This window comes from Sciurus carolinensis, chromosome 5, assembly GCF_902686445.1.
Source record: "Sciurus carolinensis chromosome 5, mSciCar1.2, whole genome shotgun sequence".
Taxonomy (NCBI): Eukaryota; Metazoa; Chordata; class Mammalia; order Rodentia; family Sciuridae; genus Sciurus; species Sciurus carolinensis.
The window spans coordinates 64853898-64925986 of record NC_062217.1 but is presented as its reverse complement, the minus strand read 5'-3'; positions in this window follow the sequence as shown (position 1 = coordinate 64925986).

Below are 72089 nucleotides of genomic sequence, written 5' to 3'. Positions count from 1 at the left end.
TTTTGCTAAATTGCTTAGGGCCTTGCTAATTTGCTTTGATTGGCTTTGACTTACAATCCTTCTACCTCAGCCTCTCAAGCTTCTGGGATTTCAGGGGTGCGCCACCATGCCGGTTTCAAACTCAGTTTTCCTAAAGCAATGAGTATGGAGAAAACCATGTGGCTCTCAAGTAAAGGAAAGTACCCAAGGCACACTTTGGATATGGCCAAAGAAAATAAATGAAGACAAAAAAGGAGCAGGAGAACTTTTCAGAAACAGCATAAAGGGACACAGTTGAGAGGATATATCTTCTAGAGAGCAAAATCAATGCCAAATCAAGATACCTTTAACATCCCAAGGGTAAATGGTTGCCACAACTGTTACAGTAATCGCTGGTTTTCTCCCCTTCTTCCTTTTCCCAAACATGTTCTTTCTTCTGCCTGTCCCTATTTCCATCTTATGCATTATTTGGCATGGGAGAAGTAGAAAACATTTTCCTTTTAGTTTTTAGGAAACTGAATTGTATAAATTACCACACATCACACACTTAAATCCTGGACTTTGATATGGATTCAGTGCTTGAGTAGAATTTTGGTTTCATTTCCACTGGGGATAAGAAGACTGTACTAAATGCAGCAGACAAGAAATAATGAAATCATAGGACATTTGGTGAGCACACAAGATACTTTTATCAGAAACAGTAATGCTGGTGCTGGGTTTGTGGCTCAGTGGTAGAGTGCTTGACTAGCATGTATGAGGCACTGGGTTCGATCCTCAGCACCACATAAAAAAATGAATAAAAAATAAAGTTTAAAAAAAAAAGAGAAAGAAACAGTAATGCTACTAATCAATTTATTGGTTTCCCAAATTTCTGTCCCTCCTAGGTGGAAGTCAGCGATAAGTACTGGAAAGAAAACGTCATTGGACATTTCATGAATCATATAGATTAAGGCAGCAAATTTTCATTTTCTCTTTCTCTTTTTTTTTTACCACGGCATAATCTAATTGTCCTGATAAATAGAAGCAGAGATATAAAAGAAGTTATGGACTAGGTAATGCATATATATGGGAAAAGAATGTTCCACACAGAGGCAACCAAGGGTGCACAGGTACTTACTTATGACTGTGATCATTTTTTTTTAGGAAATTTCCATCCCAGCATGGTTTTGTATGTGTAATTATCACTATTATAACCTTAATTTTTAACCTAGTCTAAAATATTTATATATTATGTCACAGTTGGATAGTTTTTGAAATAAATATCTACATATACAAATATATATATATGTAGAATCATTAGAAAAATTTGTAATAATTTTTAACTATTTTGTATTCAAATACATTGAACATTAACTACTAAGCATCATAATCTGAAGATTTTCCTTAACTGCCAGACTGGCTTTAACATTATATTATATGTATTATATATTTATATTACATATTATATATTTCTTAAAAACATAATTTTTTTCTTCACGTTCAGTCATAGTGTATCTGAATATCTTGCAAAATGAAGGAGACCTTAATTCACTGTTTTGACTCTAATAATCCTACTAATTAAAGATATTTTATTCTTTTATCTATATGTGAGAATTTAAAATACAATTGAATTAAGATACAGGAGTGCTTTGTTAAAAAAAAAAACGACTTTATATATTTTATTACTTCGACTTTTTTGTTGTTATTTGTTAGTGCTGGGTATTGAAATTAGAGCACTTCACCACTAAGCTATATTCCCAGGTTTTTAAAAAAACGTCTTATTTTGAGACAAGGTCTTGCTATGTGGTTCAGGCTATCGTTGAACATGCAATCCTTCTGATGCTACTTCTATTTCTATAAAGTGAAAAAACAATTACTAACAAAAAATATATTACTACTGTAAATAGAGATGTTTGTCTTCTTACCAATCAGAAGGAGATATTTTCCTAATTTGGTTATATTAATCTTGTGCTATTTAATTTATTCATTGAGTAGTTGATTTGTATGGAATTCTTAAGTCGCTAATGATCTAATATTACTAGAGATAAATTTTAGCATGATTTCCCAATGAATCTTTTTGTTTAATTGTTTCTATTGGTGCATTGTAATTGTACATAAGAGTAGATTCTTCTGGGCTGGGGTTGTGACTCAGTGGTAGTGTGCTTTCCTAGCATGCGTGAGGCCCTAGGTTTGATCCTCAGCACCACATAAAAATAAGATGAAGGTATTGTGTCCACCTACAATTAAAACCAAAAAAAATAAAATAAAAAAGAGTAGATTCTTCAAGGCATAAGTATATTTGCACATGGCATAATTTGATTGCTCTTATTTCCCAGTACCTCCTTTTCCCCTTCCCCTGATTCTCTTCCTCTACCCTACTGGTCTCCGTTCTATTGCTTTTTAATGTTAGGGTGTTGTAATTACATATAAAATGTGATTCATTATGGTATATTTACATTGATATAGCATAATTTCGTCAACTTTCTCAGTGTCTCTCCTGCCCTCCCTTCCTCTCTCCCTCTGAATTCCCTTCTTCTACTCTATTGATCTCCCTTCTATTTTCATGGAAAAGTTTTTTGTCCCCCCGCATCCAGTTTGTACTTATAAGAGAAAACATTCTATTCTTTTCTTCCTCAGTCTGGCATATTTCCCTTAGCGTGATGTCTCCACTTACATCCATTTAAGAGAAAATGACATAATTTCAATCTTCTTTATGACTGAATAACCTCCATTATGTATATCTACTGTACTTTCATTATCTAGTCATCTGTTGATGGAAACTTAGGCTGGTTCCATAACTTGGTTGTTTGAAATGTGCTCCTATAAACAATGGTATGCATGCATCACTCCTGATTTTAGTCCTCTTGGATAAATAACAAAGAGTGGTATAGCTGGATCATATGGTGGTTCCATTCCTAGCCTTTTGAGAAATTTCCATGCTGACTTCCTTGGTGGGTTAACTAATTTGCAGTCCTACCAACAATGAGTAAATTGGTTTTCCCCCCACATCCTCAGCATTTGTTGTTATTTGTATTTTAATGATTGATATTCTAACTGAAGTGAGAAGAAATCTCAATGAATCTTATCTTGATAAAAAACAAAGCAGTTAAAATATTAAAATTCAAGTTTAATTCACCTTTTCATTCTATAAATGTCAAGAGCAAAATTAAAAGATTTTTTTCTTAAGTAAAACTATGGAAACGCATCAAACTCCAAAATTATTTATAGTGAAGACATCAATATGGATGGGTTTATATTATGATTTTAACAATTATCAAAATATTGAGGAAATGGATTTTTATGTCGATAGCTACAAAATTATCATATAGTTATTCTCAGTTTATATGAGTCTCCCAGAGTTTTACTTCCTCTTCACATGTATAGTAATGTGTATGTGTGCCTGTGTTTGTATATGTGCAATCTAAGTCTATTTCAATGCTTGCAATAATCTTAAAGGCATTATTACCAATCTTCATATTACAATGGAGGAAACTGAAATACAAAGAGATTAACTTTTTTTTTTTTTTTTTTGCGGTGCTGGGGATTGAACCCAGGGCCCTGTGCTTGTAAGGCAAGCACTTTACCAACTGAGCTATCTCTCCAGTCTCTTATGTAACTTTTTAACTTTCAGTTTATATATCTGTGTTCAGTCCTTCCCAAAATCTAAAGAAAGGATTTTGCTTTTACCAGGAAAAGGATGATGTTTGAGTAACTAGATTGGTTCATCCTGATTTGAATATTATATGATTATGTACGTGTATGAAAACATCACATAATATACCATACATATGTACAGTTTTATGTATTACTCAAAAATAAATTTTAAAAGCCAGTATTCATTGTGCCTATGATTTTGCATATCAGGAATTAGGAATGGTTTTTGTTGGGCAGCTTTTCTCTGTGTAATAAAGAGGTGAATGGTACTGGAAAATCAACCTCCAGGTGAAGATGTCTTCCTCATTTACATACCTGCTGCCTCATTGCTACTGCCTCTCTAGCTACATGGAGTTTCTCCCTCCAGAGCTTTTCTGCAGCTTGCATTCTCAGAGCATGACCCTCTCATTAATGAAAGTAAAAGATGAGAGAATAGTAAAGCCTTCAATTACCATCAGTCTAAGAAGTCATGGATAACACTCTAAGGGAAGTTTCAAATAATATAAGAACATTTAGATCTTTAAAACTTACATACATTTTTTGAAAACTCTATTTTTCCATTGTGACCATCAAAAGAAATATAAAACATAAGTTTAAATTATAAATTTACTTTTAAGACTATAAAAGCAGGAGTACTAAGAACGTATGACTTTACAAACACATTTTTTTCCCCAGAGAGATATGTATAAAGAGATAGGTTTAAGGAAAAGGGTTAAATGAAAATGTATGTTTATATATTCTTTGGAAGCAGAAAAGACTAAAATGAGCTTGCCTACCAGGCTTTCTAGGAACTTAACACTCATGGGGTTTTCACAGATTTCCTATCTATGCACAGGAAAATTTAAATCACTCTTAATCTTAGGAAAGATTTACAAGGTATTTCCTTATAATATCTTTTATATTTACTATTGTGTAAGGAAAATATCAGAAAATACGCCTGCAATGATTGCTCTTAGCTTTCTTGGATATTAACTTAGTATGTCCCTCATTCTTCTCTGGACAAAAATTACCATTTTACAAGCCTGGGGGATAAATTTTGATACGGAGACATTGGTTTTGCTGATAGAATACTTTATTAGCAGCACAAGGTTTCCTAAGGAAGGAATAACACACTCTGCATCATCAGGGAAGAATAAGTGTGGCCCTAAGCTTGGGATTGAGGAAGAAAGACTGCAATGGAACTGGTCTACTGGTAAATATTAGGTAAAATGCTAAAGACCTATGCTATATCATCCTTTCAAATTCATCACCTGATCTTCTCTCATGCTGCTCAGAGGCCAAGAGATTAAAAACTTAAAATTGTTTATTTATAGAATTTTCCATTTAACATGTTCATATTGTGGTTAATTATGTATAACTGCAACTGCAGAAAATCAAACCAGAGATGAGTCAGGACTCTTATATCTATACTCACTTTTGTTCCTTTAAGGGCCCCCTTCATCAAAACCTTCATGTTGTACCATTTCTTCCCTTGATTGTTGACATTCGTGGGTTTGTGGTTCGCTGCAAAGTCTTCTAACTATAATAACTGTGTGATGAAATTTTGGAATTACTTTCTTACCTCCAGTTTTTACCTTTTATTACCTCTAGAAATGTCTGCAGGCTAGTGGTTAAAAAAGAAAAAAAAAATTACTCAAAATGTTACAATTCTGTAGGCAGTAGGTACAGAAACTAAGCTAAATTATCTGATTCCATGTTAAAAAATGCCCAGATAAAGAAAGCAAGAATGCAGCTTCTTGCTCTTGAAAATTCTTTCTGAGAAAGATAAGACTATCACTAACTAAAAGAATTTATTTGTGAAGACTAACAGCTTGCCAGTTGAACAACTACAATAGATATTATGCTCATCAAGACTCCTTGAAGATCCTTTGTTCCTTATGCCTTTCAACCCAAGGCAACCCAAGTTCTTCACAATCCCAATGCATTCTCCAAGTGTGACCCACACTACCCAAGATGCTTTGTCATTGCTTACTCAGCATGTCTTCTCCTTCAGTTTGACCTCACTGAGTCCACCAGGTGATTTTCTCCTCTTCACAGCTTATTCACACTCCTATACCTCATTACTCTGATTACCATAAGATATTTTAATAGGTAAAATAGAAAGAGTATTGTCAGGCCTTCATATTAGAGACAGGTATTTTCTGAATAAAGTTTGACAGATTATATGTACATGTGTTGGTTAGCTTTGCATTGTAGTGACCAAAATATCTGAAAGAACAATTCATAGGAGGGAAAGTTTATATTTTTATTAGCATTTGCACTCCACGAGTTTCCTTTTTTGTTGTTTTATTGAATATTAAAAAAGTAAACAGGCTTTGCTTTGTAGGTTTTATTACAAATGTCATCTTATGATCCGAAAAACAACTACCTTTGATAAGTGGTTTGAGGCTTTCCAAATTCACATGCTGCTGCTCTTGGATCTAGTTATTTATTATAAATAACTGCAATAAATTTAACTAGCATACTAACTAGAATACATATATTTTTAAAATACATTAGGAAAGATTTTATGATGAAGGGAAGGAGTTAATCATTGATCGTCACTTTCTTGAAAAGGAAAATTTCTAGCACCTTTACAAATTAGTTCTCAAGGTAAAAATGCCACCATGTTTTCGACAGATTGCCAATTCAGATTTATCAATAGTGACAGAATACAAATTATAGTTAATTACAAATCTGGATTTCTTAGCCTAGCATAAAATAGGACCTTCTTAAATCTGAAATGAGTTAAAAAATATGAACTGGTTCCTTGATAATTTGTTTTTCATTTTCTTTTACTCTTCTGTTGTAGAACTCGGAGTCAGAAATCTTGATGATATCTTACAAGCAAAATACTGCCATTTTTATTTTATTTTTTTTAATGTTGATAAAGTAGCTTTAAATTGGGTTAAGGGTAAGCAGCTAAAATGATTTTGTCTCAGTGTATTCATTAGGGAATAACTTCTCATGTGAAATATTTCAGATGGAATCAGATTATATTTACCAATATTAGGTTTGAGAAGAGAAATAACCAGGATGTATGGAAGAAAACTAAAATTTCTTTCCCATGATTGATTCAGCTTCTCTAGATCTGCCATGGCACTGATATATGCGGAGGAAGAAGACAACATCTATCCTGTCGGGACTGAGATATGGAACGCATGTTCTTGTCTACTTCTCTGCACTGAATTTTACATCTACCTACATAAGCACATTGTGTTTACAAAATGTGTAGTAACTCAAAGGATCTTTGAATTAAGGAATAGGAAATAGGTTTTCAAGTACACTTAAAGGTACACTTAGAGATATTAGAAAAATGATAAAATTCTTTACTAACTCTTTGTGTTAGGATATATTTATGGTAACTGAAAATCCAAACTAACAATGATGCATATAAGATAAAATTGGCTTTCATTTTCATTTAAACAAAACATATCAAGAAGTAAATTATCCAGGTTTAATGTTTTAAAACATGGTATCAAAGAAAGAGTTTATTTCTATCTTGTTCTTTACCATTCTCAGTTTATAGTTTCTTTTGAAATTAGTGATTCAGCTCTGGCCATCATGACCTTACCCCAAATCTCAGGAGATGAGGAGTAAGGAAGAGAAAAAAAGAAAATACTTCAGAAAGAACACACTCTATCTATTGTTATTACTGTTATTGATGTGCTTATGTTGAATACTTTGTCTATTTTTGTTTACCAGGTATTTTTTAATAATAAATAGCTATTAATCATCCAAGAGTCAGAGAGAACCCACAGTAAATTTGGGCTTGTTAGCAATTTCATTGCTATTGCTTTAAGAAAAATAACCTTTGAACAATAAGGTTTTTTTTTTTTTTTTTCCCGGTGCTGGGGATTGAACGCAGGGCCTTGTACTTGCAAGGCAAGCCCACTACCAACTGAGCTATATCCCCAGCCCAATAATAAGGTTTTAATGTGTATGTTAGTGGCTGATGACATACAATGAAGGAAATAAATCTATTTAAAATATTTTTGAGTTTGGAAATTAGGCAGACTGAAAGCTGCCACTATAAAGCTGCCAATTAAAAAGTTCTGTGGGGGCTTTCGAGGGTTTTTAAATTTCTCTCCAGGGTTTGGTCACATTGCTTCCTCTAGTAGGATGAGTCTAATCAATATAGGGAGAGCAGAGAGGAACTCTGAGGGCATGAACTGGGAGTATTCACTGTGGTGTCTCTGCCTCGAGGCTAAGTCTGCTATCCCATCTTCTCAGCATACTTGGCTCCTTCATACTCATGGCCACCAAGCACATGAGACTTCCTTATCATTCCTGAAGCCAGAGAAAATCAGAGTCCAAGCTATCTACCTACCTACCTTCCTATCTACCTATCTCAAAGTCATACAGTTCAAAAAAAATCAAAGTGCCACATCTAGCGCTCCCAAGTTGGCCATGAATGAAATCCAGTACGCTGGGGTTCTGGCTGTAGCTCCAGGGAAATCTGCCATCATAAATCACCATGTCATAGCACTCAATGTTATCTCTGATAGGATAGCCTTGGGACAGCAGCAGCTTCTCTTGGCCCTGGAGGTACTTAGTCACCTTAAAACTCAGTGTTCCTGAAAATATGTCTAACTTGTATTGGAGGGTTTCCAAGTCTAAGAAAAAAATGAAATAAGAGTCTTGAACATGGAAACCCAAGCTTTTTCTGAGAGAGGGAAAGGAAACTTAACAGAGAAAAGAAGAAAGAAAGAAAGAAAGAAAGAAAGAAAGAAAGAAAGAAAGAAAGAAAGAAAGAGAAAGAAAAGAAAGCTCCTCTTACTAAATATGAACAAATTTTCTTTCCTACCTTCTCTTGGTTATTGCTTGATCTTTGCCAGCTTCATGTATAAAGTCAAAGTTCTCTGGGCAACAAAAGAGAAAGATTTTGTCTGTGGCATGGATCACCCAGAGAAAAATTACCTAAGGTAAACAAGCCTACTAATTTGTTTCAAAATGGAAATTATTTCACTTCTTTCTAATTAATAAAGAAAAATGCACTATGGGTAAAAACTTATACAATAAAAAGTATGAAGAAGAAATTTTTCTAGAGAAAGGTGCTATTAAATTTTTGAAACACATTCTTCCAAATTTTTGCTCTATACATAAACATGTGTATATACAGCTCATTTCTTTGCTTGAGAAAAAGAAATCTTTTTCCTAAAAGAAATGTATATTTAAACTTTGAAATTATTTCAAAATGAAGTGATTTTATAAAATACATTATATATAGTATGTCATTTGATATATTATATATATATATATGTTATATAATTCATAGAGTTTTATAATTTGAATGTTTTAACATAAATTAAACAATAGTGGACATATCCCCATGTCAAAAGAACTTGCTTCTTGGGGCTGGGGAGATAGCTCAGTTGGTAGAGTGCTTGCCTTGCAAGCATAAGGCCCTGGGTTCGATCCCCAGCACCCCAAAAAAAAAAAAAAAAAAAAAAACTTGCTTCTCTATTTTCAGTATATTGTTTAGAATTCATTGTTCTTTTTGTAACTAGTCCTCTAATGATGAAAGTTTAGGAAGAAAAATTTATATCTTAATTCACCAGTGTAGATAAGCAAAGGTAGCTCCAGGTCCCTCTGCATGTAACTAGTGATTAAAGTGCCCTGCTTCACTTCTGGGCGGGCTTCCCTAGAGTAAAGAACACACATTCTTTTAAGTAGAGGACATATGCACAATGCAACACAGGGTCCAGTTTCTCCTACTCCTTAAGGGGTGGTGGACATTTGATATTTCCATTAATGTTTCTATCTAAAGTTTTGAACCATAACAGTCACTCCCATTGTTTGAGTCTCTCAGGGACAGTCTTCATGTGAAATGGCTTTGGAAGAAAGTCATGTGTTAACCCATTCATCCTCACTTTTACACTAATTGCTTCCTAAAGCCACTGTTTTCACTGAGCCATGAGAGATTGTTGCAAATTACTTGTGCAAAGCACAATGCTATCACAAGGCAACCTGAAGGTGGTATCTGCTCCTTACTGCTTTCCTCATCATTTACTCTTAGAAATTTTAGTAAGATTTTTGACTCTTTTCTCATCTTATTTTGTAAACATATTTTCACTTTTTGCTCTTTACCTTTATAAATGTATGTTTGATTATTAAATCTGTCTTAAATTATTTTGGGATAATTTTTGATTTACAAAAAAGTTGCTGAAATAGAATGGAGCATACCTTCATACCTTTAATCTACTAGTAGTTTCCTTTACAGTTACTGTCTCATATGCTTTGGTGCATTTATCAAAGCTCAGAAACTAACACTGGGGCATTAATGTTAACTAAACTTCAGACTATTTGGATTTCACAAGTTTTCCATTAATGTCTTTTTTCTGTTTAATTCCCTCAAACATATTTTTCCTATTTTTTCAGTATATTATTCAGATTTTCTGAGTCTTGTAGGCACAGTCTGTTCTGGTACATGTCACCTCCCCACGACACACACAAGTTTTGATTCATTGGGTCCATCCATACTTTCATTGATCAATTTCAAGTTTTGTTGCTCCTCATACAAGTCATCTGAAATATTCTTACTATTTTGTACCATATCTCAATTTCCCCAGCTCTATTAAATGACAAAAAATAAACAAGCAAAAAACCTCAGATACCTTTTAAGAATACCTATTTTATCTCAAAATACATCAGATACATTTCCTTTTCCTATAATTGATGGAATGCTATATATGTACCACATACCTTCTCTTTCTAGCACATCTTATTATTTCTATTGATTTATTACCTTTTCCCTACAAACAAAAGGGCTCTTCAGATCTATTCTGTAAGCTCTCGGTTGGGCCCCGGTTGTCCAAGAGATGTGACTCATGAGGCTGAACGATGTGAAGAGGTAAATAACATTTCTAAATTTTGACTTGTTATATTCTAAATTTTACAGTGGTTATATTGCAATATAGCATCTAATTAGCATACTAAATTATAATATGAAGAGGAGACCAAGATGGCGGACTAGAGGGTGACTGCATCTCATGTCACTCCAGAACTCAGGATTCAAGAAGAGGAGGTATTGAGAGACTTGGGACCAACTCAGAGCCACTGGGTGAGTCCCTCCCACTGGCGAGGCTCGGCCTTGGTGGTAGGCCCAGACCACAGACAGCTTCTCGGAGCAGGGCCAGCCAGCAAGAGGCTTCCACAAGTCTCTTCAGCCAGAAAGAGACTCCCCTGGCCTGGGCAGCAGGCTGGACACAAGCCATGCCCCAGCCTGCGGACTAGTTCCACTTTGGCAGACCATTGGTCAACAAGTGGAGGCGTCTCTGCCTGCTAGCAGGGAATATAAACCACCTGAAGGCCACCACCCCTAGAGGGGAAGCTTTCTTGTGGAGCAGTGCATTATTAAGTTCCTCCAAGACTTCAGGCTACTGAAGACTAGGAGGTGATATACTGGAAATCTATAGGGACACTATAAGCCAATAGAGGAAATCTGCAATATCTCAGAGATCCACTGATACCTGACAAATATGAGAAAACAAGGGAAGAAAATGTCCCAAACAAACCTAGATGCTATATCAATAAAACCCAATGACAGCATGGCAAAAGAAATGTCAGAAAGGGAGTTCAGAATGTACATAATTAAAACAATCAGGAAGCAAACGAGGAGATGAAAGAGCAAATGCAGTCATTGAATGATCGCACCAATCAACAGTTAAAAGAGCAAATGTGAGAAGCAAAAGATCATTTCAATAAAGAGTTAGAGATACTGAAAAAACAAACAAACAAACAGAAATCCTTGAAATGAAGGAAACAATAAACCAAATTAAAAACTCCATAGAAAGCATAATCAATAGGATAGAACACCTGGAAGACAGAACCTCAGACATTCAACACAAAATATTTAATCTTGAAAATGAAGTTGACCAAACAGAGAAGATGGTAAGAAATCATGAACAGAATCTACAAGAATTATGGGATATCATGAAAAGGCCAAATTTAAGAATTATTGGGATTGAGGAAGGCACAGAGAACCAAACCAAAGGAATGAACAATCTATTCAATAAAATAATATCAGAAAATTTCCCACATCTGAAGAATGAAATGGAAAATCAAGTACAAGAGGCTTATAGAACTCCAAATATACAAAATTACAACAGACCCACACCAAGGCACATTATAATGAAAATACCTAACATACAAAATGACAAAATTTTAAAGACTGTGAGAGAAAAGAATCAAATTACATTTGGGGGGGAAACCAATACGGATATCAGCAGATTTTTCAATCCAGACTCTAAAAGCTAGAAGGGCCTAGAACAACATTTTTCAAACTCTGAAAGAAAATGGATGCCAACCAAGAATCTTTTACCCAGCAAAACTTACCTTCAGATTTGACAAAGAAATAAAATCCTTCCATGATAAACAAAAGCTAAAAAAATTTACTAATAGAAAGCCAGCATTACAGAACATTCTCAGCAAAATATTCCATGAGGAAAAGATGAAAAACAATGATGCAAATCAGCAAAGGGAGGAACTATCCTAAAGGAATAGCCAAAGAAAGGAGAAACCAAGTCATGTCAAAAAACAAAAATGAGCCAAATGACTGGGAATACAAATCATATCTCAATAATAACCCTGAATGTTAATGGCCTGAACTTGTCAATCAAAAGACATAGACTGGTAGATTGGATTAAAAAGAAAGATCCAACAATTTGCTGCCTGCAAGAGACTCATGTCATAGAAAGAGATACCCATAGACTAAAGGTGAAAGGATGGGAAAAAACATGCACATGGATTCAGCAAAAAAGCCAGAGTATCCATTCTCATAGCAGATAATGTACACTTCAAGCCAAAGTTAGTCAGAAGGGATAAAGAAGGACATTTCATACTGCTTAAGGGAAGCATAAATCAGCAAGACATAACGATAATAAATATCTATGCCCCAAACAATGGCTCATCCATATACATCAAACAAATCCTTCTCAAATCCAGAAATCAAACAGACCACAGCAGAATAATACTAGATAATTTTTAACACACCTCTCTCACCACTGGACAGATCTTCCAAACAAAAATTGAACAAGGAAGCCACAGATCTCAATAACACAATCAATAATTTAGACTTAACGAACATTTACAGAATATACCACCCAACAAAGAGTGAATACACTTTCTTCTCAGCAACACATGAATACTTCTCTAAAATAGACCATATTTTATGCCATAAAGCTAATGTTAGCAAATGCAAGAAGATAAACTACCTTGTATTTATCAGATCATAATGATTTGAAATTAGTAATAAATGACAGAATAAAAAACAGAAACTACTCCAACACCTAGAGATTAAATAATACGCTATTGTATGATGAATGGATAACAGAAGACATCAGGAGGGAAATAAAAAAATTCTTAAAAGTAAACGAGAACAAAGACACATCATATCAAAATCTCTGGGACACTATGAAAGCAGTACTTAGAGGAAATTTTATTTCATTGAGCACATTCAAAAAAAGAAGAAAAAAATCAACAAATAAACGACCTGACGCTACAGCTCAAAGCCCTATAAAAAGAAGAACAGAGCAACACCAAAAGTAGTAGAAGACAGGAAATAGTTAAAATTAGAGCTGAAATCAATGAAATTGAAACAATAGAAACAATAGAAAAATTGACAAAATAAATAATTGGTTCTTTGAAAAAATAAACAAAATTGATAAACCTTTAGTCACACTAAGAAAGAGAAGGAGAGAGAAAACTCAAATCACTAAAATTTGGAATGAAAAAGGAAATATCACAACAGACACAAATGAAATACAAAACTTAATTAGAAGCTATTTTGAAAATCTATACTCCAACAAAATAGAAAATCTTGAAGACAGCAACAGGTTTCAAGAGACATATGAATTACCTAAACTGAACCAGGACATACACAATTTAAATAGATCAATATCAAGTAATGAAATAGAAGAAGTCATCAAAAGCCTACCAACAAAAAAAAGTCCGGAACCAGATGGGTTCTCAGCTGAGTTCTATAAAACCTTTAAAAATGAGCTCATTCCAATATTCCTCAAAGTATTTCATGAAAAAGAAGAGGAGGGAACCCTCCCAAAGTTATTCTAGGAAGCCAATATCACCCTGATACCTAAACCAGACAGAGACACATTGAGGAAAGAAAATTTCAGACCAATATCCTTAATGAACATCGACACAAAAATTCTCAACAAAATTTCAGCAAATGGCATACAAAAATATATGAAAAAGATAGTGCACCACGATCAAGTGGGTTTTATCCCATGGATGCAAGGTTGGTTCAACATCTGGAAATTAATAAATGTAATTCACCATATGAACAGACTTAAAGTCAAGAATCACATGATTATTTCAAGAGATGCAGAAAAAGCATTTGATAAAATACAGCATCACTTCATGCTCAAAACACTAGAAAAAATAGGGATAGTGGGAACATTCCTTAACATTGTAAAGGCCATCTATGCTAAGCCCATGCCAATATCATTCTAAATGGTGAAAAACTGAAAGCATTCCCCCTAAAAACTGGAACAAGGCAGGGATGCCCTCTTTCACCACTTCTATTCAACATCGTCCTTGAGACTCTAGCCAGAGCAATCAGAAAAACCAAAGAAATTAAAGGGAGATGAATAAGAAAAGAAGAACTCAAACTATCCCTATTTGCTGATGACATGATTACATATTTAGAGGAATCGGAAATTCCACCAGAAAGCTTTTGGAACTCATAAGTGAATTCAGTAAAGTAGCAAGTTATAAGATCAGTGCTCATAAATCTAATGCATTTTTATACATAAGTGATGAATCTTCAGAAAGAGAAGTTAGGAAAACTACCCCATTCACAATAGCCTCGAAAAAAATAAAATATTTGGGAATCAATCTAACAAAAGAGGTGAAAGACCGCTACAATGAGAACTACAGAACACTAAACAATGAAAGAAAACCTTAGAAGATGGAACGATCTCCCAAGTTCTTGAATAGGTAGAATTAATATTGTCAAAATGGCCATACTACTAAAAGTGCTATACAGATTCAATGCAATTCCAATTAAAATCCCAATGACGTACCTTACAGAAATAGAGCAAGCAATCATGAAATTCATCTGGAAGAATAAGAAACCCAGAATAGCTAAAGCAATCCTTAGCAGGAAGAGTGAAGCAGGAGGTATTGTAATACCAGATCTTCAATTATACTATAAAGCAATAGTAACAAAAATGGCATAGTATTGGTACCAAAATAGACAGGTAGATCAATGATACAGAATAGAGGACATGGACACAAACCCAAATAAATACAATTTTCTCATACTAGACAAAGGTGTCAAAAATATGCAATGGAGAAAAGATAGCCTCTTTAACAAATGGTGCTGGGAAAACTGGAAATCCATATGCAGCAGATTGAAACTAAACTAAACCCCTATCTCTCACCCTACACAAAACTCAACTCAAAATGGATCAAGGACTTTGGAATCAGACCAGAGACTCTTCAGCTTATGGAAGAAAAAGTAGGTTCAAATCTTCAACATTTCGGCTTAGGATCAGACTTTCTTAACAGGACTCCCATAGCACAAGAAAAAAGCAAGAATCAATAACTGGGATAGATTCAAACCAAAAAACTTTCTCTCAGCAAAGGAAACTATCAGCAATGTGAAGAGAGATCCTACAGAGTGGGAGAAAATCTTTGCCACTCTTACTTCAGATAGAGCACTAATTTCCAGAATGTATAAAAAACTCAAAACACTCTACACCAAGAATACAAATAATCCAATCAACTAATGGGCTAAGGAAATGAACAGACACTTCACAGAAGAAGATCTACAAGCAATCAACAGATATATGAAAAAATATTCAACATCTGTAGTAATAAGAGAAATGCAAATCACAACTACCCTAAAATTCCATCTCACCCCAATCAGAATGGCAATCATCAAGAATACAAGCAACAATAGGTGTTGGTGAGGATGTGGGGAAAAAGATACACTCATACATTGCTGGTGGGGTTGCAAATTAGTGCAGCCACTCTGAAAAGCAGTATGGAGGTTCCTCAGAAAGCTTGGAATGGACCCACCATTTGACCCAGCTATCCCAGTCCTTGGCCTATACCCAAAGGACTTAAAATCAGCATACTACAGAGGTACAACCACATCAATGTTCACAGCTGCTCAATTCACAATAGCCAGATTGTGGAACCAACCTAGATGTCCTTCAATTAATGAATGGATAAACAAACTGTGGTATTTATATACAATGGAATATTACTCAGTCATAAAGAATAATAATATTATAGTATTTGCAGGCAAATGGAAGAAACTGGAGAATATCATGTTAAGTGAGATAAGCCAATCTCAAAAAACCAAAGGACGAATGATCTTGCTGATAAGCGAATGATGACACATAATGGGGGGTATGAGGGGGGCAAGAATGGAGGAAGGAGGGACTGTATAGAGGGAAAAGAGGGGTGGGGGGTTGGGGGGGAAGGAAAAATTAACAGAATGAATCAAACACCATTACCCTATGTTTATGTGTGATTACACAAATGGTATGCCTTTACTTCATGTATAACCACAGAAACAACATGTATCCCATTTGTTTATAATAAAAAACATTATAATATGATATTACAATACTTACAAAGACTTTACTCTTAAAGATTGTCACAGCTATGTGTTAATAATGACATGCGAATATTTAGTCAGAAATCAAGTAATGATGAGTTGGTAAACAGTGAGTCTATCTGTAATTATGTTCTTGAATGTGATTGAACATATAAAACAAAGATGAGTTCAGAAGCATAACAACATATACCATAATTGAGTGAAAAATCATAACTTGCTACTGAGTAGAGGAGCCCCCACAAATGAGTATGAGAGCTATGATTTGCCATATTTTCCTAAATTAAACAAAACCAACTCTAAACTTGTATTTTTTTTTTTTTCAGGCAGAGGAACAGATAATGCAATTGCAGACATTTTGGAGGCAGTAGGTATTCTAGTCCATTGATGATACACCAATTCCAGAAAGATTAAAAGTCTCTAGTGCTTGGGAAGAGCATTCTGTTTTCAATTTTTATCTTTGAATATTTAACTGATATTTAGTCAGGCCCAAACAGTTCGGTTTTAAGGTACTTTGTGGGAATAGTACTATTTACTCCTGGCCACGCTAGGGTATGAAGAGATTGGCTCACACTTTGTAATGACAGTATCTAGAGTCTCTTCACTTTGGGACATCAGAAAAGAACTCTTACCACTCCCAGATACCTTCTCCTCTGCATGAACAAAATTAAGAAAGCTTCATCTTTAGAATCTTAATTATATCACTGTTGCAAACATCTTACCCTACAACATTATATCCTACTCTCAGGAAAGCTCGTTTTCCCTGCAATGTTTTCTCATTAGCTTTCCCCTGATGCATCAATCCTTTTCTATCAAAACCAAAGAAAGATCAAATGGTTGTCTTATTAATAATGTTGGGCAATGTCTGTTTTTAGTCTTACAAAACAAAATCTGCTAATATGATCTGCAGCCAAGAGAACTTAGAATTAATGTTCACAAAGATAAACTCCATTTTGGGGAAAAAGGCAGAAGAAACACCTCAGATTTGGAAGAGATTATCCAGCACTAAGAAACACACATATTTATTTACACACACACACACATACACACACCAAGAATGATTCAGGAATTGTCCTGTCGAATAGGCCAAGACTCATATGCATCTGAAGACAGAAGTGTTGAGAGCAGTTTATTAAGAAAAGAGTACTCTGAAGAGACAGGAGATAATGCTAAGAAAGTAAAATCTGTATTTCTAGTTCAGAACCAAAATCCCAGAAATTCAGAGATCCATGGTTCTTGACTATTCTACAGCAGCACAAGTATATGAAAATAAATTTTGGTTGTGAGGCAGAGGGAAACACTGTAATAAAAAATTTTCAAGGAGTAGAGAGAGATCATTAAAACATACCTGCGTTTTGAAATTTCAGTTTTTCAACCCAAATTGGGTGATAAGGAAGACTCCCTCTCCATGAAGTAGATCCTAATGAAGACTTTCTATAATGGACTTGATAGAACATTTTCTCAATAGAACATCACCTAAGAAATTGCTTCAGTATATAAACTGTTAAAAAGGAACAAAAATAGAGCAATATGTTCATAACATGTATTCAAATTATTTACTATTGATTAAGAGGAATGAGAAATCCCTCATTCTGTCATTTATTATTTTTGAACACAGATGCACAGAAATGATCAATCTAAACAGCTGACTGATCATACAGATATAAGATATAAATTATTTAATCAATATTTGTTAGTAGGATATTGAGAAACTAGCCTTGGCAAGCAATATTCTACTAGCCAGGGATATAGAAATATACAATACATGCACAACTTCTATATTTGTAAATATACAGTCTGGTAAGGGGAGGTATTTGGGAAATGAGTTCATGAGACTTAATCATGTCAGTGAGAAGCAAGTATGTTGGAAAGGGAAAAAGGAATCACTCCCAAATAAGTATTTAATTATTGTTCTAATGAAAGAGATTGTCAGATTAAAACAAGTTTTGATTTTGTTGTTTGTACTGGGGATTGAACCTGGTACACTTTACCATACATCCTTAGCACTTTTAAGTTTTTGGTTGTTGTTGTTGTTGTTTTTTTTTTTTTTTTTTTTTGAGTTCAGATCTACGTAAGTTGTTGAGACTGACCTTGAACTTGAAATCCTCCTGCATTCCTGCCCACCCCCTTGTTTGGGATTATAGGTGTACACCATCAAGCCCAGCTAACAGGTATTATTAATGAGTATTCAACTTATAATTCACACAGATAACTAATTTAATGAAATGAAACACATTTAATCTGCAGTATGGTTAATTTTTAAATCATCTACAATAAACTTTTTTAAAGTCTTCAGACAGTAGATTTCCTAGGTAACTTAATACTATGGGGTAGCAGACTAGACATGTCCAATTCTCTTTGATATTGAGATTCTAAAACCAGGGCAGACTTGATTATCTACAATGTAATGATATCTAAAAATAAAATCAGTCATATCAAGACAAAGCTCTCTTTCACACTTGATTGAAGTTTATTAATAAACATTGAGCTGTAAAAATAATTTTGAACCTAGAATTTAAATTACAGGTGCCCAAAGCCTTTGTATTTAAAGCAGATTATGCATACATATATACATATAAAGTGTAAATTTTCTTCAAATATTTTATTACTTGAGCTGTCAATTCTCAATAAATTATGCTAAATTTGACCTGTAAGAAAAGAAACAACTCCATATATGATAAGAATGAGTTAGTATCTGCAAATAATATTTACTGACTTGTGGACAGTTGTAATTCTTTGTTTAACAATGATCTGTTCTAAGTTACATTCCCTTAATCATCCACCCTTTACTATTTATCCAGCAGTTTAGTAGTTTCAGCAATTTTTCTGTTCCTTTGGAAAATTCACAGTCAGCATCTTCTTTTCTAGTGTCACTGTCACTGAGGTAAAAGAACAATTTAATGAGAGGATGCCCGTCCTCCAACTCTTTTATGCCTTGCTCTTTGACACTATTTATTCAATAAATATTTAAGGACTACCTGATTAGATTTAACTTCTGCCATCTCTATTATCCAGCGCTCTTTTTTCTGTTGTCAGTGGTAAGTTCAAACTCTTTCCCTGTTGCAACATTATCTCACCTGTTGCAATAGTCCCAAATGAAGTCTATCATACTGTTTTTAACAAAAGTCAAAATGATTGTTTCATTACACTTCCATGTTTGTATGAGTAGCTACCATGTCACTCTGACAAGCTGATATTATTACTTATTTCTTTATGATATATTTTATTTCTGCCAATCATCAGGTTAAAAGTCATTTTTCCCTGGATCTTTTGTATGAACTATGTATTTATTGAGAAATTTTTAATGCCCAGGCTTGGAATTCTAATAATTTTAGTATCTTTGTGGACATCAAAATTTCTCTTCCTCTTCCTGTTTTTTTTTTTCTTTTTTGTAGTACTAGGTATTGTACCCAGAGGTGCTCAACCACTGAGTAATATCCCCAGTCCTTTTGATCTTTTATCTTGAGACAAGATCTTGTTAAATTGCCAAGACTGTTCTGGAATTTGTAACACCTCTACTTCAGCTTCCCAAGTAGCTGGGATTATATGTATGTGCCACCACATCCAGCTTGGACATCATCCCAACATGTTCCAGTTCAAACTTAGGTGTGTCATTTGTTGTTCGTATTGTCTACATCTGTTTATCCCTTTTCTTCAGTCTGCTTCCTCTTTAATTTTCAAGATTTTGTCAATCCATGTTAGAATATTTTATTAGCCTATTTATTGGTTGATTCCTTTTTTTGTTTTACTTTTTCTCTCTTTTATATTCCTATAAAAATACTACCAGTCTATTTTTCACAAAACTAAGTTTAAATACCATCACTTCTTGCTGCAATTCTTCCAAAGTTCCCAGTGCTTAAAGATATGTTTCCCAAAGGTGGTATGTAAACAGTTGGTGGTAGCTAAAGTAACATATTTGATAAACATATATCATTAGAAATATTATTATAGGTCACATTAGTTAATACTCATACTTCTTTTTAATACTAGTTAATTAATAATACTAGTTAATAATACTAATTAATTACTAATATTAGTTAATACTCATACTACACTATAAATGCAATAATAGTTATAGTTTTGATATTAGGTGTCCCCCAAAAGCTCATGTGTGAGATGATACAAGAAAGTTTAGAGATGAAGATGAGTTATGAGAGTTTTAACCTAATCAGTGTATTAATACCTTGATAGGGATTAACTGGCTGGTAATTGTAAGCAGGTTTATGTCTTGTACTTGTTGAGTTGAGCAGCCTGTCTCTGCTATCTGGTGCAATGTCCTGAACTACATTCCTCCACCACACTCTTACACCATGATGTTCTGCCTCACCTCAGGCCCAGAGCTGGAGAGTCAACCATGAACTGAGACCTCTGAAACAATGAGCCTCCAAATAATCTTGTCCTCCACGGAGCCTTTTGGTCACAGCAGTGAAAAAGCTGACTAAGATATAAGAAAATGACAATGCTATTTTCTGTGCATTGTCACCACAACTTTTTTTTTTCTTAGTAATTCACCAGTTTGTTTGACAATAGTTGACAGCTGTTTAATAGGTAAGCCAGGCATTGTAGTACAGTTGGTGAGATCATGGATCCTTGCTTCATGCACTCAAAATATCTTTTATTTATATGCTCTTTGCCAAATTATGTAATATCCTATTCTTCAAATTTCCAATTTATAAAACAGAAATTATTATAGAATCTCCCTGGTTCAGTTGTAAAGAATAAATGAGAGAGTGTGTGCAGGTTAGAATACTGACTAGCAACCAATGGGTGATTAAAACTACTCTCAGTTATTAGTATTATTACCCTGAATAAGAATCTATAATTTAAAATCAGAATTTGCATTGTGACCTGATTTTGTTTGGTTTGTTTTTTCTTTCCTTCTATTTGTTGAACACATCTTGAACCAGTGCTGAAAATACAAGATTTTAAAATTGAAAATTTTAAAAACAGAAAAGAATTCACATTGACATGTAAAGAAAGGACTTATCATAGTATCCCACATGAAAATTTAAGTGAGGTACTTAATAATGCCAATATAATTTCCGATTATAAAAAGATCAAGTCAATACATTTTTGACCTTTAGTTTTGTGAAGAGATAAGTCTAACTAACAACTTCTCTCTCATTGTGAAACACATTGATTTCCACAGAGTAACAGCCTCAGTAACTTAATTCATGGGAAGATCTTCATTTTTCAAAATGAAATATTTGACCCATAATATACAGTGTTCACATAATCAGGGAAATTTTAGCAAGTTTCATGTCATTTGAACCAACTTAATTTCTTCTTACAAAAAATTTATACCAAACAGGCACATAAAAGTGATCATTTTAGAACTCAAATTATGTAGTTAAAACTTTGGTTATAGTGAGTTAAGTGCATTATGTTATTTAAAAATAAATGGTTATGAATGTTTCAAAAAATCATAGAATCCATTTTAAATATTAAAAAAATTATCTTTATTTTTTATCATTTGATGACAGATATGTGGAAAAAGATGACTTTTTGAATATTTTGTGGATATTTCCAATTTATGTATATTTAGGAAAAAAATTAGCTCTTTGGATGTTTGTTGATTGTATAAAAACAAATGTTTTTTCAAAATAAGTCATTTATAAATATTTTTGAAAAGATTTTCTGGAATTCAACTGTCATAAAAGTTGACTAAGCATTTTTGATGGTTTGTTTTGAAACAATTTTATTTACAAAAGAGATGCAAAGGTAGAGTGGAAAGTTCTAACATATCTCTCACTCAGCTTTACCCAATATTAATGTATTACATAACCATCATACAAATACCAAAACTATGGAATTAATATTAGCACATGTGTAGAGTGCACCAACTTAAATAAGCTATGGGTTTTCCCAGTTTTTCTACTAATTTCACTCAGTTCTACCCAACAATTCATATTCAGTTTTCATTCTCCTTAGTCTTCTCCACTCAGGGATAATTTCATGGTTGTCTTGCACTCCATCTTGGTTTCCCCAGATATCCTTGCAGATTTATTTTTTTAATTTGCATGTAATGAGTTTTATCTCATTCTTTAAATTGTTCTGTTTTAAAGATTGTCACAAGAGCATATGATCCTCTATCCATCAGCACAATACCGTATAGAATACTTCTGGATCCCTCAAAGCTCTTCTGTAATTATCCTCTCTCCAATTTGTAATTGATCTGTTTTCTGTTCCCATATGTTTGCCTTTTCCATATTTGAATGGAATCATAAGTAGGTAGCATTGGGATTTGGCTCTTTCTGTTAGTAAAATGCACTTAAGATTCCTCTATATTGTCTGAATCAGCAGTTTGTCCCTTTTCATTGCTGAACGATATTTCATTATATAGGGTGTCATTGCCTTCATCTTTGAGAGACACCTGACTTGTTTTCAGTTTTCAGTTAGAGAGTTCTTGTAAACATTCATAAGCAGGTTTTTGTCTTTGAACTCCATAAGAAGAAAACATATCTCAATTTAAAATATTGTAACAACTTGAGTAGGCGATTTACCAGAGAAGTGATACTAATGACAATAAGTATAATATAATGAGATTCTCAATATCATTAGTTACTACGAAAGTTAAAACAAAACTACAATGATGTGTCACTCATCGCTTAAAATGAATTGAAAGGTAACTGACTATCCAAAGTGCTGCTGCTGGGACTGGAGATATAGCACAGTTCATAGAGTGCTTGCCTCACAAGCCCAAGGCCCTGGGCTCAACCCCTAGCACCGCAAAAAAATATGAAAATAATACACAAAGTGTTGCTGCATGCACTTATACATGATTGAACTTTGTGTGTTTATCACAGTAATTGAAACTTCTAAGATGAACGTAGAACAAGAGTAGTGAGGAGGGGATGTTTGTCTTCTCCATCTTCAGGAGAAAGCACTGTCTCTCATTAAGTATGATGTTACCTGTAGATTATATGTGGATGAACTTTAATAGGTTAAGGGTTTTTTCCATTCCTAGTGTGTAGAGAATTTTTATCATCAACAGATGAAGAATTTTGTCAAATGCTTTCCTTCACTCATTGAAAATATATGATTTATCTTCTTTATTATGTAAACTTTAGGTTTATTGTATCCATGCCTCTCAAGTATGCCCTTTGAAGCCACAGATTAGTTTTAATATTAACAGATTTAAAAAATGCTTTCCCCAAACAAAATCATTATAGGCAATGGAAAATCAATCTCAAAATATTTTTTTTTCCTTTTTTAGAATATATTTTCTGGTTGAGGGTGGACACAATACCCCAATCTTATTTTTAGGTGGTGCCAAGGATCGAAACCAGGGCCCCACATGTGCTAAGTGAGCACTCCACCACTAAGCTAAAACCCTAACCCTCAGAATGAACTTTTCTTTATAGTACAGCCTGCTGTGCTACTTAGGCTTTGCTGTTGATTGACAAACTCACTGATGATAGCTGATCATCATCTCTTTCTTTGCCTTCAGCACTCTCGTCCTTGTTTATCAGCTGCAAAAACCCTGTTGATTTATACAGGATTAAGAAATGTGGAACCATATTTTCTCCCTCAAGTTATGAAATTATTTTGAGAACCTACACTTAACAAGGAGAGGAAAGACTCACTCAAATAGGTACGCAAGTTTAATGACCTGGTATTATTAGATCCTCAAGACAATCAGAGGAAACAATGAAAGTTTCTCATGCTATCCCTTAAGATATAGGAAGAACTGCTAGCAATGTATGGAAAGTTGTCCATGTGTGTTGACACAGTTTATTCTCTAGCCTTCAGATAATTTTGTTAGAAAGCATTGGGTGATATATGGGTTGTGTTATGGCTTCATATACAAGCATGAAGAGAGCATACCAAAGGTTTATCCATTTGTTTTACAAAACTTGGAAGTATCAACCTGGAAGCCAGATGATGTAGTCTAGTTCTGATGAAATAATGAAAAGCTATCATAGACAAAGCAGATATTTTATTATAATGTTGATGCCATACTTTAGTCCTTTTAATATATGACTAGTAGGAGTAAGGAAATCAAAAGCAATAAAATGCAAACGGTATACTTTTGAGGGCAATGCACCCTGACGAGCCTTACCTTCAGATCCTAAAATATGTTCAAGAATATAACTTTAAACTTCCTCAAAGAAGGCACACCCAATCACTATAGAGAAAAGAGTTAGTTTTTATAATTACATCTTTTGTTTTTAATTAATAACTATAAAATTGAGCCACTGGCACCTCTGATTACTGTTTTATATTGTTAAACCACACTGACTGCTCCATATTTATGTAAAATATGAAAGTGTCAGTTGGTGTGAAGTAGCTCTACTGTCCAGCAGGGTTTCCAGATATACATATCTTATTAACCTTATAAATACGGGTCAGAACATTAAGATAAATGAGGACAAAATATATTTTATCAAGTAAATTTTCTATAATTTATTTATCAATATTTTTTAAGGAAAAATAACTTGAAAATATATATATATCCTTCCTCTGAGGAAGGATGCTTAATTTTTCCCAATGGATCCAATGGCGAACTATATGACCAGTATAACATATTTATGAAACTGTTGAAATAAACAATGAAAGTCAGAGCCTCTGAATACACAGAGGACTAGAACTCAAAGGGAATTTAGCAACCATTAATTACTGTATAATTATCCCATTATATATATGATCACCCACCGCCCGTGGGGACAATCACATCGCGTACGCTCTTCTTGATCACAGGAACCAAAAGGGCTTTATTCCACAAGTCTCAGACTTATATTGAGAACATCAGCCTATCAGAGAGTAGACTACCAGGAAAGTCAGCCTATCAAGGAACAGTCTCCAGGCAGATACCAGGATTGCCTCATGTACAACAGCCAACCAGAGTTACTTCCTAAAACTTGTATATGAGTGCAGCTATGTCTGGCAAGCTGCCAGGTGCCATCTTAGCGATCAGGCCGGGGTGCAACTCTGGGGCCCTCAGAGCCCGCTCCTGACAATATAGAAGTCGTATTCTGCAAATTTTATTTCTTTTCCTTTTTTTTTTTTTTTTTTTTTTTGGTGGTTTTGAGCATCAAACCCAGAACTCAGTACTTCACACATGCTAGGAAAGCACTATACTACTGATTTCTACCCTAACCCCTATGTCAGATTAATTAGCAAAAATTTCAGTGAGTACATTTTTTATCTGGAATACACAGATGTAATAAAATTTTTTGCTCCAAGCATTATCTTACAAAGGGTCATAGGCTATCAGGAAGCACTGACCTCACATTTAATTAGAATTCACCTTAATTTTTTTGAAAGAACTAAAAAGTTTTATTGATGTGATGTCTGACTTGAAAATACAAACCAACTTTCCAAATACCCTCATAATCTTATATTTTTATTTTAGACTTTTTAATATTTGATAACTACACAAGCTAGCCTTCCCAAACTTTATATGGAAAAATAGCCATTTTATTGAATGCTAATGTTTTCAAAAACATGTAGAACATAATTGGAAATAATTCAGTAGCTCTAATTAACAATTCTTACAGGGTCTGGTATGGACAATGTATAACAAGTACTAGTTGAAAAATAAGTCCTGTGTTTAAGAGATATGTTTGGAACAGATTTATAAACATAATTTTAGTAAAATAAGGAGTAATATAGAGGAGTCAAAAGAGTGAAGATCCAGGCTAATTATATTATACATATACACAATTATTCAATAATATATGAGCACATTAATGGGAAAATAGAACAGTATTTTTTATTCTTAGGTTGATCTTCTATGTAGCATTAAAAATTTGACCCTTTTAGTTGCAGTGGGAAAAATCCAGCTCAAACAAGTCTTCCTGAAGATTCATATTTCAATTTTAAAGGCATTAAATCAAGCAACAGTGTCTTACCTAAAAGTAAATGATTTGTTCTGGGAATTCTCCCTTTAGTAGTTTTAGAAAGATGTTGGCAAAAACTTTTATCAGACATCTCTGAAAATCCCCCTACCTCTTGAGAGGTTGCAAATGTCTTTTTAAATGCTAATGGTAAAAAGGGAGTATCTTACATTTAACAGAAGCATTCTGAATTCTCCAGAAGTGACTAGCTTTCTTGCAATCAGTTGAGACGGTCTTAAACAATGACTATGGATATCAGGGTTCTCCTGACCCAGTAATTTCTTTCATATTGTCATTATGATTGAAAGTCCAGATTCATGAACCCAAAGGCAAAATAGGTAATTCCTTCAGCACACTAATGGTGAAGTTGTCTGTGCTAGTCAAGCTGAGATTGTTTTCTATCACCATCGATGAGTCAGAGCTAGCCCCAAGTATAGATCGAATTGATGACAAGCTTTATTTGAAAGGGATTGTTATAACTTATATCCTTTAAAATCTGTTTAACTGTTATATAACTTAAATACAAGGATGGTAGAAAACAGTCATATTCCCCCTAGAAAAACCACAATAGACAAACACTGCCTTAAGTCACTTTGACTTTATTAGGAACCCTCCAAGTACACTTGTAATAATGGGAATGACACTTCCCATGCCTTGATTGTATCAAAAAATATGAGATGCATTTAAATTTTGAAACCAAATCTCTCAAAAAACTCTTTCATGGTAAGTACACATAGCAATTTTTTTTTTTACATTATGTTGAGGTAAACATTTATCAATCTGGAAGAACAATGTAGGAGATTGATTGTAATGGACCAGAAGAGATTTATAGGATGAGCTCACTTTAAAAGGAGTCAGGTTTATGAGTTTCCTTGAGAGATGGAGTGCTTCCCTTATTTACTCAGAGGGATAAAACCAATCGTTCCATGATACTAGACCAATATTACGAATGGGAAAACAGTAGCTGTAATAAAAATGCACTTTGTTGCATCAAACTAAATGTTTATGTATGATGAAAAAATCATGTTTTAGGAAATGAAATTATAAGCCTCAAGGGACTCAGAAATAAATACACTAGAAATCAAATATCACATAACATACTCCTTTAATTAGCTTCTGTTCACTGAAAAGCATCTGCATTAGCAAATTTACTAAAACAAATTCAGATAAAATTATTTCTCAAGATGAAATATAATAATGAATACTGTATATGAATATATCTCAAAATGACCAAGGACTACTTTAAGACCTTTTTTCTCTTTCATAGAAAATCAAATGTTTGTATTCTTGAATAGTATAAAATTGCAACCCATAGAAGTAAAGGTATCATTTCAAAGATATTTTCAGAGCTTTATACAAGTTAGTTCTGCCTGACAAGGAAGATATATACTATTATCACCATATATGTGAGTTAGTGGAACAAATGCTTATAAGGGCTTTAAAAACAGAATTCTATTTCTAAAATTTACCATTTACTAGCTGTTTGAGGCTATATGTTCATTAATTTAGCCTCAGAGATAATTGTTTTCCATATCTATTAAAAATGGCCTGGTAATAGCTACCAAACCTGAAAAATACTAATCTCTGTATCTAGTAAAAGAAAAGGTCTGTGTGAATCAAGATGTTGATCTATTGACAAAAATGTTTTAGCTCAAACATATTTATTACTAAAATTTAGTTTGATTTTCTTATTTAATCTTTCTTCCTTAGCATGATAGCAATATAAAATTGCACTTTTTGCTGGAAATTCATTTTATAAATGTAAAGTACTCCGAAAATATGTTATAGGCATGGGAAATAGCAATTAGTAACAACCATCCAGGTGATTCATATTAGAAGCCAACACTTTGGATTCCTTCAGAAAGTATGACATGGATAAATTTCTTACTGGAAATTATTTTTCCATCACCTTTTGTTACCTATATATGTTTGTCTATGTGTTGATGCAGACATAGAAATACACTGATGTTGAAAGTTGGCTTGTAAGTTGTGGCAAGAGATTTGTCTTCATCTCCCACAGGCAGTCAGTCACTTTTTCCTTCCATACTTTTATGCTTCTCTTGATTATGATACCTAACATATACCTTTCTCCAAATTCAATTTAGTTCTCTGATTTTTATATTGCCTACATGAACTTTTATAATAAATTTCTAATTTGATATCCAGACTGGTCTGGCTTCTCTCCTATTCATCCTCAGATTTTTTATTAAAAGTGGTCATTGAAAAAGTGTTCATACTACAATAAATAAAAAAGTATATTGAATTATGCTATATGACTTCAAATGAATTTTTCAAGTGTATATTTACTTAGTCAATATGAACATATAAATATTATTGTACCACATTTTAGGGCACTTTTTATTTATTTATAAATAAAAGATGGCTTTAGTTAGGCTCCCTTACTGAGTCTTCCAGGGAGCAGTTTTCAGTGTGTAGTCAAAACATGTTCATATGTAGTCATGAACACCCAGACTCAGTATATGTACTCAAGGTCATAAAGATTTACTCGTGGGCATACGCCTACTGATGAAACCTGTTGGCAATGTGCCTTCTTTGTTTGTTCTACATAAAAAAGGCCTATAAAGCATTTTTATTCATAAGTGATGAAACATCTCAAAGAGAAATGAGGAAAACAACTCCGTTCACAATAGCCTCAAAAAAAAATAAAATACTTTGGAATCAATCTAACCAAAGAGGTGAAAGATCTCTACAATGAAAACTACAGAACATTAAATAAATTGAAGAAGACATTAGAAGACAGAAAGATCTCCCGTGTTCTTGGATAGACAGGATTAATACTATCAAAATGACCATACTTCCAAAGGTGCTATACAGATTTAACACAATTCCAATTAAAATCCCAATGACATTTCTCACAGAAATAGAGAAAGCAATCATGAAATTCATCAGGAAGAAAAAAAGGCCCAGAATAGCCAAAGCAATTCTGGGCAGGAAGAGTGATGCAGGAGGTATCACAATACCACACCTTAAACTCTAAAGCAATAGTAACAAAAATGGCATGGTATTGGCACCAAAATAGACAGGTAGACCAATGGTACAGAATAAAAGACACAGAGACATACCCCATAAGTACAGTTATCTCATACTAGACAAAGGTGCCAAAAATTTACAATGGAGAAAAGATAACCTCTTCAATAAATGGTGCTGGCAAAACTGGAAATCCATATGCAGTAAAATGAAATTAAACCCCTATCTCTCACCCCGTACAAAACTCAAACCAAAATGGATCAAGGATCTAGGAATTAGATCTGAGACCCTTCACCAAATAGAAGAAAAAGTAGGCCTGAATCTCATTGGCTTAGGACCAGACTTCCTTAACAAGACCCCCATAGCACAAGAAATAAAAGCAAGAATCAATAAATGTGATAGATTCAAACTAAAAAGCTTTTTCTCAGCAAAGGAAACAATCAGTAATGTGAAAAAAGAGCCTACAGAGTGGAGAAAACCTTTTACACACACACCTCAGACAGAGCACTAATTTCCAAAGTTTATAAAGAACTTAAAAAACTTTACACCAAAAATACAAAGAACCCAATCAGTAAATGGGCTAAGGAATTGGGCAGATACTTCACAGAAGAAGATATACAGGTGACTAACAAATATATGAAAAAGTGCTAATCTAATCATCCCTAGTAATTAGATAAATGCAAATTAAAACTACCCTAAGATTTCATCTAACTTCAACTAGAATGGCTATTATCAAGAACACAAGCAATAATAAGTGTTGGTGTGGATGTGGGGGAAAAGGCACACTTATACATTGCTGGTGGAGTTCCAAATTGGTGCAGCCACTCTGGAAAGCAGTATGGAGATTCCTCAGAAAACTTGGAATGGAGCCACCATTTGACCCACCTATCCCACTCCTTGGTTTATACCCAAAGAATTTAAAATCAGCATACTATAGCGATGTAGCCACATCAAAGTTCATAGCAGCTCAATTCACAATAGCTAGATTGTGGAACCAACCTAGATGCCCTTCAATTGATGAATGGATAAAGAAACTGTGGTACATATACATGATGGAATATTACTTGGTCATAAAGAAGAATAAAATTATGGCATTTGCTGGGAAATGGATGAAGTTGGAAAATATCATGCTAAATGAAATAGGCCAAGGCCAAAAAACCAAAAGTCGAAAGTTTTCTTTGATAAGTGGATGACAATATATAATAAGGGGGGCGTCTTGAGAAGGGAAGAGAAGAATGAAGGAACTTTGGATGGTGTAGAGGAAACTGGGGTGGGAGGGGGTGGGGGATGGAAAGATAGAATGAAACAGACAGTATTACCCTATGTGTGTGATTACATGAATGGTGTGAATCTACATTGTGTACAATCATAGAAATGAAAAGTTGTACCCCATTTGTGTACAATGAATCAAAATGCAGTCTGTAAAAATAAAAAAAAATTAATAAAAAAAGAAGAATCTCATCTTGTTGACAGCCTCCATATCTTCAGTTTTGTCAGTGGGTATCTTTACTTGCAAATCTCCAACAACTTTAGGACAGTGAATTTACCAAGAAAATACCCATTTTCAGTTGGCTTTGTTGGAGCCCAAATCCCCTGAGCTGTGAACTTTGACCTGAGTCATAGGAGTGGCTCCTCCTGGAATTCCTGGAAGACACACATTTACCTGAGGGAAAAATTGGGTTGGCTCTTTTCTCTTTGCCCAAAGATGAAGTCCCATTCATTAAAAAAAAAAAAAAAAAAGAATGACAGGATGTTTAAATTTTCTGCCACCTTCTGAAGAAAGAATGCCTGCTATCACAACTGTACCTCACATTTTCCTCCTGCCAGAATCCTGAATCTCTTTCCCAGGGTCTGAGCCTCAACCGATCACACATATACAAATATTAGGTATTGCTAATTCTTCTTGTTGGGACAAACATAAAATTGTGTCATTTTATGACTTGATTATAAGGTAAGAATATAACTAGAAGTAAAATAATGTTATTTAAAAAAGAAATATGTACATATATACATAAAACAGATATCATAGAATGCAAAACTTATCATACAGTGCCTCTGTTTGACCAAATTTTTCTCCTAAGGACTTTAAGGCAAATGTTAAATGGGCCTAATTCAAGTACATTAGAAAATATGTGTACCTCTCCAGGTTGAAGTATAAAATCTTTGATTTGTATCCTGTGTACCAGTCACATGGATCATTTCCTTGACACACATGCTTGCTTTCTTTATTGTACTTTACCCTGATGGCCTTTTCAATGTTGCTAACCCACTGAAATCCAACCCATCATTCAAGACCAGCTTCATTGTAACATTCCTTCTTTTAGTGTTTTCTTTTTCTCTCCCTGAGGCAAATTTTATAGTTCTGTCTCTTGTGTTAAACCTTTTTCATAACCAGTTGGTATATCATTATATCACACTGAAATATGAGCAGCACTATACCATTTCTATGTCCACGGTGTAAAGTTATTAAAATCAGTCAGTATATGTATTATATATCTATTTATGTATCCTTCACTCTTAGCATTGTGCCAAGCATAGCAGGTGCTCAATACATTTTGAATGAGATTCCTTTTCGGATCTGTCTTCTCTATTGAGTCAATATGTCATTAGGAAAAATCCACTCTGTAAACTTACAAAGAATGCTTAGTTTTTGGTCACTGTAGGTCTATTTTAAAATACATAAAGATTAAAATATTTCTTGTGTAGTTTAACTTCTGAAATATTTTATTGTACTGTTTATAATAAATCAGAAAAGTTTTTATTTTTAATATAAAATTATGGTTATTGCACATATTTACCTTGTATAACATGCTTTTGTCTTATATATGCCCATAGTGAACTGATCATTATAGTCAAGGAAATTAACATAGCCAGCATCTCATGTATTTGTCTCCTTTTTTCCCCTCCCTCCCCCCTTTTTTTTTGGTGTATGATACAAGTACTTGAAAGCTGCACTTTCAGAAAATTTCCAGTATACAGCATAATATAATATTATTAACTAAAATCCCGTGTCCTACATAATCTCTTCTAATTTATTCATCCAAGTGTAACAGTGGTACACTTCACCTTTTGCCTGAGGGACTGACATAGCAGCTGCTGAATAAAGCCCCTTTTGCTTCTGGGAACTTCCCCTTTCTCTCCCTGAATAGTATAGGTTGCTCCATCGTAGTTTATATTGAAAAAAAAGGAAACCAATTGCAGTAACGTTGTGGCAGCCTTGGCCATCTAGTAAGTCCCTAGATGTGTACACCAAGACCCTTGGTTCCTCACATCGGTTCCCTTTCTGTGGGGACATCTGGTCCTTCTTTGTGGGGACATCTGTGGCACCACTGGTATAAGAGTTATGGTTAAGTGGGACTTGAGACCCTCAGGATTTTACTCCCTCCTGCTCTTTTCTATGTTCTTATCTGTTTATTGGCCTTGGGTTTGAGAATTCCCTCTAGTTGTCTGTCTCTTTCTGTGTTGTTTGTATCTGTAACTGAGATAGGGTCAACACTGCATCAATTTCCACCAATGGTCCAGTGGGAAAAATTTTGGCTGAATGGGCTAAATGTTGTTATATGCCGATGACTAAGAAAAAGATGGTGTTTTACTATAACACAGTCTGGCTGACAAATATTCTAGAAAGGGAAGAAAGGTGGTCCTGTCTGCTGCTTTTAAATATCACATGATCTCATATTTGGAGCTGCTCTGCCTGAGGTCAGGAAAATGGGAAGAAATCCCATATATTCAGGGTTTCATGAAGCTATAACAAGGAGTCTGAATAATCTGGGACTAAATGGATGGTGCAGAGAAAGGCATAGCCTTTACTGTGTGAGAATAGTAGAGAGTTGGTTGAGGAGGATTTGATAAATTTAAATATCATGAACCCTTTCAATACTAATTCTAACCCAGTGTTTGCCAAGTCAGTTGTTCTGGCACCGCCTCTGGCCTCTCCTGACTGTCTTAATCTCAAAGGGAAATTTTCAGCTAAGGAGAATATGGAAATAAAGAGCTCCCCGTTGTTGGTATCACAGGACTATGATGGAGTCAGGAATGCTCTCCCCTTCTAAAACCCACCAAGGCACTCCTTTGGGCTAGGGAGCACCTCTTGCCAGGGCAGGACAATTTCTGGTAAGGCAATACACCATCAGCATAAATGCACAGGGACAGCCTACAGGGTATTTACTGGGCTTTTAGTAACCTCTGACTTGATTTGGAAAAATTCAAACCCAACCTATTGGGAAGAGTCAGAAAATGACTGAGTTGTTACTACCATTTTCTCCGCTCACCACCCCACTTGGGTGGACATACAGACTCTGTTTAACACATTATTCATGGCTGATGAGTGCTGGCTGGTAATGGATAAAACAAGGGAAGAAGCTCAGAGGCTTCACAATGAGAATCCAAATTAGAGTCCTGCACCAGCACAAGCCATTTCTACTAGGAAACCCAATTGGGACCCAAATGTGGCAGCAGACAATACAATGATCAATCATTATCAGAAATGTATTTTGGTGGGATTCAGAAGGGGAAGTACCCAAGCAAATATCTAAATAAGATTTAGGAGTTACAATAAAAGGTCAATGAGGACCCCTCTGAATTTTTTTTTTTTTTTTTTTTTTTCCCTTTTGGTGGAGCTGGGGATTGAATCCATGGCCTTGTGCATGCTAGACAAGCACTCTACCAACTGAGTTACATCTCTAGCCCCCTTTCTCTGAATTTTTAGAGCAAACTTATGAGGCATTCAGGAAATATACAGATGCAGATCCAGAAGCCCCTGAAAACCTCCATATGATCAATATGAATTTCATTGCACAAAGAGCCTCAGATATAAGGAAGAAACTAGTTCACTCTAGTACATTCCATTATTGTGTTTGTCCCTCATCAAGTCTTTCTCCTACTAGAACAGAAAGGTGGCTCCTGACTGTCAGCTGGAAAGATGGGAAAATACCAAGCCAACCTAGTAGACAAAACCAACATCAATCTTAAAATTGTGTCCACCTTATATCTACCTCCATTGTTGCCATTGGATGATAATGGGGTGTCAGGGGTGGGCTCTGAGGGCCCCAGAACCGTACTGTGGCCTGATCTCTAAGATGGCGTCTGGCAGCTTGCCAGACATAGCTGCACTCTTATACAAGTTTTAGGAAGTAACTCTGGTTGGCTGTTGTACATGAGGCAATCCTGGTATCTGCCTGGAGACTGTTCCTTGATAGGCTGACTTTCCTGGTAGTCTACTCTCTGATAGGCTGATGTTCTCAATATAAGTCTGAGACTTGTGGAATAAAGCCCTTTTGGTTCCTGTGATCAAGAAGAGCGTACGCATTGTAATTGTCCCCATGGGTGGTGGGCGATCATAAGTGGTGCTGAAACCCGGGAACTCGAGTTACAAAGAAGGAACTGATCAGGTAAATACAGGGTAAGTAAAGTACAGTCTGGCCAGGTTAAAGTTCGCGGGATAAGCGACGGAGACTAAGTGTTTGTGTGTGCTTTCGCTTTTGTTTTATTAGTTAAAGTGGTCTGCCTTTTGGTTTGTTTAGCGGTAGCTAATGGGCACTGAAATGTCATGAATGCGCATGGAAGGTCCCTTAAAGGATTTGCCCTACAGACCTAAAAGGTCCCTTACCTCCTGATACTGTTGGAATTTTATTAGGTAGGAGTTCTAGTGCACTCAGGGGACTTAGTTATCCCTGGAGTTATTGACTCTGATTTTACAGGAGAAATTAAAGTTCTTGCTCATTCTCCTCAAGGAATTATGTCCATATTACCTGGGGACCACATAGCTCAGCTCTTGATTATTCCCAGCCTTCATAAAAATTTTCCATTGACCACAGCAACTAGGGGAACTGCAGGTTTGGGATCTTCTGGGGTTAATTTTGCTTATCTTACAATGGATCTAAAAAATAGGCCTATGCTCAAACTAATGATTAAAAATAAAGAGTTTTCGGGACTCCTAGATACAGGAGCTGATACTAGCATTATTACCCTAAAAGATTGGCCAAAAGAATGGCCTCTACAAGTAGCAGAACAAACTTTAAGGGGATTGGGTATAGCTACTAGCCCACAAAGGAGTAGTGCTGTATTAACTTGGAAAAATGAAGAGGACCAACAGGGAATATTTCAACCTTATGTCTTAGACCATTTACCTGTTAATTTATGGGGCAGAGATATTCTCATGCAAATGGATTTAGTACTCACTACAGAAAGCCATTATAGCCAAAAGGCTCAAAATCTAATGGTAAAACAAGGTCATAAATGGGACAAGGGGCTTGGCCGCTATGGCCAGGGAAATACCCAGCCAATTAGTGTTAAGGGCAATCAAGGTCGCCAAGGCTTGGGTTTTTCCTTGGGGCCACTGAACAAAAGTATGTAAAAATAACTTGGAAATCCAATGCACCAGTGTGGGTCTCTCAGTGGCCCCTGACATTAGAAAAATTTAAAGCGGCCCAAGAACTGGTACAACAATAATTAGAAGCAAATCATATTAGACCTTCAACTTCTCCTTGGCATACCCCTATTTTTAATACTCCAAATATATTATTATGCCACTCTGAGGAAGATATTTTAAAGGATATTTACTCTGAATTAATAGAACAACTCAAATTATGGGGATTCATTATAGCCCCTGAAAAGGTTCAAGTTGGTACTACACAAGAATTCTTAGGAGCCCAATTAATATCTTACAAGGGGATCCCCATCCCACATCTCACAGAGAGCTCACTCCTGAAGCGCGTCTGGTTTTGAATATGATACAAAAAAGATTAGATGAGGCCCAAGTAGATCGTATTGATCTCTCTCAGCCATTACAATTCATCGTTATTCCTAACAAGAAACTACCCACTGGAGTCTTTTGGCAAGAGGGTGCCTTTTTGGGTCCATCTAGCCTGTTCACCCAATAAAACTCTCTTACCCTACCCTGAAGCAGTAGCTCAGGTAATCTTAAAGGCACTTAAATCATCTATCACAGTGTTTGGAATTCATCCAGCTACTATCATTATTCCCTATGATAAGCATCAACTTTCTTGGTTATGTAATTTCATAGATTCTTGGACTGTTGTTAGATGCTCCACTCAAGCTAACTTTGATATTCACTCTCTTAAACATCCTTATATACAATTTTGTAGTAATAATTCTGTAATATTCCCAAGAGTTACCAGACAACAACCTATTCCTAAGGCTCCTGTGATTTTCACTGATGAATCCAAAACAGGGACTGGAGCTATTTGTTATCTAGATAAAGTCCAAACATTCCTTTTCCCTACTCAGATAGTTTATATGTAGTTCAAGTTCTCAGTAACTTAGAATGTGCAGGGCTTATTGCTTCAAACTCTACTATTTTTTATCCTTTACGGACTTTACAACAAATGATTTGGGATTGTTATAATTCTTTCTTTATTGGACATATCAGAGCTCATACCAATTTACCTGGACCTTTAGCTCTAGGGAATAATGTAGCAGACATAGCAACTAAGGATTCCCACATTTTTTCTGCATTTGAGGCAGCAAAAAATTATCATCAACAATTCCATGTTAATTCTACAACATTAAAACTGAAGTTTCCCATTACTAAAGAAACTGCACGTGCTATTGTTAAATCTTGTGGCCAGTGTACAGTCTTCTATCATCCACCTTCTATAGGAGTTAATCCTAAAGGACTGTTACCTAATCATCTATGGCAAATGGATGTTACTAGTCTGCATGGTGGGGAAACTGAGGAACCTTGCAGGAATAGGGCAAGGGAAAATTCAAGATCTGCCTCCGGGAATAGGTACTGCAGGAAAAGTAGGAACCTCACAGGAGTCTCTGGCCAGAGCAGTTTAAGGGCGAGGGATAGTAAAAAGAAATAGGGTCAATCAAAAACTAAAGGTGGCAAAGGACACTACAGTTGAAGTGTAAAAATGCGTGTATTTTGTGTTTGTGTGTTTGTCAAATTCAAGAGTCTTGCTCTAAGTAGCGAGGTAAGCTGAGGACCCTGTCTCTTTCCCTGAGGCAGTTAGGTACTCAGGTTAGCTGAGGACCCTGTCTCTAGGGCAGTTAACCCCTGTCCTAGGGCAGTTAGGTACTCAGGTAAGCTGAGGGCCCTGTCTTCTAAGGCAGTTAGGCACTCAGGATAGCTGGCCAGGTGATGAAATATAAAGAGGATCATAAAGGAGCTCCAGAGTATGTGTATTGTGTGTTGTTTGTGTGTTTGTACTGCGGTTAGTGTGGCCTTTGTACAGTGAAGGATGGATTCAGAACTATCATGAAATCAGTCTGAAAGGATAATTCAAAAAGGAGGCATGAAAAATATATTACAAGGAGAAGAAGTGCTGGGAGAGATTAAAGAGGAAGTTAGCTGGGGTAACCAAAAACAGGAAAGTTCTGGGGAGGAAAGAAACCCTGGGGAAGAATTAGAAAATAAGGAAACCACTGTATGATCATATGTTCAAACTCTAGTAGAAATAAGCCCAGGTTTATAGAAGAAAAGCTGCTCAGTGTGCCACAGGGGGATCTTCATAAACAGGATCTAATAGCAACAGAAAAGAACTCCTAAAGAGAACAAAGTGAGGAAGGATTGAGTGGTAGTAACCTAGAAAACAATTACTCAGAAAATTTAAGAACAAGGGAAAAAGGAGAGCTAAATCTAATACAAGGAACCCCCAAAAGAAATAAGCAAGTGGTAGTGAAAACTTAAGAACAAGGGGAAAAGGTAGTAGAAAGCTAAACCTAATATAAAGAGCTTCAAAATTTGTAGAACCTGCCCGTATTTGAGGACCAAAATAGAGATACCATCAACCATTAGAAAAACTTTAAAGAGGCAGTTAAGACTGATTGGAAACAGGTATGCAGAGCAGTGTTATCTGGAGGACAATATCTAATTGGAGAGCTCAGTGGCAAGAAATAGCTGTTGAAACTGCTTGCAGAAACGTAGTAGCAAGGTTTCCTGGTAGAAATGTTGATATGCTAATAGAAGGCTAATATGATACTCAAAATCAATATGATCCTGGAGTGTATGCACAGATATACAGCAGCAAAGAGACAATGCCCTAACAAAAGATAAGAGATAACTATAATAAAATCTGTTACACCTTATGCCCCCGGTCTTTGTCCAAAGTGTAGAAAAGGAAAACATTGGGTTAACGAGTGCAAATTACTGATGTTGAGGGCAAGATGTTACCAAATCATTTAAGAAACAAGGCACAGGGCTCTTCAACTCAAGGCTCACAAAATGGAAGCAGCTGTCATAGCCCTTGTAGAGTGTAAGGAGTAACAGATCTTTTTGCTGATAGTGATTGCATCACTCGGGCAATTCCCAAATTGGAATTGGTTGGACCCATAGCCCCTCATAAGCTGATTTAGCCACATAGATGATTTTCATCTTTTTCTCAGTAAAGCAAGCTGCTTATTTTCATCCTGTGTAACCTTTTAATTCTTCATGTTGGTACCTCACCTTTAAGGAGGGTTTATAAGTAAAGGGAAGTGCACTGATTAGAAAGTTAATGGAGTTAATATTGAAAAATGTAGAGAGGGTGAAATAGTTTTTTCAGCAAAATTTGGCACCAAATTTTGGGGATTTTTAGGTTTTACACTAATAGGCTTGGGTGTGCTTGTATTAATTCTATTCTGCATCTACAAATGCCTCAAAGCCAGTCAATAGGCTTATAATATGACCATAGATAAGAGTTCTGAAAGTGTAGTCTCTCTCTCTCTTAAGCAAAGTCTTTCTCTCTTATGCAAAGCCTCTCTCTCTCTCTTCTCTTAAAGCAAGCAAACCTCAGTTCCTCTATCCTCTATACCTGCGCAAAGTGTTGCTGCAGGCGGTGACAAATTGCCATGTGCGGCGACAGTTACTCACATTCCTGAATTTGATAACCTTAAACAACTTAAAACGGACAATGGCCCTGCTTATACTTCAATCTCTTTTAACCAATTTCTCACTAAATTTGAAATAACTCTAACCACAGGTATACCTTATAACCCACAAGGACAAGATATTGTTGAACGTGCACATCTCACCCTCAAAAATACTCTTTATAAACAAAAAGGGGGAATAGGGGAGACCTTCAGGTCCCCTAAAGATAAACTTTCTCTTTGCCTCTTTATTTTAAATTTTTTAACTCTGGATAATGAGGGTCGCTCTGCCACTAAGAGACATGGCAATCATAAACAACATGATAGAGCGACGGTAAAATGGAAGGATGTTCTTACTGGACAATGGAATGGCCCGGACCTGGTGCTTTACTGGAGCCGTGGCTCGGTTTGTGTGTTTCCACAGGATAAAACGTCACCTATCTGGGTTCCTGAATGGCTGACTTGACCAGTGGCAATGCTACCAACAAGTTCGGATCAACAAAATGAAGACACCAAAGACACTCCTGACGATCATGCTACTGACAGTCTTTCACCCCTTAGCCACGCTTTCTTTTTGCCCAGGTGAAAATGGTTCTACATTTCAAGAATACATAAAAAACGTAACAGGAGATGCTGTTTTACTTTCAGGATATGTACCTCACAGACATAATGCTACAGGAACTACTTTCAAAACCCCTAGAATCTTCTCTCCTTGTAATCCTAAACACAGTACACCTCTTATATGGACAGGTTGTACAAAATGGATTTTTTTTTTTCACTCCCAATTTCACTTCTTTCACTGCTAATGATAACTTCACTAATAATGTTCAATTAGGCATGAAATGTGTCAACCCCTTTGACAATTGGATGCTTTTCACTGCAGCTTCAGGATATACTAACTTACAATCTTTTTTCAGTCTCTTAGGAGGGGCATTTCGACTATGTACTTGGAACTCCTCTACATGGACAAACAGTTCTAGGTTCACTGGTGCTGCCTCACAATCTACGTGTACCAGAAATATTACCTTTCCACCTACCCCAGTTTGTGTGTCCCCCCCCTTTTTTATGTTTTTAACTTCTTCTCTTCTCAATTGCAACTCAAGCAAATGCGTATTCCTACCTTCCTACCTGTTCCAGTCTCTGTTACAGATACAGAATTGCCAGTACTACTATCTAGAGACAAGAGAGATTTTGGCATCACAGCGGCTGTGGTCACTGCAATAGTGGTTTCTGCAACAGCAGCACTAGCAACTGCCATACCTACAGCAACAGCAGTCAATCACTTGGCCAAAAATACAGCTACAGCCTTTCAGACTCAAGAAGCTCTAAACAACCATTTTAAGGCAGGCATACTCCTTGTAAATCAAAGAGTGGACTTACTACAAGAATAAGTGGATATCTTGCAAGAACTTTTGGGACTGGGATGTGTTTATCCTTTAAGAGCAGTGTGTGTCACCCCTATTGCTTATAATAACCTTAGCTCTGTAGCTATGTTATCTAAAAATCTCTCTGTCTACCTTACTGGCAATTGGTCATCTACGTTTGATAATTTAACCAGTCAGCTACGATCTGAAATACTGAGTCAATGCCACCAGGATTCAAGTTGCATTGGTATCCAAGATGTTCTCTTTGTTATCTAAAGCCCTGGGATTGACAAAACAGTGGGCTGGAACAGTAACTGTTCTGATTATTATCTGCTTAGGCATAGCCTATGTTATACGCAGCCAAATCAGAGCTCGCCAAGATGCCCAATGTCATCGATGGGCTATAGTACAGGCTTTGACAGCCATTGAGACAGGCACATCCCCCCAAGTATGGCTAAGCATGCTGGACCAGTAGTCAAAGACGGGTAAGATCCATGGAAATGCATACCAAACTAAGACAGGGTTCTGACGCCTGGAGGTCAGAATTCCGTTGACAGGTGAGGATGTAATTTGCCATGGACAACCTAAGACAGGCATGATCCCAAGTCATCTTTTCTTTATTTAAAGAATAAGGGGGAGATGTCAGGGGTGGGCTCTGAGGGCCCCAGAGCCGCACTGTGGCCTGATCTCTAAGATGGCGTCTGGCAGCTTGCCAGACATAGCTGCACTCATATACAAGTTTTAGGAAGTAACTCTGGTTGGCTGTTGTACATGAGGCAATCCTGGTATCTGCCTGGAGACTGTTCCTTGATAGGCTGACTTTCCTGGTAGTCTACTCTCTGATAGGCTGATGTTCTCAATATAAGTCTGAGACTTGTGGAATAAAGCCCTTTTGGTTCCTGTGATCAAGAAGAGCATACGCGTTGTGATTGTCCCCGCGGGCGGTGGGCGATCATAATGGGGCAATACAACATAACTACCTGGAGATATTAGAAACTGTCTACTCTAGTAGTTGAACTTGTGTGATCACCCCATCCCAGAACCAGACTGGGACCTCTTCTTGGATAGGAGAAGCAACACGAATAATGGCCAGAAGATAGCTGGATATGCTGTAGTCACAGAACAAGAAGTACTGCAAACTGAGGCTTTACCGCTGGGAATATTAGCCCAAAGAAAGCCAAACTAATTGCTTGGACAAGAGCTCTCAGAATATCAAAAGCAAAGAAGATAAACATTTATACTGACTCAAAATATGCTTTCTTGACATGACACGCACATGGAGCTATTTGGAAAGAAAGAGGGCTCCTCACTGCTGAAAACAAGGACATTAAACATGCTCTTGAAATACTGGCATTAATGCAAGTGGTGGCAGAACCCAAGCAGGTGGCAATCATGCATTCCCCAGTCACCAGAAGATAGATAGTTATGTGGTCAGAAGGAACCAAGCTGCTGATAGGGCAGCCAAAAGGGCTGCAAAGAGGAAACCATTTACTGGGGCTTTATTACCTCAGCTTGAATCCACCAATACAAACCCTTTTATACTAAGAAGGATGAAAAACGGGCAAAAGAATGGGGTTTTAACTCCTGGGATAGAACTACCAGGTGGAGACAAAATTCCCATAGACTTATTCTCCTTCTGAAAGACTACTCCGGTTCATGAGGAAACATCTACATGAGAGTGTACCTAGGGGAGGGATGCCTTGCTGAGTTTCATCAAGCCCTATTTGCAAAGATCATGCCTCCAAAAAACCATTCTGCAGGTGACTCAGAACTGTGCTTTATGTGCCCCAAACAATCCAAAGACTCCCATAAGAGGAAGACAACATGTAGGAAAACAACCCTTTGATGATTGGCAAATAGATTTTATTCAAATGTCTCATGCCACTTGAAACTTCAGATATTTGCTTGTATTGGTTGACACCTTCTCTGTTTGGGTAGAGGCTTATCCTACCAGAAAATAAAAGACTCAGAAACAACTGGAGTTCTCTCGAAGGAGTTGATCCTAAGATATAGGCTCCCCTCCTCTATGAAAAGCAATAATGGACCATCTTTTATTGTAAATGTGAACCAACAAGTAAACAAAGTATTATGTATCCAGTGGAAGCTACATGCATCCTGGAGATCCCAATTTAAAAAAAAAAAAAAAAAAAAAAAAAAAAAAAAAACAGAAAAGATGAACCACGCCTCAAAGAAAATGGTTGATAAATTATGCCAAGAAACTCACCAGCAATGGGATAATGTTGCCAATTGTTCTCCTCTGCAGTGGCCCCCAGAAGTGGGCTTAAATTGAACCCCTATGAAATGGTGTATAAGAGACTCTTCCTGGCACCCTGGGAAAGGGGAAGACTATGGTTATAGTAGAAGAAACCACACTAAAGCAGTCAAATATTAACCATTATGTATGAGTGTGCTTCTTTCGGGGCCCCTCCAGGTTTGGAATCACCTCTTCATCCCTTACAGACTGGGGACCAACTGCTACTCATGACTTGGAAAGAACAGGGACCAGAACAACAACTAGGGGAGAAATGGACATGACCTTATGGTATACTTCTGATGACTCACACATCCCTGAAACTCACTGGAATAAAGCCCTGAGTTCAGCACAATAGAATGAAGAAGTGCCTAAGAGACTTTTGAGAAGCTACCTCACCCACATGGATATCACAACCCCCTGGGGGATCTAAAGTACCTATTCAAGAAAACACAATAAGAGATTTTATGTTTCACTAACTCTATTGTTTTCCCCTATTCCCTCTCTAGGCTTGGAGGACAACAGTTGTAGGAATAGCACAACGTTGGCCACTTTCACTCATGCAGTTGATGGCTGGATCTGTCTTCCCAGTGCCCAATCCTCTATGGAACATGGTGACCCCTTTGTACATCCAGATACAGATTTTACTCCTATCCCAGATGGAGACTGGATGCCTACACAGGACCTCAAAGCCCATAGCTTTATGTATTGGGTTTGAGTAACATATTACCCCGCTGAAACTGTTTCTAATGTTCACTGTCTCACTCTTCCTCTTATTGCAATTAATACCACTTGCCTGGTCTACAGGGGAATGCAAATTTCAGAGTATCTAAAATGAGACTCCTCCTGAGCCAGAGCAACTACGTATGTGTACAAAAGATTACAGTTTCCTGAAGAGAAAATTATAGCAGTAACTGATTATATTTTCCCAGATTTTTCTTGGATGGAGTGCATAGGATTTAAAGTTGGGATTACTTGCTCACTAGGGACTTACTGAATTTCTTTAGAGAAACAATGTTCTTCTGTGCCTCTGCAGGACATGTGTTTGCCTATGAAATTAATAATTAACCATGGATTACAGAATGCCTCAGAAACTTCACAACTCCCACCCAATATTTTCTAGGAAATTTAGTTACACAATTCTTAATTCACTCCTTAAATGAGTTCTCTTGTTGGGCAAGATCCCTAAAGACCTTTACTGGGTGAACCAGGGACCTCTCAGGGGACATCCCTGAAGACAATAAATTCTTCTTTGGCTACAACTTCTTACCCTGGTGAGGAGTCAGGGCACATCACTGGGTCCTCCAAAATCTGTCTAAAACTTTGATCACTCTGATCAATGAAACAACCTTGTCTCTTTCACACTTATAAATCTCTCTCAACTCCTTGGCCAAAATAGTTCTAGATAATGACGTGGCTTTAGACTATCTGTTAGCAGAGCAAGGAGAAGTTTCTTCCAATGCATTTTCTCTACTTGCTGCTTTTCTGACTTATCTTTGGAGCATGGTCTTCTCTTTGCTACTTCCATATCATGCTAAGGTACTGAAATGTATTGTACCATATGGACAAATGAACAATATAGATTTCTTTTTGTAAGGATTTGGGGTTAGAAGTAGTTTGCTGCTTTTCTAATGTTTGAGCAAACAGAAGAATAAAGACTGCTTCTTATGGAACTTGCTAATTTTATCATTCTTTTCTCATTTCCATTTATTCTAATAATAAGTATCTGTCCTATCTCCTTATGGGTCTCCCAAGGCCATCTCTGTTTCCCCCTTCCTCTTTTTCTTCCTTTCCCTCTTTTCTTTTCCCTCCCTTCTCTTCCTCCCTTCCTTCTTACCTTTGTTTCTCTCTTTCATTTTCTGAATGATCATATGTCCTTTTAAAAATAAAACATAGTCTGTTACCACTGTGAATAGCAGGTTAAAAAATACTAAATTTAAGAAAAGGAAATCTGAAATCTGGTGAGCATCGTCTAAATATTAGCCTGCTATACCTGCTATGCTTATATATAACTCAGAACTAAATCCTGAGTAAAGAGATGTGGGAACACATCAGAAAGTAATGCAAGTTGCTGAAATAAGTACAATAATATTGTCACATTTGTTCTATATTCTTAGAAAAGATCTTATATCCATGGGCCTAGGAAAGTTGTGTTTGGGAACAGAATAGGTGAAAAACAAATGGAGAATATACTTAGAAAGGTATGTGTAGGAAAGATATTGGTTGGGAGAGGAGGTGAAAGAGAGTTAAGGAAAACATGGATGCTTTAAGCTGAGAAATAAGTTAAACCTGTGGTACAATTCTCCCTGCCTCACTGCCTAAAGGTGAGCCTACCAGATAAATTCTGTCTTTATCTTCTCAAGAATATTCTACAGATGTCATGAACTCTCTAACAAGTAGATTTATTCTATGTGTTTTGTTATATACAGGGCGGAATTTGAAAAGTTCACCCCTTCAATTTGATATTCTTTGTGGACTCTTCTTCCTTTGAATTCACCAGGAATATGCCATGTAAATGTCATTCTAGTAATTTTAAAATAAATTAATGATACTGAAGTTCAACTGAAAGAATGAAGTCAAAAGACAGGCACTGGGCAAAGTAGGTGAATAAAACAAAACAGTTCAGATGATTACATTCCTTCAATATAAAGGTAGGATGTCTATCTTTAGTCATCTTGTTGACCAAACATGTATGTCTCCTGTGTGCCCAGCAAGCTACTTGGTGCTAAGACTTGAAAACTATTTCTCAAGGTCAGGAAGTTCAAGTCAAAATTTTAAAAGCTATTTATGTGCAGATGTGTGATCCCTCTTCTGTAAAATGATAATATAATCTCTCACTTCACACAGTTACTTTGAAGATTAACTAAGATAATGCACTTAATGCTTAGAGAAGAGACTAGTTTATAAGGGATACCCTATAAATAATAGGTTTGATATTTCTGATCCCATGTTAGAAGGGATTCATTCATTTCTCAAGGTGTATGAATACAAAGAGAGATAAAAAAAGACCTCATAAAATAAATTATATTTAAGTATCTTTGTTTCTTTTTCTTATGATTTTTAAACCAATTTTATTTTTACACAACTGTTTTTCATTAGAAATGGTAGATACCTAGTATAAAAACTTAAATAAGAGTGAAAAATTATAATAACAATAATAAGTTAATATTAATTGAGGTAAAATTTGTATGTGCTCTCATGTCCTAAGATTTACTACATCACCATGATTTTTTATTAACTTCTCAAAACAATTCTATGAGATGTTTATTATTATTCTAACTTGAGAGGCGAGGAAACTAAATCAAGAAAATGTTACCTAAATAGTCCTGAGTCCCACAGGTGCATAAAGAAGGAAAAATAAATAAATAAGTAAATAAATAAACAGGCAAAGTCTACCACAGAAAAAATCATTGGTCAGGCATGAGTTAATTCTATACTTGGAATATAAAACTTGACATGTATAGGAAATACCATATAAATAATCTGTTCTTGCAAGGAGGCACTCCTTTATGCATTTTTTCACAATAGCATTTCCAATAGCATCTTTTATGTAAATGATCACAAATAAACAACTTCATGTTTAGTGACTGTATGGTGTTCCAGCACATATTTCATTCATTTATTTTGGCAGTTTCCTAATGACAGAAAGGTAAAATTGTTTCCAAATATAGATTTGCATGCAAAACATTAAAATTCTGTGACAATAGGTTTTCTCCATAATATTCAATGTAAGTTGACTGAATCAATCAAACCTGGAAGAATTTATTGAAACATATTGCAAAATTCCTTTTTAAAACATTGGAATCTAATTATAAGAGCTTTTCAAAGTTAGCCTTTCCCTATATTCTTTTTAAATAGCATTTCCCTGCATCTTGGTCAAATCTCTGCAATATAATTGGTCAAATCCCAGTCATGTTAATGAACAAACTCTACCCCCAACCTGGGCAAATACGTACATATATACACATGTGCGCGCACACACACGCACACACACAGATATATACATATATACATATATATACATATATATATACAAATAAATTGGATTGGTTTTGGAGAATTAGTTTTCATGTTTCACTGTCCTTAGTATTTTTTTAAGAATTCAGAAGTGATGACTATTTTTAAATTACTATTATAAAGGTGATAGTATATATCACAAAGCTTAAATTTAAGGAACACTTTAAAGGAAATGATGCTGAGCTTTTAAAGATCAGCATTTATTATTTTTGAAACTGTAAGTAACTATGCATAAGATCTGAACATTATTTTAGCTATTTTTTGTGCTAAAAGACTCCAATGTACAATGACAGATTGGTAATCAGCTCTGAGATAAGTATAATTCTAGATACTTACATTTTTAAATCTTGCCAAAGTCAACAACAGTGAATGAACTACTTTACAGCAAATCATTTTCTAATTGTTTTCCAAACAATATTTCATGCAAGCCTAGGAGACTGCTTGGGGAATTTAAAATACAAACATCTGTTTTAAAATTTAAAATATGAGAATCTATCTAAACCAGGAAAAATATGATAAACTAATCTATTCTGACCCATTCTCAGTCTAAACCTATTTCTACTCCAAAAGACTTTGCTTATTTTTTCAAGGTTAGCATAAATATGCATGAAAAATGGAAAGGACCTTGATATTTCACAAATTTTGACCTTTTTGAATATGCCTCATGAATTTATTTCCACATATTGCCATTTAAGTTCACTTTCTCACATATGAAGTCCACATATTTACTTACCAACATCTCTTTGTAAGAGTGTGTTTGCATCTTTGTTTTTGTCTATAGGTGACTTTGTTACTCTTATTTTAGAATATATTATTAGCTGTTCTATAAGCTTGCTTTCCTCTCTCAATATTATTGCAAATGAGTTACTAATATGTAGAGCTCTCAAGTGTAGAGTGGACTTTCCTATGCTCCAATATTATCCTGAGACTGTTTAAGTGTTTTGTTTTGTTTTATGGTTTTTTTGTTTTTGTTTTTCTCCCTAAGTGTTTTAGTGTCAGTTAAAAAGTATTTAATTCTGACCCTGTCATTTATTATTATATGATATTAGGGTGTTGTAAATTTTTGAAAATTTCACAATAACTTTCCCTATCTATCATTAAAGCAAGTGAAATAACGATATTATGTAAGATACAGTAGAATTCTTCTACAAAATGTAGCCATTGTTGTTTTCACTTTAGGTAATTATCCAGTGAGATTTAAATTAGAATTTTTTCTCAGTTCAGTGAAAGAGCTGCATTATTAAGATCCATTAAAAAAAAAAATCTTAGTAACTGTAGTTTTAGGACAGGCTTGGAGCATGAAACTAAAAAAATGTGCATTAAGGATCCATGAATGCGAACATGAAATGACTCAGAGATAACCATGAATCCTGGAAGGAAACAAATTTCTATCCTACTATTAGTATTGATGATATATATATATATATATATATATATATATATATGTATATATATATTTTTTTTTTGGTCACTTGTTTTTAAAAATCTGAGCGTTATGGTTATGTAATACTATTTTTAACTTCATTTTCTTCCAAATAATATTGATAAGTGTCCCCCAGAAGTCCATTTGTTAAAGGTTTGGTCCCCAACTTGGCACTATTGTGAGCTGGTTGAAATTTAAGAAATAAGGCCTTGTGGGAGGTTTTGGGTTCATGAGGGGGATGACCTTGAAAGGAATTATGGGACCCCGGTCTCTTCCTCTCCCTTTTTTTCATTTTCCAATTGTGAGAAAGGGGTTTTGTTTTTCCACCTGCTCCTGACGTGGTTTGCTGCCTTGCCACAGGTCTGAAAGCAGCAAGACCAACTGATCATAGACCAAAACCTCTAAAACTGTTTGACAAAATAAATATTTTCGTTATTAGTTGATTATCCTGTGAATTTGTTAGAGTAACAGAAAGATGATTAACATAATTATTATTGCCGTCTTTCCAGTGGAACAAGGTGAAATTCAATTAGAAGACATATCCTTACCCCAAAGGATACTTTCTTATTTATAAGTAGTAAATATGACTTTGCCACTCAGAGAAAGAAGAAAGGAGCAAGGGAAATTAACATGAGAAAGTATTTTATCTGTTCTATTAGGTAGTTTCGTTTATATCACATTGTTCTCTCAGCAATTGTATTTCCCATGGTAATAATAGATACTTTGTTCACAATAAACTTGCAATGCTCCATAATAACTTTTGAGAGAGTTAAATCACAAGGGCATTTTGACTCATAAAGTTGGTTTGTGATACAGCCAAGTTCCTCTAACTGCAAAGCCATATTATATAGTGGGGATTGAAGTTGAAGTACATGATAGCTATTATATGAAATAATTCAATGGAAGTAATGTAGAAGAAATTGTCTTACTAATGTAATTTATTTTCTCTGTATTGAAAATATTTCTACACATTTTAAGAGGTATAAGGCTTTAAAAAATATGAATTAACTGAATATTTAAAAACTCTAGAAGACACTAATAAATGATTTTTCATTATAATAAAAATTTCAAGCATGTTTTAAGATTATTTCACTTCCATACTATTACTTAGCAATCATTTAATAGAAATTCTTAAAATGATCAAGCAATTTTTGATAATTTGTAAGAAAGAATGCCACATGACAATGTTAAAATTTGCACAAATTTATCTTTATTATTTAAAAATTCTAGAAAAAGAGAAATGCTCAAGAACTATCTGTACCCTTTATTTTGAAATATTAGGAAAATGACTTTTCTACATGGAAGAATTACATGAAATAGATTTGGTCTAATACCCTTAAATATAAAATTTTATATTAAACACTAGTAATATAACTATGCATGCAATGTTTCGTTTTCTGTGATGCAATGACTTTTTACTCGTCAGTCATGAAATCTATTATTGAATTCAAGATATCTAAGAACGAAAACAGTATATTTGCATGTTTTGACTTTATGTATACATATACCAAGGAATTCACATACAAATATACAATGCTCAGATTGTTAGCATAGGAAAGAACAACAAATTAAGTTTAAATTACTTCATTGCTGTGGCAAATTTTAATTTAGCAATACTGTATACTAGTAACTAGATTAGTTACAGAGACCATAACAATGAATTGAATAGTCAGATTTCTTACTGCATGAAACTTAAAATCTAGTCTGAGAGCTTGGCTTTGAAAGAAAATTTGTCCCATTATGTATATAAAAATCACAGATTATGATACTGGTATGCATATGAAGAAAAGTTAAGTATGGTTTCCCCTAAACAGATTTGATTTATTTTCTTTGTGCTAATACCTCATATAATTAAAATCAAATCTTTCTCTTTTTAATGTCTTGGTTTGAACCAGAAATATAACAGACACCATAATTAACTTTGAAAACTCCTTATATTCCACACATGAACCTCATTTGACCATGATGTATATTTTTTGCTCTCACATTATCTTCCACTGGCTAGTATTTTGGTTAAATCTGCATTACATATGTATGAATACTTATAATTTTCTTTATATATAGTCTTTATAAGGTAGTAGCAGGAAGAGGAACTTTGATAACTTTCTCATTTATGACCCATAAAGCAATTCTTAAAATTTCCTAATTGGGGAAACATTTGTTAATTATAATTCCCTAGAGTTTGGAGTTTCCTCAAAAAAATTTGTAAAAGAAATAAGACTCACATCCAAAAATATTTTTTTAAGTTTTTCTTTTCAGATAGTTAGTATTCATTAATATTTTGCACATTAATGACACATTTTTCTTAATTTTGTTAGCTACTTAGATGCAATCTATTTATTATTTCTGAAAGTGTTTTGTCTTCTACAGATAAATGCATGTATATTTAGTAATATTAAAATTCTGCTGTTCTTTTTCTTATTTTTAATTTGGAAGATAATATTTCTAATCATTTCTTTTTCTTTACTGAGGTTTATTTTGCCTCATAATGCATGCCAATTTAGGCCTTTGTTAGAACACTGCTGTGTAAGCTGATTTTTGCTTGCAAATGTGTAAACATTCAAAGGTATCACAAGCCAAGTCTTTCACTTAACCCCTCCACAAAGCAGCAACTGCTTACTTCACTCTTCAGTAGTTCTCTTTTTCAGGTGACATTGGGAGTATAATAAAAGATTTCACTTTGATAAATTTAGGTACCAAGAAAATCTATAATGTAATTCAGCAGCAGTATTCAATAAATTGGATACTGTATTTCCAAACAAGATACTGAAAGTAAAACTTGCTTTAGAAAATCTAAGTCACATGTAAGTCTGAAAAATCAGGTGAAATACTGTCATCTGCTGTAGCATGATTTCCTATTTTAATTTTAGTTATATTTATTTCTCCAAAGTCTTTTACAATCTATGGAAATTAATCAGAACAATAATATAAGAGTCAATTTTGATGACCCATTTTTTTTTTCTTTTTAGTCTTCAATGTTCACTCTATCATCACAAGCTTTGCTCTCTATTCATATAAAATTGAGAGTGAATTGCTTGTAATGTCCTCCCCCAGTGCAAGTCACCATCGTTTCTGACCTTGGAAGATGCAATAGATCCTAACTGATTCCCATGTTTTCCCATCTGTACTACTAAAATCATTCCTGCACAGTAGCCAGAATGATATTGATAAATATAAATCTGATAATATCAGATATAAATATAAATCTGATAAAATCTCAATGACTTTACATTCTCTTAGAAGTAATCTGAAATTATTAACTCAAGCTGGAAGGCCTTATGATGAACAGCCTTCACCTGTGACTCTAATTTCACCTATCCCACTTCTTCCCTTCTTTACTTTGGACATTCTATCAATTCCTCACACATGTCAAACTCTTTCTTCATCAGAGAACCTTATACATGTGGTTCCATTTATTTAGAACTTTCATACCTTTGACTCTTTTCTCTTTTACTAGGTATAAATCTTTGGGTCATTTTTTCTAAGAGAGGCATATTATAGCTCTCCAATCTATAGCAACTGCTTTTTCTTTCATATGATTTATCACAAGTTATAATTAAAGATTTAGTGATATGATTAAGTATCCTTCACTGTCCTCCTAGACCCAGTTTTAGGAATGGATTCTGGTTGTCCACCAGTATATACTCAGCATATTCTATCATAGTGAATAGCCCAATCACTAAAAAATTGTTTTTGGCATACTGTTTAAAGATTACTTTATTGTTAATACATTTCTTTTTTGTCACTATTTTAACTTATCCTGTGGTAATCATATCTAGAAACTTACTAGTCACATATCATAAAAAAGAAAAAAATGAATATTAATGTGTACTTAAAATGTTTAAAATCCCAAATGAACATAAATTCAGAAGGTAAAACATATGTATTTTTCCATATATCATTAACTTCAATAGTGTTTATTTGTATGCTTGTAATGAAATATTTAATTGGACAAATCAAGAAGACTATGGTTTTACATGATTAGGCTTTCCATAAAAATTATTATATTTGCTGGGCCTGGTGGTACACACTGAAGTCCTAACTACCCAGGAAGCTAAGGCAGGATGATCACAAGTTTGAGGCCAACCTCAGCAGGTAGGCAATTATGTCTCAAAATGAAAAACTTTAAAAAAGGTCTGGGGATGTAGTTCAGTGGTGCAGTGCCTTGAGTTTAATCCTCAGTATCACACACACATACACACAAAGTCACAATTTTATTTGAACATCATAAAAAGTAGATTTTTGAAAGTTATTCACAATTTAATCACTACTTAGAAATTAAACTGGTGTCTAGACACAATTATCTTTATTATTACTAATTTTCATTACTGAGCATTAAACCCGGGGGTGCTCTACCACTTAAATACATCCCCAGATCTTTTTCGCTTTGTTTTACAGCAAGGTCCTACTAAGTGGCCCAGGCTGGCATTGAACTTAAAAACCTGCCTACACCCCCTGAGTAGTGTCACAAAGACTTTGATGTAATTTTTTTACAAATACAAGAGATTGACAAGTGTATCTTTGTGCAAAGAAAACATGAATATGAAAAATAGGATATCATCAAATGTTAACATACAACATGCATATTAGTAGTGAGCTGAAGATTAAAACAAAATTCTCAGTTACAACTGCTCTCAGTCCTAGAAGAGAATGGCCCTCATGGGTCATTATAAAGAAGACACTATGCCAATTAATGAGTCATATCCTCAAAAATAGTTCCACAGTAAATACAATAATGAGCTTCATGGGGATGTGTATTCACTCCATCAATGTAGCCTGATAGAATAAAAGCAAATTTGTTCTATCTGGAATGAAAATGATGTGGCCCCAATAAACTGATGCAGAACTACCATTGGGGTTTTAATAGAATCACTTTGAGTAAATGCAGAATAGCAAGTTAAATCCAAACAAACTTGATTGTTCAAAATAGATTATTTGAAGCAATAGGTTTTTTCTTTTTCTAGGAAAAATTCTCAAGTATTAAATTTAAATAGTTGTTTCTTCTTTAAAGTTAATAGTTTTGGTCCCTTAAATATACTATAGTGAGTGGCAAGAGCAGTTAGAAACTGATAGATCATTTTATTCTAGTGAGGTTGATATGACAAATATTAGAGTATTTGGAACCTCTGCTCCCACAGCTTGTTCTTCAGTTTTAGGATGTGAAAAGGATTCCTTCATAGTTGGTTTTAACCCTAATGTATATAGCCTGCCATGTTTATCTCATTCCTTGTAAACTATAATTCAAAAAGTCTATTAAAAATATTAGTTTCCTTGTGTTAAAAACTATTTAGTTATCTTCCAGGTAAGAAAGTTTTATCGAACTGCAAGATCAATACCTGGGTGTTTGAAGCAATTTAGACTCATTTTTATTTCTTGAATTCTCAAACAATTTTAAAAGAGCTTTTCAAATATATACAAGTAGTCAAACTGATAGGCTCAATTTCAGGTCAGATACAATGCTATAAAATGACTAACTTGAAAATTTTGACTAGTGAATTTAGTAGGGAAGCTTAGATGATATCATGCACTATCTGAACAAACTATAAATTAAAAGACTCAGCAGCCTCATTAGTCTCTGCATCAAGAGCTCAGAGGCTAATGATCTCACACATACCTAAAATAAGTCAGACAGAGAAAGGAAGAAGAGTTCTTTACAAGGCTGTCACCCCGAAGCAATGCGTATTACCATTAACTGGTTATTTATTAATGAGAAAGGTTGAAAACTCTATTTTAATTCCTGCATTAGTTCCTGAAGTCAGATTGTTAAAAACTCTACTCTAGTTTGATATATTACCTCCTAGAGTCAGATTGCTAAAACTTGAGGCATTTTAGTTTGAATTACATCAAAATATAGACAACAATTATAAAGAGGGAAAATTGCTTCTGATAAATGTGGAGCTATATTTAATAGAACTGGAACCTTTCATAGTAGGTTGCATATGCCATAAATGGAATGTTATGTTAGTCTTTAATAAAGATGGGAATGAAAATTATTTGAGAACAAGGAAACTAAGCTAAAGTTAATTTTAGCTTCCTCAATCATTTAAAATCATTGTTTCTTAGAACAAGAGCTCATAACCAATAAAGCTTTTCTACTCTCTTGTGCAAATGACAAATAGCAGTGTTTCTGAATGTGTTTGCAAACAGTGGTAAACAATAAAGACAACTTCCTGTAATCCTACAGCCAATAAAGAAGAAAAATTATTTCAGCAGCATATGCTAGGAATAGATTTTTTTGTCACTGAAGGAAAAAAATAAATGATTGACAATAGAGTCAATTTATGAACATGTGCATGGAAAATGTGTGATAACTCTGTAATTAAATTGTAGACAACAGCACATTCCCAAGAGTAAGGTGGCATATAATGTGATCAACAGCTTGGTGAAATCATCCAGCCAGACACATCATCTAGAGATGTGATAAAATAAGTAAGGATAAATTACAGTTTTCAAACTGCATAAGAGGAAACAAGTAAAAGGATATTATTATTAAATAATTACTAATATTTTCATTTTAATAAAGTGATTTATTTACCTGTCTTCTCTAACAATTATAACTGCAGGAACACAATATCAAATAATGCTTTTCTAGTTATCTATATATGCAGAATACTTCCATGGCTAGAAAATTAATTTGCCTAAATAGCTGAGATTACTCATTGGAGACTTCACAATGAATGTAACCTGGATTTGAATCTGAACTCTACAGTTTATTATAAGAGTAAACTAAAACTAAGTAACACAAATATCTTTGAACTTCATTTATAGTTTCTCATCTTAACAAACATGGAGATATTAATAAAAAAACAGATACATGATTATGGTGAAATCTAATCTATAATTTTAAAAATGTTTTTGTATACTAGCTGCTCATTATTTATTTTAATACAAGTTTTTCCAGAATAGACAAAGCAATTCTGAGCAATAAAAGCAATGCTAGAGACATCACAATTCCTGACTTTAAATTATGATACAGAACTATAGTAACAAAGGCAGCATAACTCTACATAAAAACAGACATGTAGACCAATGGAATAGACAAGAAAATTCAGAGACAAACACATACAGAGTCATTTGATCTTTGACAAAGGCACCAAAAATATAAGTTGAAGAAAAGACAGACATTTTAATAAATGGGAAAAGTGGACATTCATGTGTAGAAGAATTAAATTAGACCTCTATCTCTCAGCCTGCACAAAAATCAACTCAAAATGGGTAAAAATCTAGGAATTAGGTCAGAAACTGAAACCTCTAGAAGAAAACATAGGATCAATATTCTATTATGTAAGTTCAGGAATCAAATTCCTTGGTAAGACTCCTAAGGCTCAGGAAATACAAAGAAGAATTAACGAATGGGATGGCATCAAATTACAAAACTTCTGCACGGCAAAGGAATAATTAAGTGTGAATTCTACAATTTATTATCAGAGTAAACTAAAGCTAAGTAACAGAAATCTACAGAATGGGAGAGCCTACGGAATGGGAACAAACCTTTGCCAGTTACTCTTGACAGGATTAATGTCCAGAACACATTAAAAAAAAAAAAAAAACTACACACACACACAGTAGTTAATAAATGGGCAAACGGACTGAACAGAGTTCACAAAAGAAGAAATACAAATGGTCAAAAAATACTAAAAAATGTTAAACATCTTTAGCAATGAGGGAAATGCAAACCAGAATTACACTTGAGATTTCATCTCACTCTAGTTAGGATGGCAATCATCAAGAATACACATAACAATAAATACATTAGTGGTGGGATTGTAAAACTAGTGTAAATACTATGAGGATCAGTATGGAGGTTCCTCAAGAGACTAGAAGTGGAACCACCATATGATCCAACCATACCACTGTTCCATATTTATACAAAAGAATAAAAATCAGCATGCTATGGTGACACATGCTTACCATGTTTATAGTAGCATCATTCACAATAGCCAAGTTATGGACCAGCCTAGGTGCCTGTCAACAGATGAAAGGATAAAGAAAATATGGTAAATAAACACAATGGGGTTTTATTCAACCATAAAGAGGAATGAAATTATGCAATTGCAGAAAAAAAGATGGAACTGGAGAACACTGAGATTAGTCAGACTCAGAAAGTTAAGGGTTGTTTGTTTTCTCTCATATGTGAAAGCTAGAGTGAGAGACCTCATGAAAATAGGAGACCAGCAGAGTAGTGGCAAGCAGATCAGGGAAGAGAGAAGGGGAGGGAAAATGATAGGACAAAGGACACAGGGGAATGATACAGACCACATTATGAGTTGTGAATGTGTGAATATATCACACTGAATTTCATTACTAAGTAAAGTACAATACACTGCTAAAAAAAAAGACTAAATTAGGCATAGTTTTTATTTGAACTTCATTTATACAAATGCCATCTGTGGCCTGGAAGATTCAAATAAATAGAGTTATCATCTTTTTAAAAAGGTTTCAGTCCACCATAGTTATCCTAATTGACAATTTTCTTGTATTTTAAATTAAATTACTTTTAAATCATGCATAAAAACCTAAAACTGTACCTATTCATGGAGTATCACGAGATGTTTTTATACATGTATGCATTGTATATGGTTTAATGTGTGTATCTCCTTTAATATTTATCTTTTCCATATGGTAAAACATTCATAACTCTTTCTGCTAGTTTTTTTGAAAGACGAAGTTAATTATTGTCATCTGCAGTCACCCTACTGTGCAACAATGGCACACCAGAATGTCTTATTCCTATTCTACTATAACTCAGTGTCCTGATCATCCTTCACAGTCACCCCTGCTTGCTGTATATGTATAATTTTTATCCATTTATCATTTGATGTTATTTCCATTTTTTGTGAATAGGGCTGCAATAAACATGGAAGTATCGATGATGTCTCTTTGACATATTGACTCAATCTCCTTTGGCTATATACCCAGTACTGTAACTGCCAGAGTCTTGCGGTAGTTCTTTATTGCAGTGCAGAGGAATGAACACAGGGCCTCTCACATGCTAAGTAAACAATCTCTAGCTGAGCTTCATCCTTAACCCCAGATCACATGGGTAGTTCTATCCTTACCTTTTAAAGAAAACTCCATAAGGTTTTCCATAATAATTACTGTTACATTTCCACTAACAGTGTGCAAGGGTTCCCTTTTCTTCACATTTGTCAGCACTATTTTTTTTTTTTTAATAATAACCATTCCTGCTGGGGTGAATGAGATCTCATTGTGATTTTGATTTACATTTCTTGGTGACTGGCGATGTTATGTGTATATACATATATATACCTGCTGGCTACAAATATGTCTTCCTTTTGAAAAACATGTATCTATTTCTATTGTTCATTTTTAAATGAGTGTTTTTTTTCTATTTTATTTTTGGAGCTCCTGTATATTCTGGAAGTAGTTTGCAAATATTTTCTTCCAATCTTTAGGTTGTCTTTTCACTGTTGTTTACTTTGTTGTGCAGAAGCCATTTAGTTTGATGTAAACTTGTTTGTCTTTTTAAAGGCAACGAGTAAAAAGCATTTCCATTCAAATACTTGACCTCGCTTGCTTCCTAATTTTATGATAGTTTCCTTCTTTTGCTCTCTCTTACAAGTCTTTTGATTATAAAGTTATTTTGAGGAAATTATATCAACTGTAATCATAAAGATATGAAGTTAAAACATTTACTGAAAAAAACTACACTTCCCCTCTATTCCTCCTTACATGAATTTTATTCTTATTTTACATATTTCTGTTTGCCTATCTCTTAACATATTAAATAGTTGTTATGTCTAATTGTTTTGTTTTCCAGTCTTCATGTTAATAGTATGAATGATTTATTTACCATGTTTGTAATATTAGAGAACTTGGACATTTTATGCTTTACATACTTTTTCTTCCCATATTTTTGTTACTTCTTAGCATCTTGACATTTCTTTTCTTCAGTTTAAAGAATTAGCTATTTTAAATAGGATAATTCTGATAGTGACAAATTCTCTCAGTCTTTATTTGTCTGGGGGTGTCTTATCTTTCCCTCATATGGAAAGAAAATCTTTGCTGGGCATCCTATATTATTCTCGGTTGACTGTTATTTTTTTTTCTTTCAGTACAATGAAAATCTCATCGTGATCCCTCTTATTCTATAAAGATCCTACTCAATAGTCTGTTGTCATTTGAATTAAGACACACTTATATGTACTTTCTTTCTTTCCCTTTGCTTCTTTGAGAATCTTTTATCTTTAGCCTTTGAGAGCTTGATGACATCTTTTTTATTTTTTTATTTGTTGTTTTAGATATACACAACAGTAGGTTGTATTTTGATATATTATACATACATGAGGTACAACCCATTACAATTTTGATCCCTTTCTTGTGGTTGAACATGATGTGGAGTTACACTGGTCATGTATTCATATATCAGCATAGGAAAGTTATGTCCAATTCATTCTACTGTCTCTCCTATTCTCACCCCTCCCTTTCATTCCCCTTTGTCTAATCCAATGAACTTCTATACTTCTCCTCCCTACCTTCTCTTGTTATGGGTTAGCATATCAGAGACAACATTCCACCTTTGGCTTTTGGGGACTGTCTTATTTCACTTAGCATATTCTCCAGTTCCATCCATTTACCCACAAACATCATAATTTCATTATTCTTTTTTTATTGCTCTTATTTTATTCAGTATTATTTTAATTTATCTTTTAATTTTTTACAGACTGCATTTTGATTCATTTTACACAAATGGGGTATATCATTTCGTTTCTATGGTTTTATGTGATGTAGATTCATACCATTCATGTAATCATACATGTACATAGGGTAATGATGTCTGTCTCATTCCACCATTTTTCACACCCCCCTCCCTCTCATTTCCTTCTACATAATCTAAAGTTCCCCTATTCTTCTCTCACTCCCCGCCCCCACCTCCATTAGATATCATTCTCCACTTATCAAGGAAAACATTCGGCCTTTGGTTTTTTTGGGCTTGGCTTATTTCACTTAGCATTATTCTTTAGAGTTGAATAATATTGAGTAATATTTCATTATATATATTATATATATATAATATATATATATTGCATTTTCTTATTCATTCATCTGTTGAAGGGTACCTATGTTGGCTCCATACCTTGGCTATTGTAAATTGAGCTGCTAAAAACATTGATATGACTGTGTCACTGTGGTGTGCTGATTTTAAGTTTTTTTGGTATAATCTGAGGAGTGGGAAAACGAGGTCAGATGGTGGTCTTAAGGTACACTCAATTAAGTTGAATATGGCTGGTGACTTTTGACTTTCCTGTAGCTGGGAATATTTGTAACTTTTTATAGGTTCAAGAAAATTTCTGCAATTATCTATTTAAATAAGTTTTCTATCCCTTTGGAATTCTCAAGTCCCTGTTGAGCCCTAATAACTCAAATGTTTACTCCTTTAATTCTGTCCCAAATTTCCTTTAAGTTTTTTCTATGCTTCTTCTTTCTTTTTCCCCTTCTTACTGTGGATTCTCAAATAGCTTATCTTTGATATTAATTCTTTCTTCTGTTTGATCTCTTCTATTGCTGTTTTTGAACATGTTTTTAATTTTACTGAGTGTATTTTTTAGCTCAAGGATTTCTGTTTGATTTTTTTAAAGGTACTTCTATTTTTCTGTTATATTTCTCTGTTAAAGTATTTAATTGTTTCTCTGTGTTTTCTTGAAGTTCACTGAATTTCTTAAATACAGCTATTTTGAGTTCCCGATCCAAGAGTTTGCAGTTATCAATAGTTACTACTAAATATCTGGCATCTTATTTTGACCATTGGGTGAGGTAATGGTTCTCTGAAAGTCCTACATGCTTGTTAGCACATTACATAATCTAGTCATTGAAGGATTAGGTGCTTATTCCAGTCTTTATAATTTGTCTTTGTGCCTGTCCTTCCAGAAAGAGTGATCAGTTTGCTTATTATCTTGGAGCCTGTGGATGCTTCCACTATGTCAATACTAGAAGGTACCCTAATTCAGGTTCTTCATAAATCCATTATTAATGTGTTGTGCCCTCATGAGAGGGTGCTCCTAGTCCAGTTTGTTCCAAATCTGCAGTTGTTCAGAATGAACTGGAGGAGTCCTAAAATGGGTAGGCCACCAACACAAGCCTCCACCTAAGTTTGGGGTAAGCCCAGATGCCTTGACCATAATCATTGGTGTATGATCAGGTACCATGTGATTCTGCCCACTCCTGGTCATCATAGTGTGGATCCTATGCAATGACTTGTTGCACCCAAGCTTTTCTTATGCTTGGTAGACAATTACTGTTTGTGTTGTGTTGCCTGGATATTAGGGAGAAATGAAATGAGAGTTCCCATGACCACTAATGATACTGATACTGCCTTTTACTGGTGACGAGTTCTGCTTCCTCAGGCGTTGAAGTATAACAACCAGAGAAGAATGCCAAGGCAAGCATATATTAAGCAGATTTCATTTAAAAGTAGTAACACAGACTTCTCCTGGGTGGGAGAAGGGGGGCTATGGCTGATGTTCTAGAATCCCAAGAAGTGAGCGCATCCTACATCTTTTATAGATTAAGGTTTCCTTTGTTCTGTTCTCTCCCCCCTTATCTTTTTCCTTCCTGCCTATGTGACTAGGCCCAGGAGATGCCTGTGACATAGCAAGAAAGGTGAGAAGCAGAGGGCAGGGGGAAAGGCCAAATGGAGATTCAGGTAGGGACCCAGGGGACATTAATTAGCAATTCCTTGCCTGCAACTTTTTTTGGGGGGAATAGTAATTTGGCAGGGAATCTTGGTCATCAAAAGGGCACTGGAGACCCCGACATGCCAATCTCCCAGGGGCAATCTAATTTCCCAGACTCTGATGGCCTCAATTCCTCGATTTGACCAGATTCCCTATTTTACACTAACTGCCTGTCTTCAATTCTGGCTTCAATACAGTGCTGGATAACACCCACAGGAGAGCAGTATAACGTGAGGTCAGGACTAAGACCTATGCTACTCTGGATGCCTATTGCTGAGGTGGGATGATGGCCTGAGATTTCTATAACCCACAACACATGACACAGACTATAGAACTCTAACCCACTGGTCATGAGTCTTCACCTGGTACTGGAGCAAGTCCAGAGATTCTGTCCATGGAAACTAGCTAGGCACTGTATGATCTGCCCAACTTTAAGTTTTACCAGTCCAACAATGAGTTTTAAAACAGTTTTGTGTGCTCAGTTTCCTTCCCTACTGCCAACATTTACTCCTTCATGTTCCGCCCAAGGTTGGAAGATGGGGATGCAGTGTCCCTTGGCTGTCCAAGCTGATGCAAACTGAATCACACCTAAGTTTCACTGATGCAGGTACCAGCACAGTGTGGCAACATACACCATGCTTGCATTTTGGCTGGTGGTGATGCAGTCCAAAACTGGAATGAATCCCACTGGGGGCCTAGGTCCATGTTTGATGCCAGGGAGGATGTAAAAGCTCTGTCTGTGAGTGATAGCCTGAGGATATGCCTTTGGACTTGCCCTGGTGCTGGGTGTCACCAAGACAGGATCTGCACTGAGCTCTAAGGCAAAGTTGGGTGCCCATTACATTGCCCTAAGAGCCAATGAAAGGAGCCCTGCTCCTTCCCCTGCTGCCCAAGACTAGGGGAGAGTCCCAGGGTTGTCTTGGCTGTCCAACATCCAGAAATTCAGTCTACAGTTATTGACTTGGGGGCACATACTGTGTAGCTGTTCCTGGCACTAACTTTCACTGCGACAGGCTAGAAACTGACTTTTAAGTGTAAGGTTTGCACTAAACTCCCTCTCCCTTGCCCAAGCTGAGCTGCCTTGTTATGGGGAAGGGTAATGTGAACAGTGCTTTCCTCCCTGGCTTCTACAATGTGCCTTTTCTCATTAAGTAATAAAATCAGATTCTGCTTTCACTCCCTGGCTTCCCTAGCTCTTGTGAAGGCAGATTGGTATGGAATAGCTGTTTAAAATGATTGCCCTTCTGGGGAGATCATTGGAACTTCTTAGCTGCCATCTTGCCTCTGATCCTTATTTAAATTGTAATTAACACTCTGGGGTTCATTTTCCTTTTTCTTAAGATATTAAAATTTCTAAATATTAAGTTCTGTATTTCCTTCATAAGCCACTATCCTTCATCTTTGTGTATGCAGAGTATTTTAGGTTAAGCCTTAGGTTTACTACAAATGAAAATAGAGCAATTTTATGTTTTTAATACCAGAACAGAAAGATTGAACACAAAAATACTTTTCAAATCATGTTTTACTCTCCATTTTACCAAAACCACAGGAGTGAGACTAAAATAAATGACTAGCACAGATGAAAATAAACTTGAACTTTAAACATAATCGCCCTGTGTTTCCAAAAACCAAGTCCCAAATTTGGAGTTTATCTATAAAGCTCCTGTGTTTTTTTAACATTATGAATGAGACACTTAATTCAACATAGTAGAGTCTGACTCCAAAACAAATACTAACATTACTGTACATGATGAAATTAGTGAATATATCTTGTATGCTTATGGTTAGCCAAAAAATAGAACACTAATGAAAATATGAACATAAGAAAATAATCTTTTCTAATTTGCATACTTGCTAAATGCTATAAAACAGCATTTCCAAACTCTTGAGGCTCTGTCCACTTCTGGCTCAAATCATTTTTGCAATTCAAGCCTATTTGTCAGTCTCCATTGAAATACATCTTGTCAATAGAATTCCTTTAAAAGAGACCCATTAAATTCCAACACCATAGAAAAGATTTGCTTTTAATTAATCACAGTTAAGTAAAACTACACATGATTGTAGTCAGAACCACTTCACGTTTATTTTTTATCAGCATATACAACAATGTATGGAATTTGCAAAACCAAAACCATTGTTTACAGAAAATGTATCTCTTTAATTTTCTCAATGTCTTTCAATTCTTTCTGACATGTAAATCCCTAAGGTTAAAATCCCATTTAAAGTTCATATTTAAATTATATTTGTGTCCTGGTTCAGATTTAATCAGAATATGAAATAAAAGGAACACATAACCTTTACATCTAAAATATATTATATAATATTCGTAATTAATAAGCATTACCTCTTGGGTAAATGGCATTCTGCATGGCAATTTTATGGCATCATTAATATAAATGGTAAATGTCAAAATACTCAAAAGTCAAAGCTTTTCTTTACAAGTACTCTACTTAACAACAAATGGTGTGGCACCTGTGAATTTATAATAACATTATCCTGGGATTTGGGAAAAGATTCACAGATATATGATAGAGTTAAAATCATAACTTAACTTGTATAGGGCCTCCCAAATATATGTGTTTTGAAAATGTGAAACTTTCCCAGAACATGTAATGTCAATTTAGGATCCAATAGGGTACTGTGGTGTTTTAATATTTACTCTACCAGACAAAATAAGAGTGACCTATTTGCCAAACATGATTCAGACTAAATTTCTGGACTATGACAGTTTGTAGCCCAAAGTTTTGCTGAGTGAGTTCTCCAATGGAAAAGTGATAGAGTTCATTGTTTAAGAACCTCACTGTTGTACCTTATTCTGCTTCATTTCTACAAGCAAACCCTGATTACTCGAATACATGTTTCCATGGGCATTCACCAACGTGGGTAGTTTCTGCCATCTTTTATAACATGTCTCCCAGGAGAAACTGCTGCATCCCATGCTCTCTCCTCAGTACTGAGCATTGTCCTGCCACCCCCATCTAATTAGCAGTCCCATCCTATGATCGCCCACTGCCCGCAGGCGGTGGGCAATCACAACGCTTACGCTTTTCTTGATCACAGGAACCAAAAGGGCTTTATTCCACAAGTCTCAGACTTATATTGAGAACATCAGCCTATCAGAGAGTAGACTACCAGGAAAGTCAGCCTATCAAGGAACAGTCTCCAGGCAGATACCAGGATTGCCTCATGTACAACAGCCAACCAGAGTTACTTCCTAAAACTTGAATATGAGTGCAGCTATGTCTGGCAAGCTGCCAGGCGCCATCTTAGAGATCAGGCCACAGTGCGGCTCTGGGGCCCTCAGAGCCCGCCTCTGACATCATCCCCCTATCTTTTTCCAGAACTGGGGATTGAAATCAAGGGTGCCCTACCCTAAGCTATATCCCCAGTCTCTCTCTCTCTTTCTCTCCGTCTCTCTCTCTCTCTCTCTCTCTCTCTCTCTCTCTCTCTTTCTCTCTGTATATGTATACACACATACAGAGGGTACTATATATAGGGATACATATCCATATGTATATATATTCTTTTTCTTTTCCTTTGAGGCAGAGCCTCTCTAAGTTGCCTAGGCTGGTCTTAAACTTGCCATCCTGCTGCCTCAGCCTCCAGAATCATGACTCTCTTTTAACGGTCTTCCATTATATACTGACAGACCTCTCACACCCCTTGGAACTTTATAATACCCTATCTTCCTTCTTCCTTTTTTTTTTTTTTTTTTTTTTGCTTCTCTTTTTGATTCCTTTCTTCTGTCCTTCCAGAGAATTTTTAAATTCTTATTTGTGTGTTAGGCACAGTGCTACACATTATGAATATCTCATTAAATAAAATGCAATTTCTGCTTTCGAGAAGATTTTAATATCCACTTCATACCTTGTCACCAGTTTTTGAAAATGTATCTATCGCCTTGTGTACTCTGGTTTCTAGCTTCTTTGACCACACCTTTGTTGCGTGCTCCCTGTCCACATCCTGGTTCTGAATCTCATTGTTGCTTCCTTTTTTTCAAAACTCACTACAGATACTACTTTACCATTAAATGTTTGCTGAATTTCAATCTTTAAACCTAGCAGCATTTTCTGTCAAAAATAGAATCAAATTTCATCAAAACATACATGCCTTAATTAAGCAAATAATCATGAAGAGCACCAAGAAAATGCTTATTTTCATTATCGACTTACGTGGTTATCATTAACGTTTCTTCTGTGGAATGCATAAATTATCTTTAAACTGCATCTCTGCCTATCAGAATACCTAGTTATCTATTCAATTAATGTATCTTGATAATGATTCAAATTACCCTAAAACATGAGTATATCTCTAGTACAAAGTAGGTAGCAAAGGTCAGATGTCAAAAAAATTGTTTTTGTTACATATATCTCATATCTATAAAGTGAAATATAATAGTATATCTCTCATAGTCACTTAGATTCAATAAAAAGGCAACCTTACAATGTTAGAAAGAGCACTATTGAATTTTTTTATTTTTCTGTGAAATGTTCCAGACCAATGAACATTGGCTGTGACAGAGTGCCTGAGTCCTGAATCACCTTTGTTCCTTATGTGAGTCTATAGAATTTCCCAGACTGTGACAAATAACTAGCAGATATCCAACTCGTCCTCTCTTCTGAAAATTCTTTTGGGTGATGACTCCCCTTATTGCTCCTGAAATCACAAGTCTTCCTTTTTTTGTTGCTCAAATTAGATATAGGAAGTTACTCAAAAAGAAAATCAGCAAAGCATTTAAAAATATATTCCTAAAAGAAGGAAATAGTTGCCCTCAGAGTTCAGGAACTAGAAAATATATACTCATAAAATTGCTAGTTTAAGTAGACATAATCTTAAAAACTGGCAAAGAATCATAAAATACTTTCCTTGTAAAAGTCATAGGAAATAGATTGCTGCCCTGCAAGTGAAAAACAAGACAAAACCTAGCAAAAAATGTTTCCTTTCTAAGGTTAAAAAAGTATTAATATTCCCAGAACAATAAGCTCAACCCAGGGTCTTTTTGCTACCATATGTTCTTAATAATTTTATCAGCATGCATTATTTTGCATATTTAAAATTATTAATGTTCACATGTTAAAATTAAGCTGTTATTTTCTGTTCTATACTTCACATTTCATTATAATTTACTGAAAGTCATTACATTGTATTTTCATGGCCATGTTACAATAACACTCTTCATTTGACATGTATGTATCTTAAATCTCCCACATCCAGGTTTTTCCCAGTTCACACTTTAGGTTGAGTGTATACTGTCACAAGCAAAATTAAGCTAGTCTTTTCAGGCAGTCTCTGATGGGCATAGGACCAATTCTCTGCCTTGTTCTGTCTTATTCTTTTGGCTGGAATCCCAGATATTGCTTTCCTTTATTGTAAAAACAGTGAGGTTTTGAGAAAACTCTGAGGTGATTGTGAAGGGACAGAAGGGAAGAAGCTGTATGAACGTTTTGCAAGTGAGGTGGCCACTGAAAAGTGTAAAATATAACTTCTTAATTGAATATGGAAGTAGCTTTAAATTAATGACCTTTAGCTAACTAATGTCATAGTATGACATTACTCATGTGAGAAAATATAGGCTGTGATCAAGACAACTGAAATAAAAGAGAAACATGAAGAGTTATAAGTTGTATAGTACATGTGTATGATGACAGATTTTAAACCCTTCTCTAAATAAATAGGTAATTGGATATCAAGAACACATAATGATTTTTTAAGCAAGTTAAAACTTAAACATAGATTTAATTTTTAATATTCTTTGCAGACATTCTATCAATGGCAGAACTTATGTATATTTTAATCAAAGTCACTATTAAAACAACCTGAACCAAAAAATAATCATTTACCAATTAAAGGTATTAAAATAGGATAAAATATACAAAAAGAACAGATGCAACAAATAAAAACAACGAAGAAGTTAAACTCATTTTCTATCATATCAATATGCACTTTAACTTAGAATGGTAAACATACCAATTAAAGACAAGTTTGTTGGATTTGATAAGAAAGGGGAAAAAAGCAAGTCCTAAATATAAGTTCTCTAAAAGAAGTTTGATTTAAATGTAAAGCTAGGTAACAAATACAAGAATGGAGAAAGATATGACTTTAGACAAAAGGAAGCTGGATTATTTGCATTAGTATTTGAAAAGTAGAATTTAAAACAATGAAGACTTACAAGGATAAAAAGGATATATTTCATAACCCTATAGACTCTCCACACAGCTATTCTAATAGTTATTTTCCTAATAACACATCTTTAAGATACATGCATTGAAAACTGTTAGAAATGAAAAATGGATCAAGACAAATCCCGTTTTGGACAGAAACATCAACACTCTTCTATCAGTAATTGATTACATGAGAAAATTATCATACACTAAGAAGACCTAAACAATATTCAAATAATATAACCTAATAGCAAAATATACAATGAAGATAAAATATACAAGGAACTCATGGAACAAATGAAAACAGCCAGTAAGGCCAATTTAATCCAACCATATCAATATGCACTTTAAATTTAAAATGTATAAATATACTGATTAATATATCAATAATTTTATACCACCATTTTTTCAAAAATCTGTTGAGCACTCTTTCATAATGACCCACAAAATATAATTTAAGCAAAGTTAAAAATGTTAAAGAAAAACAATCATAAAAAGGATACTTTCCTGCAAATAATGAATTTAAACTAGAAATCTCTAATAGCTATCAGTAAATTCAGAAAATGTTTGGAAGTATCACACTTTTCTACATAACTCATAAGCAAAGTGTCAAGGAATAATTTTGAAAATCTGACCTAAATTAAAATGAAAATATATAGTATAAAAAATGGTGGGATGCAGCAAATCACTGTCTAAATGTAAATTTATACTACAAATGCTAAATTAGAAAAATGAAAAATCTCAAATGATTAATATAAACTTTCATCCTAAGAAATTAAAACATAGAACAGATTAACCCCCAAACAAAGCTGGTTCAAGATTTGAAAATCAATTATTATAATTCATCTTATTAACAAACTAAAGAAAAATAAAATCATCTTAAAAGATATTGAAATAACAGCAAAACTAATCATTTGTTTATTCATAATAAAACACCGAGCAAATTTGGAATAGAAGGAATCTACAGCTAATATATTTAAAGGCAAAAATAGAAAACTTTCTTAATAAGATTGGAAACAGGCTAATAATGTCCTCTTTACCATACTGATTCAACACAATATTAGAATTTGTAGTTAGTGCAACAAGGCAAGATAAACAAGACATAAATATTTGTTATGAAAAGTCAAAAACTTTCAAATAGAAAACCAAAACCCTGTCTGTAGTTACAGAGTATGAATATAAGAATAGCCCATGTTTAAGAAAATTAATGTCCAACTTTATCTAAATTAAGCTGCCACTAAAAAGTTAGTATGGATACTGCTGTTATTTATTCCCTATTCTGAAACATGTTACACTCAGTCAAAAGAATCCACTGTGCACAATGAATAATCTGAACATGTTTCTTTAAGAAAAACTTACTTTTAGAATCCAACTTCTATTGGAACCTACTGGAAATTACTATAATGTAAGGTTTGCAGAACTTCATGGGAATTGTTTCCCAGATTCCTTGATAAGGGAGTAATCCTGATTAAAGTTTCCCAGTATTAATTGCTTTCCTTTTTGTATTTCTCTCTATGCATATTTGAGCTATTATGGCTTTCTAAGGACCATCTTGGTAATGATTCTTCACCCCTGTGGAAACCTGGACAACCAAAAGAATCTGTTTTCTGTTTCTGAAAAATAAATTTTATCTATGAACTATCAATCCGATAGTCTTATAGTCTGAGTCAATATGATAACCTGAGTCAAAAGAGTGAAGAAAAATGAAAAAACTCTTGAGAGAACTAGTAAGAGAAAAGATTTCATTTTTATAGGAGCTGTGATTATTCCCTCACCTCTGAGCAAACTCAACTAGTCCCAGCAATACCTTGAAGCTATGTCCTCAGAGTCCAGGCCAGGTTCTCATGAATGGAGTATTTTCAATGACTAGGAATTTTCCTGACACTTTTTCTATGTTCTGTTGCTACTTTAGAGAGTTGAGTTTAAGCTGTAATGAGCAAAATGGCTGTCCTGTGTCAGCAGTTGGAAGGTGTTATGTAAGGGATGACTTTTCCTGTGTACACTGTAAAAGCATGATTAGCCAGACAGCTTTAAAAATAGACACACTGCACATTTCTTCTGCTCAGATTTGATCCTATTACAATCAGAAGCACAAATATCCTACAGAAAACATATTATAAAATATTACTAAACCTTTATTGTTAACTAAAAATAATCTATTAGACTGATTAATGATTAATTTTATTCATGGTAAATAGGCAATTTTCAGAAGAAGGAATATATAAATCTTGATTTTTTTTTATTATCTTTTTACTCAATTGTTTGGAGACAGATGAGAGGAACCCACAGCAAGTATTTATTTAGTCTTTCATGCTGGGTTTTTATATGTATAACACATGGAAGATCTTGAAAGGCATCATTCATTATTTCAGTTATTTTACTTAGTAGACTTTTAGATAACTAGAAGATGATAGAGAAAGGAAAGAAAAAAATATTGTGTTTTCATAAAAAATGCACCTAAGTTAAAATTTAAAGTACTCAAAATTTGTTTTAAAATGTAAGCACTTCAATAACTTATTAAATAAAACAGTCAAGTCTTCATACACATTTACAACTTAATAAACAGACATATACACACATTCTATCTTAAACATATTCACATAAAAGCACATGTAATGAGATTTTTATTATTCTACAAAAAAAGGGGTAGCTCAACCAGCTCCCTCTTCCTTGCTTGCCATCCCCCACTCAAGCTCCTCACTGCCTTGCAGTCTTATTGTGGTCTATTATAACAGTTCTACTTTAAAATATAATACAACTTTGCATTATTCACTATAAATTATATGCCTTTGCAGTGATTGTTCTATGTACTATACACCATAATTCATGAGCTCATCTACATTTGTGCTTAAAGGTAAACTCACTGGAGAAGTCTTAAGTGACCATCCTCTGCCAAATTGTTTCTTCCACAATCATGTTCTCTTAATGACTCCCTTTCAGTCTAATTAAACATTGCACTCTTTATTATTTAAGTATGTATTGTTTTATTTTTGTCTCATTTTGGATAAATGTAAAACTATGAAGCATTATATTTCAATATAAGCTATTCAGTAAAGCCATTTAATAATATTTCACTGTTAACTTCCATTAAGCAACCATTACATCCTCAATGGACAATTTTAAGTAAAGATGTAAATTTTCAATGAATATTTCTTTAAGATATGAATAAATAAATGAGTAAAATAATGAATGCTTGAAGAAAATATCAAAGTGAAAAAAATTAGGTTGTGCAGACAGAGATTCTCTTTGACAAGCAATAAACTGTGAGCAAATATAGTGTTTTAACAATATGACCATGAATTGAATGTGCATTATGTATTAGGTTTATTTGTCATGTCCACAATATTTATTAATTATAATAGTCCATGTATTTTATGATGTAATTCATATGTTTCAGAAAAATATCCTGTATTTTTGTAAGTCATCAAAATCTAAAAATCTAAAAATCTCCCATCCAATAATCAGGAAAACATAAAAAACATCAAGCAATAAAACATTGAGCAATATTTTGCAGAAAGAGCTGGGAAATACTACTCAAACTGTCAAATACAAAAAATAAATGAATAAAATATATATCTGAGAAATGGCTTAAAGGAAACTAAGAAGACATGATGATTAAATTTAATATGGTATTCATATGACACTTTGAAATAGAAAAAATTCATTAGATAAAAAACAAAAGAAAATCAAAATATAGACTTGAGTTAAGAATAGAGCAATATTTGATTATTCATTTTGACACATGTATTATTATAGTTTAGATCTGGAATAGCCCTTAAAGAACCATGTACTAAATTCTATTACCCAGACTAACTCTATCGGTAACTGGTGAAACTTTTATGTGGGAAGAGTTTTTAGGTCACTGGGGACATGCTCTCAAAGGAAAATGTTTCATCACAGGTCAAAAAGCAATATGGCTAACTGACCATGTACTGAATACTCCTAAACTGTTGGCCAAATAAACTTTTCCTTTCTTAAGTCAATTATCTCAGTTACATTGCTATACTAATGTAAAGGTCACTAACACAGATACTTTGGCAATATAACAAATTAATAACAGGAGAAATCGATGTGAGTATATGGGAACTATATTATATTCACAACTTTTCTGGAAAAAAAAAACATAAGCAATTTATGCTGATCACCACAATTACACATGAATAATTTTGTTAGAGGAAATTCAGAGCTAGCCTTGAATTCAGAGTTCATCATTTCATCTACAGAGAAACCAAGACAAAAAAAAAAAAATTCCAGCTACCAGAACATTTTAAATACATCTTTTATTTTAAGTATATCTAGGTCATATAGACATTTTGCTTGAAATATATTTGTTCATGTCAATTACAAAGGTATGCCCTAATTTTAAAAATAAAGTAACAATCTTATAAATATGAAATGGTATTAGTCAGTTTTTGTTGCTGTGACCAACATATCTAGCAAGAACAACTTAGAGGAGGACAAGTTCATTTTGGGCTCACAGTTTCAGAGGTTCAGTCTGTGATCAGCCAACTCCATTGCACAGACCAAGAGATGGGGCAGAACATCATGGCAGAAGGGTGTGGTGGAAGAGAGCTGCTCAGCTCATGGCAGCTCAGACACAGAGGGCCAAGGAGTCAAAAACAAAACATGACCTCTAAGGGTGTGACCCCAGTGACCTATTTCCTTCAGTCATGCCCCTCCTGCCTTCTAACCATAATCCATTCAAATTATTAATCCATCAAATGAATTAATCCTTTGATTAGGTAACAGTTCTGTTACTCTAATCACGTTACTTAGGAACATTCCTGTTGCCACATGACATCTCATATCCTAACCACAATAGTAACAAATCTTGAAAGTTTAAAAAAAATTATTTATTACAGATTAGAGTTGGAAAAATACATCTACTAGCTGACTATTTATTAGTCAAATTATATTCTTCTTCCACCAGATTTTTACTCACAGTAATTTTACAAATCTGTTAATATTTCCTGTTTTATTGTGAGGTAAAAGGATTTAATATCAGTTCATTTGGAGAAATCAATTATTTCTCAAATTATACATATAGAAAAGAAAATTCATTATGCTGCTGAACTCTGTCATTTGTGTCACCAATATGAGCTATTAGAAAATCATCTTTGTCCTTCCTAGCTTTGTATCAGATGTCTGTTTTCATTTGACCAGGAGACGTGACCACAATATAGCATTTGACTAAGGAAAACGACTTGTTCATTTCCCACCTTCTTTAGGGAATTGCTTTGTTTTCTTGTATTGGCAGGAGAGGAGAATGCTGACAAGATGATATTGTATCAGACTCAAGCCAGTCAGTTTGGGTCATTAGTTTCTGTGCCAAGTAACAATTTCACATTTGGCCTGCAAACA